General features: G+C 37.4%; 1 protein-coding gene across 1 annotated transcript; it reads left to right on the top strand.

The window, feature by feature from the left end:
- Positions 1–33869: 33869 nt before the first annotated feature.
- On the top strand, positions 33870–65481 carry TSPAN8 (tetraspanin 8). Its single transcript, XM_007503049.3, has 9 exons — positions 33870–34058; positions 39071–39231; positions 54311–54373; positions 57593–57730; positions 59503–59577; positions 59678–59785; positions 60603–60737; positions 63056–63139; positions 65185–65481. The coding sequence occupies exons 2-9, from the start codon at positions 39172–39174 to the stop codon at positions 65236–65238; spliced, it is 717 nt and encodes a 238-aa protein (XP_007503111.1). The 5' UTR covers positions 33870–34058; positions 39071–39171; the 3' UTR covers positions 65239–65481.
- Positions 65482–72089: the final 6608 nt, after the last annotated feature.

Below are 72089 nucleotides of genomic sequence, written 5' to 3'. Positions count from 1 at the left end.
TTGTGAGCTCCTGTTCAGAAAACTTTTGCTTAATTTACAAAAGTTGTCATAGGGATGGAGCAAAGTATGACATCAGAGCAGGTGGCAGTCCCAAGGATATGTCGTTAACCACACAAAGAAATGGAAAAGTCAAAACAAGGAGGGAGTTTCCTCACCTGGAAATTCTTCATATCCATGAAATCATGGTCTAATCTTTTTTTCCTAATCCTTATATTTCTACTTGTTATAAATTCCCAAAGGGTTCAAACGTATCATCATCATCGCCATCACCAGAACATCTTCATCACCACCCCCAATCAACAATAATAAATCAACAACAATAAATTAGCCTAAGAAATGAAGCACCTTAAGAAAAAAAAAATAAAAAGAAATACAGTTCTGTGAACTGTATGTTAGTTAGTTATAGCAGGATCAAACTTTTTAATAAAGGAGTGGAAAATTCTGGTGATTTCATCTAGTAGAGAAATTCCAGTATGTAAACTCCCTCTACTCAGGCAGATCAGAAACTTCTTTGTATATTACCATTCTAGAGAGTTGCAAAGGGGCACTTAGGGATTGAGTGACTTGCTCATAGTTATACACTTCCAGGTCTTCGTGTCTCAGGAGGCCAGGCCTATATTTGTTATGTAAAGGAAGCTAATATACTCTTGGGCAGCTAGGTGATAAAGTGGATAGAGTTCTGCACCTGGAATTAGAAAGACTCATCTTTCTGAGTTCAACTTTGGCCTCGAACACTAGTTGTATGAACCTGGTCAAGTCACTTAACCATGTTTGCCTCAATTTCCTCATCTGTAACATGAGTTGGAGAAGGAAATGATCAACTCTCCCAAAATATTTGCAAAGATACTGGGGTCACAAAGAGTCAAACAATAAAACATATTCTTAATCTATGGGTTTTCCTCCTCAAATTTAAGCTGTGTTCTACACTAGACTAGAGTCTTTGAATATTTCTGTTGTCTGACTATTGGCTGTGTTTCCTGCTTGCTTCTGAGGTCTTATATTTTCTTTATTTTTCTTCTTCTTTCTTGACTGAGCAGATGGTGCTCAGAATAATGTTAATAATTTTAATTGTGACTGAAAAAAAAAATATATATATGCCTATTGGCAAGACTCACTTTGACTTCTTCAAGTTATAGGATAGCTGTTGTATAGGCAAAAATGAATTAAGTTATTTTGAAGTCTCATGGTTAGGATGGATATTACAAAGGAAGTGATCATCATTCAAAAGCATGTAGGAACAAGAAAGAGAAGTTATGAGTGACATGGAAATATTAGATAACCTCACTTTACCCTCTTGGCTCTCTCCCACTGAAATTCATCAGGTATCACTCATTGGGCATCCTTCCAGACCCAAGTGGATGAGATCTGGTTGGGCCTCTCAGGCAACATCCTATGGTTTGGAGAGCCATTAGGACTCATTCCTGTAATTTCCTCATCTTGTAAGTCCTTGTACTTGTGGCTGGCCAAGAGTTGGTCTTGTTAGAATTTTGCCAAATTGAGTATCACCAGCTCATTTGGCTCTAGAGAAGAAAAAAAAAGAAATTAGGAACAACTGACATCTGTAGACTTGAAATTATGAGCTGTTTCTATAACAAAGAGACCAAACACTTTTGGCTTGTTTTACAGTAAACACACACGTAGAACAATCTGGCTGGCTAACAGCTGGCTAGTGCACATGTAAGGCATATGTGAACACATATGGCTGCATAAAACTCACATATGTTCACTTAAAAGGACACTGTCAAGTCATTTTGTGGCCTTTTTTGTTCTCCACACTCTATTGTTTATAAAACCTTCTTAGAAGCTTAAAAATACAATTTTTCTCCCTACTGATTTTTGTGCACTCTCTCTCTCTCTCTCTCTCTCTCTCTCTCTCTCTCTCTCTCTCTCTCTCTCTCTCTCTCTCTCTCTCTCTCTCTCTCTCTCTCTCTCTCTCTCTCTCTCTCTCTCTCTCTCTCTCTCCTGTCTCTCTCTCTTCTCTCTCTCTCCTGTCTCTCTCTCTCTCTTTCTCTCTCTCTCTCTCTCTCTCTCTCTCTCTCTCTCTCTCTCTCTCTCTCTCTCTCTCTCTCTCTCTCTCTCTCTCTCTCTCTCTCTCTCTCTCTCTCTCTTTCTCTCTTTCTTTCTTATTTTTAAATTAGAAAACATTATTTTTAAACCTTCTGCTTTAGAATCCACCTCTACCTTAGAATGCATCCTTTCTTTTCCTTCCTTCCTTCCTTCCTTCCTTCCTTCCTTCCTTCCTTCCTTCCTTCCTTCCTTCCTTCCTTCCTTCCTTCCTTCCTTCCTTCCTTCCTCTCTCTCTCTCTCTCTCTCTCTCTCTCTCTCTCTCTCTCTCTCTCTCTCTCTCTCTCTTTATTTATTTGGAATGGGGTTGAAATGAAGGGGACTGGTTTTGTTTAATATAAAAACATATATAGGCTTATACAGCCCAAGCCTGAGCCAGAACCAGGATGGATGGGCTAGTAAGATGATTTGCATGGTCCCGCATTCCATACTCAGTAGTAGATTTTCAAAACTGCATTGATATTTGGTGAACCATTTCCTGGGATTTCGACACTTGTCTTTGTTTTGGAAGCCACAGGTAAGGAATACTTTCCAGAAACCTGCATAAAGCTTTCTGGAGTTCCTTTTTCCCTATGGACAAACTGAAGCACATCCAGAGAGGGCTGAGAAGGCCAGTAAAGAGACCATAATCCTCCTGAAGACCTGTTGAAGGAGCTGGGGATATTGAACCTGGAGAATAAAGGTCCCTCAAGGAGACACAAGAGCAGAGTTGTCATATGGAAAAATCCAGTTTCTATGATTTCCTTTTGAACCTTTATCCATTCCCCCAGCACCTGTATCAAACAAAATTACTTTCAAAAGCAGAGATTGTTAATTGTGTATGTGTGTGTGTGTGTGTGTGTGTGTGTGTGTGTGTGTGATGGACCCCTTTGGTAGTCTGATGAAGCCTTATCCTTTATTTGGAAAAGTTGTCATAGGGATGGAGCAAAGTATGACATCAGAGCCTATGGAGGTTCCAGGAACATGTAGTTAGCCACACAAAGAAATAGAATAGTAGAAAGAAGTCAGAGTTAAAACGGAACAAAGCAGGCACGTTGTCTCTTTGTGGACAGGTAGGCAGCATGGTAGATAGAGTTCTGGGCTTGAAGTCAGGAAGACAGCTTCATGAGTTCAAATCTGCCTCAGATACTTATAAGCTGTGTTATCTTATGCAAGCCACTTCACCCTGTTCACCTAAAATGGGCTGGAGAAGGAAATGGCAAACCACTCCAATAGATATCCTAAGAAAATATGAAATAAGGTCACAAAGAGTTGGACATGACTGAACAACAGTGACAATTGCTTCTTTGTGGTGCCTGAAGCATTTTATTTTTTGTGTACTCTATTCAGAAGAAAGCTATTCAGTGATGGTGAGCTTTTAGATTCTTTGGTCTCCTAACCTCTGATTGTTACCTGTCCAGATCTTTGGGATGGATCATATCCTTTCTGGCTTAGCTGATTATTTAATTTTGAGAAGAACCATGGTGTGATAGGTCATAGTTCTTAGAGCCACCTAATAACTCTCTTCATTGTTACCATATTTAATCACTCTCACCACCTCACACAGAAATTTCCCAATAAACTACCAAATGCTATGCCAGCCTTTACAATGTCTTTATCTTTATCCCATTCTGCTCATGATTACTAGATTAGTTTTACAATACAGTTCCAGCTATGATACTCTACTGCTCAAACATCTTCAATGGCTTCCTATTATCCATTGAATAAAGTTCAAATAGTTTGGCATTTAAGACCTTTTTTGCTTTGTTGCAACCTACTTTTCTAGTCTTATTTTCTGTTATCCCCTGTTTTCAAAAATCCCCAACGATGACCAAACAAATCCAGGATTTTCTGTCTCCCTGATTTTATTTATTAATTTCCTACTACTATGCTTCTAAAGCTTTTCCTCTTATCCATCATCAATGCCCTAACCCTAGCAGCAGTATTTATTCTTCAAACTTCCCTTTCCTCCAAAAAAACTCAAATTGGAAGTGATTTTTCTGAAGCCTATATAATTTATGAGCACCTTACCTCAGCTTTCATTATCATAAGTCTCACTCTCAGGCCCCCAGAGTTTGGTTACATTTCTCCTTCTGGGCTTCTAGGGGATTCCCTAAGGAGCACAGGAGTAATGCTATTGGCCTAAGTCTCTAAGGTGTTATTTCTCCTTTTCCTCCAAGAATATCATTTGAGGATCATTTTCATCATCTTGCTTTTAATAGATTTTTTGAAAGGTGCGTTTATTAAGATGGTAAGGTAAACACATTTAGCTGATATCATCTCCCAAATATTGGTGAAACCTTCTCGTAAATACCTGCTCAGTCTGGGGAAAAGAAGGTCTACATTATGGATCACTTGTGGCAAAGGAGTAACACAATTTATGGTTTCTAGAAGTTCTTTTCTCCAATTTGTGGAGTGCTCAAGAAATTCCTCTTAAATATAATGAATCAGCATGCAACATTGATGTCATCTTACCAGGGGCACCATTAGGACTATGAGAAGGCCAGAATCTTTGGGACCTTTTGAAGTTTTCAAGGTTGGAGCAGCTAGGCAGCACAGTAGATAGAGCTCCAGGCCTGGAGTCTGGAAGTCCTGGGTTCAAATCTAGCCTCAGACACTTCTTAGCTGTGTGATCCTAGGCAAGTCACTTAACCCTAATTGTCCAACCCTTACCACTCTTCTGCCTTGGAACTGATATTTAGTATCAATTCTAAGACAGAAGGTAATGGTTTAAATAAATTAAATAAACAAATGAGAGTTCTGAAGTTTTCAAGGTCCTCTTCTGACCAAGGGCAGTGTGGAGCAAGAAAGGGGAACTAAGGAAACCTGGCTAAGTCCAGGGTTTCTCCTCTTTCCCCCTCCTTTATTGTTCTGGGTATATTAGAAATTCATCTTGCTCGAACACCACAAATTCAATCCCTTCTCAATAACTTGGACTATCCTTGAAGTATGGCCAAATTTCTTGTCCTGAACATGATTTCTGCATAATGCCATTCTAGTTCAAAGTGTTAGACTTTTAGCATTTAGACTAAAACAGCATCTTACCTTTATTAACTCAGTAAGTCTTACTTTAGTTGTTAGTTTACCTAGTTGAAGCTATAATGGAGTAGGGTCCATCCTCCTGACCCTGTGAATTGGGGTCATGGGAGAAGGAATGATGACCATAGTAAAGGGTTTCATATATGTCCTAAGGATTGAGCAAGATTTTAGTTAAAGCAAAGACTTAGGAAGAATATTGGTTTAATAGTTTATGGAAATAGGGAAATATATTGTCAATACAAGAGTAATTGCTAAGGGGACAAAAATGGATCAGATTAGTGATCATTGATCAAAGAAGATGAAAGAGTCTCAGAGGTTATGAAGATTTTAAATTCCTTGAAGTAATGGACTATATTCTTCATCTTTCCATCCTCTACAAATGCTGTGCTTAGCATTGGAGATACATAGCAATTATTCAATACATATTTCTTGAATCATCTAGCTCTCTGGATAGTATCTATTGCCTTCCTCATTTGTGATATCTTTGAATTCCATTCTATTTAATAGAGAGAGTTGCTTTCCTGGTCCTATTTGGCCATCCATTAAAATCTATACCTTTTCATGACATTGATATTTCTTTTTTCTTCCTCTCATCCTTTCATTTTCTTTCTCATCCTCTCTTTTTTTTTTGGTCTTTCTGTTTCTATCTTTTCCCCCTCCCTTCCCCTATTACTTCTAGTATTAATTAAAAATAACTTTAAAAATATTTAAGTTTTCCATTATCTGACCCTGTTCCTCATTTCCAGTTTTCTTAGTCACTGTTTCTCTCACTCTGTTGTCCAAACAATTCAACTTTCTTGTGATTCCTTCTACATGTTCTATGATGTTCCATTTTCTGATTCTAATCTAAGTAGGATACACACACATTTTTTTATTATATGTACATAATTACTTACATGTCTCCTCCATTAGAATTGCATGCTGATTCACTACACTTAAAAGGAATTTCTTGAGCTTTTGGTGAAATCTTTCTCTTTCTTTTGGTCCCCAGCCCATAGTAGTAGTCTCTCCGTAACTGAGAATGATGATTGTCTTTGTGCACTTTCATCTGTGATGTAGATGAGAGTGCACAAAGACACTTGTGCGTGAAGGAGATTTAAGTGGAAAAGCCGATGCACAGAGACAGTCCCACTCTCTTGGCATTGGAAGCCTGGGTCCAGTGGCACGAAAAATCGTTACACCTGGAGACTTCCTCAGCTGCATTGGATGGCTGTGTTGTCTTTTGTGCTCCAACATGCCCTGAGCACTCCACAGTGTTTTGCTGCGTCGCCATCTAAGCCGTTGAACCTTCTTATTGGTTTCTTCAGTCTGTTCAGCCGAAGCAGTCTTCACATGCTGGGTGAGCAAAGCCTTAGTTCACCAGGGGTCCATGACGACCCGATGGCTACCCTCACAAGGTTTAGCCAGCCTGTCGAAGCCGTTGCCCAGGGTGTGGCTGCTGCCGCATGCTAGCAGCTACTGGGAGCCACAAGTAAAAGCTGGGTGTCAGGTGGGGGTCAGAGGCTGGAGAGCTGTCCTAGGAGGGCACGACAAGCCCTCCATACCAGAGATACTACCCCTCCCTGAGCACCCCATACACCCCTCCCCAGCCCATAGCACAATGCTAAATACATTGTTACCTGACTAGTATAGGCCTTTAGTGAAATTTCATGGTTGAAAGCTTTATCCCTCAATTTCTTTCTTGTTACTCATTGGATTTCATTATCTCATCTAGATTATGCTAAAATGTGTTTGAGAAAGAAAAAAAGATAAAAGAAATGAAGGAAGGAAGGAAGGAAGGAAGGAAGGAAGGAAGGAAGGAAGGAAAGAGAGAAGAAAAGTTAAAAGAAATAGAAATAAAGAGAAAGTTATTTGTAAAAATAGCTTTTCCAGATTTGGCCCTTAAAAAGAGTTGAAGAGGTACATCTCTATTCTTTCACTCTAGAGGTAGGGAATATAGTAGTGTTGTCATACACAGTATATACATTAATTTTTTTATTGGATCATTTTTTCTTCTACTTTTAAAGTTTTAGCTTCAAGGGATGGAACATTGGGTAGGGAAGAAGAAGGGAATATATTTAGATGTAAGCAAGGGGTATTGATATAAATTCAATTTTTTTTTAAATAGCTGTTATATTTTAAAATTTTGGGGCTCTTATCTATTCATTGATTAAACTTCTCTATCAGTGAGCTAAAGGACCATATATAAGATTAGGTGCCATGTTGCAATTTAGTAAACATTTATTAAACACCTACTATATACAAGACACTGTACTAGGCATTGGTAGCAACAGAGATTTGTGTATGATTGGTGTCTGGGGCTTATAAACACCTTTGACACGGTGACACTGTGCCATGACTCAGCCTACCACCCAGTCATGGACAGCTATTCTTTACACTTCCTAAATTTTTCTCTTTGTATGTCACATCTGGTTTAGAAAAATTCCTTCCTTAAGACAGATGGTGATAGATAAGATGCCTCTCCTTCCTTCAGTATAGTGAAAGACTATAATTCTATAATGTGATTGATTTATAACTTTATTCTCTGCCTGGCTTATTTGTTTCATAACTGTAGGAGAATGTTCTCATCTAAGTGATTCCATTAGAGAATTATATTATGCTTGCCAAATCATCAGAGCACTCTAATGGTTTCCTGTACTTTTCAATGCTAAAGGTTGATTGGCTCAGGTTCAACTTTTGCCAACTCATGCTTTTAGAAATGGTATAAAATCCCATTCTAGTTCTTTGTGCCACCTTGTCTTGGGTAGCAGGTTCCTGAACTAGGCAAGAATTCCCAACAGCAAGCCTGACGTGTAAGAGTGCCAACCACATATGCCTACAATTCAACTAGAAGTCCTTTGCTTCATGGAAAATCACTAGTTCCTTTCAGAAGCCTATGTCCTGCTGAGGTATACAATGTGAGTCTGGGGATCTGGGGGATGGAGTTGAAATGCCCTTTTTATTGTTTCTAGTAAGTATCCTTGCCAATAGCCTCAATCAAGTGGGTAGTGACTATGGTTGTCTGCTTTAGCCCACACTGGAGTCCTAAGTAAATGTCCCTTTGGAGTGATGTAGCTAAGGAGACTATCATTTTGTCGGCTCTAAATGGCACCAAGAATACAAAGATAGTTGCAGAGTTAGGAAAGAGAGAAATCTTTTTAGGAAAACTTTCATTCTATCTAAGAGAAAAATGTTTTCTGCAAAAATACTCTTTCTGCCTGTATCTTTTCTTTTCTAAGCAGTTTTTTTTATGCAATCCCAGGGAATCTCCATTCTCTTCTGGTCTGAATGAAATGGAGGCATTATGTATATAGCTCAATTAGATATTGATGTGTCTGATTATTTTTCCAATCCAAAATGGCAATTATACCAGATGAGTCTTTCTTATCTCTCAGTGTTGTTGATTCTTGAATCTCTTCTTATTATAATTCAGTCCTAGATTGCCAACACTAAAGATAAAGCCGGGGTTTGGAACTGGGAATAGAGGAGAGGTATGTATTGGAAGGATTTGTGTGGTGTGTGTAGGAATAATAATAATGATAATAATTAGCATTTACACATTGCTTAAGGTTTGCAAAGTAATTTACTAATATCTTATTTTACCCTCAAAACAACCCTGGGATGTAGATGCTACTATGATCCTCATTTTTCAGATAATGAGACAGAAAGAAATTAAATCATTTGTCTAGGGTCACACAACTAGTAGGTATCTGAAGGATTGGAACTCAGTTCTTCCTGAATACATCTATGTTTCAGTTTCCAAAGAGAGGATCAGTATTAAAAATGTATGCCTTATTGACATTTTTTTTTGACATGACACCACTAATTGAGGATCTAATGGGTACCAAAAAAATCCCATAAGAAAATAAACCATAATTTTTCCAGCACTTTTCTTGCCCCCTCATCCCCCAAAGCCATGAAACTATTATACTTGTCTGCCAATTACAAATGCCTTATTAGAATATAAGTGTTTTGAAGGTTGGGATTGTATTTTAGTTTAGTGGTACCTTCTTCCTGTTCCCTATCACTGTGCACTGTACCTATTCAATACTTACCTATTCAGATGGAGCTAGGACCTTATTGATATGCATGATTGCTCCAGTGACACTAATCTCAACCCATTTAACTCAGGTTTAACTTTTGTCCATGCCCTCACATATTTTCACTAGGGGAATGCCTTCAAAGTGCTGGGGACCTTCCTTGAATTCTCTTGACCTTATGAGAATACCAGTGGAACACATAGGTGTTCCATCAGCCCTTGTTCTCAACACATGATCAATTGGTTCTCCTTTGAAATTCCTTATTCTTAATGAGTTGCAACCAACTCAAGTCCACTAAATACCTCTCTAAGTGATCCTCAATTCCAGTTTTTCAGAGACAAGTGCTTCATGAGATAGCCATTCAACAATAACTAAAAAATATAATACTGATGAATCTCTCTTTCAAGGAGAAGCTTGGGGGACACTAACAGAATTTTGCAGTTCTCCAAAGCCAATCTATCCCACTCTCCACCTGGAATTCAATACTAGACCCAACTGATTGTCCAATTAAAGTGTCTTTTTGAGATATAGAAACTGATAGATGAAATATACAGATTGTATGTTATATAGTTGAGCTGGAAAGTTTTGACCCACTTATTTTTCCCCCTCTGTGTAGTGAACTCTTTTCAGTGATGATGAATTTCTTTTATGGGGTTTCCAGTGCTCTAGAGCTTAGAATAAGTACAGTGTCATCTAAATACAGGAGCATCTGGAGGACTTCATCATCTCTATGGGCTTATTTTCAAGTTAGATTCTGTATTGCATTTTTTTTCTATGATGGTAGTGAACAACAAATCTCACTTCTGATGCTTACTACAGATGTTACCTTGGGCAAATAACTTCTCTGGTCCTCAATTTTTCCTTCTTTAAAATGAGAGCGTTGGATTGTATACTTACTAAAGTCCTCTCTGGTGAGGCTCTTTTTACCTGAATTATGCCATATTTGAATTCAATAATCTGTGAATCATTGAATTATATTGTCTCTGTTGGTTATATATTTCAAGCAAGCATGTAATTTTGATATATGAGCTGGGAAAGTTTAGAAGGAAGGAGGATTTAGGAGACACATTGGGTTGCCATGGACAAATAACCTGTCACCATGTGACAAACCTATTGGTGATGAGCCTTTTGGAAATTATGTACAACAATCTGTTGCCAACACTGGACTCCAAGCTTTCTGAGCATAGTAGAGCCTGCCATAGTGTGAGTTCTGCTGGCATACCTCTGAGAATCCATCGCCATTTCCTTGATGCCTAAACCAAGATGTAGCACCAGTATACAATGTTATACAGAGGTACTTAATAATTGTTGATTGCATTCTGTTTTTGTATTTGTAGCTCATCTGTTAGCAAATGTAATTAACTAACAACTTTATATTATATCTGAATATTAAGGAATCCCTTGAATAGGAGTAGTAGAAGAATTTTTTTCATCTGAATTTTTGAAGAGCTAATTTCTTAGAAACTCCTTAAGTAGCTGTGTGATTTGGGCTAATTCACATAGCCTCTCTCTCCTAGTTCTCTCGCAGTTCTCTTACCATAGTCCTTCCATCCATGAAGTGAAGGCATTAGACTAGGATGACTTCTGAAGTCCTATCAAGTTCTACAAGGCTAGGTTTCAATTTTGCAAAGATGTGGCCATTGGATGTTGTAATCTGGTTTGGTGTTCTTCACTACCACCTGCTGTATTTCTGCAGTACTGCAGATGGGGTTGTAAGGGAGAATGCAATAGTTGCTTCACAGATTCAACAGCATTAGAGGGAAAAGGGTTCCGAAGGATAATTTAGTCCTATTGTCAGACCCGGTTCTGGTTTCCCAAATTAGGAGGCACATCGGATAATGTAAAACAAGAGGTACTGCTTTATTCCAAGCTCGAGCGGGGGTCCCACAGCCTCCTGGGCAGATGGAACCAGGAACCTTGAACGAGGGGGAGAGAAGGATTATATAGGGGAGGTTTGAGTTGCAAAAGAGGACATCTTCTCAGAACAGTGGGGTAGGGTTAGGTCCTTGAGGTCAAGTGTCGGCTGGCTCATGCTGCCTAGTTCTGTTTCTCTCCTCCGAAGAGCTGGGAGGCCCTAGGTGGGTGGGGCTAGGTCCTGGGGGTTGAGTCCTTATCAGTCCCTAGCACATTCCAGGGTATGGTCCCTGGTTCTTCAGTAACGTGACTTCAGGGGCTCTAGGGGCGAGGGGACCAGGGAAGGGTACAGGAGCTGGTCCTTCACTACAAGATGACTTGCCTGACCTTACAAATGAAATGCAATTGCTGTTAGATGGTTCCCCGTCCCACCCCCACCTACTCCTGTTCATAAGATGAATTTATGCTCATTCATCCATTCTTTCTTACCCAAGTGTTCTTAGAACCAAATCATTTTTATGATAGTTAAATAATTAGAATAATATTTCTTCTTCTTCTTCTTTTTTAAACTGTCCTTACCTTCTATCTTAGAATTCATACAGTGTATTGGTTCCAAAGTAGAAAAGTGGTTAGAGGGAGGCAATGGGGCTTTAAGTGGCATGCCCTGGGGTCCCATAGCTAGAAAGAGTCTGAGGCTACATTTGAAACCAGGACCTCCAAACTCTAGCCCTGATGCTCAATCCCCTGAGCCACCCAGCTGCCCCCAATAATATTTCTTTATGTATGTGAAATTTAATTGTTCCAAACAAAGCTAGAACTTACCGACTTAACTACATCAAACATTGCTGGTGTTCTCATCTCCACTCACCTCTGAGTTAATGTCTTGAATGCCCCTAAAATGTCTTCCTTCCTTCCTTTTCTGTCCATGCTTGAAGTCTTATTCTATTTGAAACACACTCTGAAAATGTCTCTAGTTGCTCTTATTCCAACCTGGGCCAGTAATCACCTTTCTCCTCTTGAATTTCGTACAAGTCTATTTGCATCACTGTTGTACATTAATCATGCATCATAGCAGGAATTTGTTCTCAATCCAAACGTTTTCACTTCTCTTATGCTTTGTATGGTCTGCCACAAATGATAGGAAGCACTTAAATGTTAGCCTAATTGAATCAGAATTGTTGCCTATAAATACCAAAAGCAGAAATATGAAATAAATCATCTTGTAAGTATACAGCTTCCACATGCATACAGAGAGAAAGCAACTGGGCTCTAACTAGGAATTCTTGGGTTAAAAAATTTCTACAGGGGAGCAGGTGGCAGCAAGCACATCCCAGTGAAGGAGAGTTGTATCAGCAATGGGGACAACCAGTCCTATGGTGTATGTGCTCAGAGGGATAGTGGCAGAAGATAGCTAGGCAGCCAACTAGTATTTATTAAGCTCCAACTATGTGACAGACACTGTTCTATGAGCAGGGCATACAAAGAAAGGTAAAAAGCAGTCCCTGCTCTCAAAATGCTCATCGTCTAATGGGGAAAGCATCATCTAAAGCACTATATGCGAGGAAGACACATATGGGATAAAGTAGTATCAGAGGGAAGATATTAAGATTAAGAACCGAAAACAGCTTTTAACTAAAAGTAAGACTTTAAAAGAAACTTAGAAAGTCCTGGGAAAGCAGTGCCAGCAACAAGATCCTCGTGGTGGTGACCCAAGTTTAGAGAAAGGAGTTGATATAGCCTTGCTGCACAGCAGGGGATGGTCACAGGAAGGAAGCAGACCCCTTGGATGCCAGTAATTCTGGTACAGTGCCCTTGTCACTCCACCTTAGCAGGATGGGGTAATGGAAAGAGCACTGGCCTTTTAGTCAAAAGACTTGAGTTGGAGGTTTGGTTTTGCCATCCCTGCTTCATCCATCTCAAAGCTCTTGCCTCCTTCTCTATGAAAATGGAAATAATAATACTTAAACTATCGACCTCACAGTAAACTTTAGATGAGGAAGAAATAGGAATTCTTCTAAATAGATTTCTTTGTTCTTAATCAATTCCATTTATTATGAGATGGCATTTCCTTAACTATCACCCAATTGCCAATGACAAAAGATTATATATTTGATCATGGCATGCCTACAGGTTCTCTGCATCTAATTGTTGTCTATCTTTCCCTTCAATTTGTTTTTTAAAGTACCCTTTTTAAAATGTTCTCCTTATTTATCTCACAAACATGAATAATTTGGTAATATAATCTTCCAGAATAGAATGTTGCATATCCTTATATACTGCTTATTAAGCAATGATGCCTTTTCTACTAGTAGTATTATTTCATTGAAAATGGTATACAATGATGGCATTTTGATGATAGTTTTCCTATGTAGTTAGGCAGTCAATAAATTTTTATTAAGTGCCTACCATGTGCCCAGTACCATGTTAAGCATTGGTGATTCAAAGAAAGGCAAAGGATAGTATCTGCTCTCAAGGAGCTCATAATTTAATGGGGAAACAAATAATTATGTATAAAAATTATGTATTAAAATATATAATTCTGTATAAACAATGTGTGCTTGTTTCATCATTCTAATGTTTCTATGAGTATGCCTTGCAGTGATAGACTCTAAGTCACCCATGGCTCTTTAACTTGTGTCACTTTTCTATGGACTGCTATGAAATTGTCATGATGGCAGAGAATCTATTCAATATACTATGAACCATTTTCATTTTTTTTAAAATCACATTTGTGGAAGACATGAATAGATAATTTAATTTGAAGTATAAAAGAATAATATATAGTTAGAATCTTAGAACTGTAGAAAATATCAAAAGTCATCTAAAACAATTCATATCTGACCAGGAATTCCCTTTACAACATTCCCAACAAGGGATCATTAAGCCTTCACTCAAAAATCTATTAATGGAGAACTCATTACTTTCTGAGTTATATTATTCATTTCTTTTCAGGCAGCTCTAATTATTAATGAAGCTTTTCCTGGAACTGACCTCATATCTAACTTTTTATTACTTCGATTTATTGTCTGTAGTTCTGTCTTCTGTGATCAAGCAGAAAAAAAAAGGCTAATTTGTTTTCCATTGCATAGCTTTTTATATTCATGAAATTTATAATCATTACCCCCTACATTTTTTCTAAGCTACCTTTCTGTCTTTGTTTCATATTTATCTATAAACGGCATCATTTCTACTCTTTCTCTTTTTGGGCCAAGCTTCAGTTTTCTTATCTTCTTGCTAAGATGTTCTCACAAATGTACCCAATATTCCAGACACGGTCTACATAGAACAGAGTGCCATGGGTATATACTAGCCTCACTCCAAATGCTATGTCTCTCTTAATGTGCCTTCAGATTTCATTAGCGTAATTGACCCTGTCCCACTGTCAATTTATATTGATCATATAGATCACCAGAACCCCCTCATTCTTTTCCACATGAACTGTCGTCTAGACATGCCTCGCCTATCCTTATTTCATATAATTGCAATTTTAAACTCAAATGTAGAACTTTATGTTACTCCACATAAGTTTTATGGTCTTTTTGGACTTCCATCTGATATATTATCTATCCATCCCAACAATTTATTTTTGGCAAATTTGATAAAAATAGCTAATAATGAACATTTGTCTAGTACTTATTATGTGCCAGGCCCTGTGTTAAGCATTTTAATAATAATGTGGCCATCCATGCCTTCATCCAACTAAATGATAATCTTTCATTTAATAGGGCCAGACAAGGTCCCCAAAAATTCCCTTAGAGCCCTCCTTGCAATTGTCATCATTCTAGAAATTAATACTTTTTTTATTGCATTGCCATATAACATACTTCCCCAAATCTTGTCTACAATGACATTCAATCCAATTCAATAAACATTTATTATGTGCCTAATATGTACCCAGCACTGTGCTGCATAGTGGGGATACAAATGAGAAAAAGACAGTCCTTGCTCTTGAAAAGCTTACTATCTAAAGGAAGAAGACAACACAGAAAAGGAAGACAGAAAGGGTACAAGTGTTAGGGAAGAGTTGTCTAGGGGCATCTTGTTGAAACCAGGCAGAACTGTAGATGGAAAGTGGAGAGTGCCAGGAGTCCAGTTTCTGCCCACGAAGGCTTTGGGAGCAATTGGCACTATTCCTGTCAATCAAAAGGGAGAGGAGACTAAGGGAGATGGCATCCAAGATTTGAGTTAGCAACATGGTGTTAAGTTTAGAAGTGATCCATTTATCTTGGGAGATATTTTGTTTTGTTTTTCTTTCGTTTTAAAAAAAAGCATTTGAGGTGTTGTAGTCCTTGTTTAGCCAAGTCTAACTCTTATTGACCCTATTTGGCATTTTCTTGGCTGAAGTGGTTTGACATTTACTTCTCCAGCTCATTTTATAAATGGGGAAACTTGGGCAAAGTGTTAAGTGGCTTGCCCAGGATTACATAACTAGTAAGTTTCTGAGAATGAATTTCAACGCTCAAAAATAATTCTTTCTGACACCAGGTTCAAAGTTACCTTGCTGACCAGGATCAGTCCAAGCCCAACTTTTACCACAACAATAGTTGGGGCTAAAATGATTTTTGGAAAAGTTAGCCAAAGGTTACCCAGGTAGAAAGTGGAGGAGTTGGGATTCAAATTTCAATCCCTATGATTCTGAGTTCAGTAGTCTTTCCATGTGGCTTCTCAATAATGGGGATTTAATTCATCCCCTATGAAAGTCCTTTATTCCTTAGATCAGTCTTTTATTATTGGATATATGCTTCTCTTCTCCCTCTTCTTTGATATTTCCCAGTCTCCATATAACTAATTATCAGCAAAACATGAAACTTAACTAATATGAACCTTTAATTGGCTTCAAAAATCCTTCTATATTATACCTTTAGGATAAAGAGGCAAATGAAAACAGAAAAAAATTAACTCATGGATTCCTTTAATTGAAAAAAAAATCTCATTTCCAAGATATGCTCTGTAATAAAGCCAGTCTCCTATGCCTTCTCCTTGTCCCTAACTTTTATTTTTTTTGGAAAATTTCATTTAATTAATTGTTTTGGAATATTTTTCCATGGTTACAAGATTCATGCTCTTTCCCTCTCCTCCTATACCCCCTCCCATAGCTTACATGCAATTCCACTGAGTTTTACATGTGTCATTGATCAAGTACTATTTCCATATCATCATATTTGCACTAGGGTGATCATTTAGAGTCTACATCCCCCATCATATCCCCATCGACCCATATGATCAAGCAGTTGTTTTTCTTCTGTGTTTTTACTCCCACAGTTCTTCCTCTGGATGTGGATAGTGTTCTTTCTCATAAGTCCCTCAAAATTGTTCTGGATCATTGCATTGCTACTAGTAGAGAAGCCCATTACATTTGATTGTACCACAGTGTATCAGTCTCAGTATATAATGTTCTCCTGGTTCTGCTCCATTCACTCTGCATTGATTCCTGGAGATTGTTCCAGTTCACATGGAATTCCTACAGTTTATTATTCCTTTGAGCACAGTAGCATTCTATCACCAACAGATAACCACAGTTTGTTCAACCATTCCCCAATTTGAGGGCATCCTGTCATTTTCCATTTTTTTTTTTGCCACCACAAAGTGTGGCTATGAATATTCTTAAACAAGTCTTTTTCCTTATTATCTCTTTGGGGTACAAGCACAGCAGTGCTATGGCTGGATCAAAGGGTAGACAGTCTTTTAGCGCCCTTTGTTGCCCTTCACTTTTTAAAGAAAGGTTTTAAAATTCATAATAATGGCCCTGAAATTGTTAGCTTATTAGTTATAATTTAACTCCATTTGCCATTCTCTATTTACTAATAACATAAGAAAGGGCAGTAGTGGTCACTAGGGATTTTCTTCTATAGGGTAGAAAAAAAGGATATTTGTTGTGCTCTCAATTGACTAGTAGAACAGAGACAGAGTGATCTATTCCTTATTAAGAATCTGACCAAGACTGTGTGAAATTCAATTTTACCAATTAAATTGTACATTTAGATGTCTATTAACACAAGGCACCATCCTAGGTACTGAGGATACAGAGCTAAAAGTAAACTTCCTTCTCACAAGGAACTTATGCTTTTCAGGGTGGCCATCCTATGTGTACAGATAAACCAATATAAGATAATTTAAGGAGAGATGGAATACCACTTACTAGGGTGTAGGGGAAGACTAAGAAAAGCTTTATGTTGGAAATCAACCCCAATCTGAGCTTTTAAGGGAGCTAGAAATTCTGTAAGAGTTCTGACAGATTGGACTCCAAGCAATAGAGCTGGCCTTTAGAAAGGCACCAAAATGGGCAATGGGATGTTGAGTTCAAGGAAAATCTAGGAGGTAAGCTTGATTGGAACTAAAGGGGGCATTATTAAATAGGTCTAGAATGGTAGCTAGAAGTCACATTGTGGGATTTTTTAAGGTCAGTTGTAGAAGTTTAGCAAAGGAGTTTAGGAGAGAGACTGGGACTGGGTAAATGGATTTGTGGGTTGTTGGTATAGATATGGTAATTGAACTGATGAGAACTAAGATCAGCCAGACAGAAAGCTGAAAAGGAATGGCAGGTCCAAAAGAGCCTTAAGGCTTAAGAAGGAGATATATGACAGACAGTCCAGCAAGGAAAGCCGATAAGGAATAGTTATGCAAAGGAATAGAGCCTAGAGAGGGCCATAGCACAGAATACAAGAAAGGAAAAAAATAACTAGGAGAAAGGGGGAGCTGATAATACTAAAATCTGCAGAAAGGCCAAGTGGAATGAGCATTAAGAAAAGGGCATTGAATTTAACAGCTCAAAGTTAAATAGTGGAACTGGGAGTAGATTGCAGAATGTTGAGAGGTGAGAAGGAGACAAAGAAATGAAAGCTATCAATAAACATAGGCAATTTTGTTAAAGGGAGAAGAGATTGGTATGGTAGTATGAAGGGATTACAGATACAATTGAAGTTATTTTTTTTCAAGGATGGATGAGACAAGTATATTTAGAGGTGACAAGGAAGAAGTACAGGAGACAATGTCATTGTGACTAGACACCTGTCCTCAAGACTCGCAAGCCATCGTGAAGTCCAGAAAGATCTGGATTTAAGTTTTATCTCTAACACATCTTGACTGTGTGACTTTGGGAAACCCTTTTAACATTATAAATTTCATGGAAGGCATCAACCTGTATTGGTAGAGGGAAGTTCTTCATCTTGAATTCCTTGTACCAATGAAGTTAAAGTCCTAGGGAAAGCATTAGTGAATAAGGAAAGGTTGTAGATGAAAGAGAGAGGCATTGAAAGGGCAAGCTCTAAATGGAGATAGGAGATGGAGTCAAAGGAGGTCTTCATCTGAAAGGCAAGGAAAAAAGATTAAGACCCTTAAAGAGAAAAGCTTGGAACGTTTATTATGGATTACATGAAAGTACCAGTGGAATCCAGGGAAGTATGAAAGGGGTTTTTGTGCAGCAATGAGAGCACAGTTGAGATTAGACAATATGGATTTATAGTCAACCCATTCATCAGAGTCATATAAATTTACCAGGAGTAGTCAGCAGTCTGAGAGTAGAAGAAGAGCAAGAGGATGGTAGAATTAATTCAAGGTGGGAGTTTTGTAAAGCATGATTGGCAAAAGAAGTTAGGGGCATTAAGGTAGAGAATATTGGCTAGTTGAACTTGTCAATCATAGGGTCAGTTCTGAGAAAGGAGAAATGTGGGACCACAACAAAGTGATGGATTAGAATCCAGAATCAAAGTTTTAGAGGGAACTTTTTGGCCATCAAATCTAACTACCTCATTTTACGGATGAAGAAATGGAAGCACTAAAAGTTTAAATGGCTTGTCCAATGTTTCATTGCTAAGTCTACCTGATACCAAGTCCAGAATCCTATCCACTGCCCCATGTGCCTTCCTCATAGAAGCACAAGCCTTCTAGCATCTTAGGAATCAGAGACTCTAAAATATACATGAAGAATTTTGAATGTGTTACCTTCAGAGGTCTTCTAGTGCTTCTGACTCCCAGACATTGGAGATAATGCTTACTCAGTTAACCAAAGCATCTCCCTGTTCTCAGCATATTCAATAAAGTTTATTCCAGAATAAATCATACTTTCTTTAAGTTCCCACCATTTTCTATTGTTATTATCCAATCAAAGAAAATCATTGTTTCTGAGACTTTATAAATTTTTCCCTTTCTAACATTGTTAATGGTCACCACTCTTGAAGCTCAGGAAAGCTGATATTTTCAGTAATCCAAAGCTCTCAAAAAGAATACCTTGTGGGGGGCAGCTGGGTAGCTCAGTAGATTGAGAGCCAGGCCCAGATATGGAAGGTTCTGGGTTCAAATCTGGATTCAGACACTTCCCAGCTGTGTGACCCTGGGCAAGTCACTTAACCCCCATTGCCTAGTTCTTACCACTCTTCTGCCTTGGAGCCAATACACAGTTTTAACTGCAAGGCAGAAGGTAAGGGTTTAAAAAAAAAAAAGAATGCCTTGTGGGCAACTGGGTGGCTCCAGTGGATTGAGAGCCAGGGTCAGAGATGGGTACAGTCCTGGGTACAAATCTGGCCTTGGACCATTCTAGCTGTGTGACTCTGGGCATATTATTTCCTCATTGCCTAGCCCTGAAAGCTCTTGGTTCTAAGATATAAGGTAAGGGTTTAAAAAAAAAAAAAGGATTTGTTAACCTTTTTCTTAACCACAAAGCTTGATTTAAGTTAAAAAAAAAAAAAGAATCCTTGCCATATTCAAATGGAGCATACAGTATTTCTTATATATTTTCAATACTCACACATATACAGTTAGGATCGACCAACATTATTATTTGAATGGCTTATGTATTTTGATCATAAATACGAAAATGACAACAATAAAAAAAGCCTCTCAAAAGAATCTATAGGATAACAGTAGATAAATTGTGCTGTAGATGATTTGGAATGCAAATAATACTATACTAGGGATATGGTTCAGATGATTTCAATTAGGAACCTTGGCTTCTTTACTAAAGCATGTGATTTGAAAAAGTGTTCTTAATCCCTCCTGATTAAAGAAATGCAAAACAGAACAATGCTGGGTTACCACCTCACACTTAGCAGATTGGCCAATATGACAGTAAAGGAAAATAATAAATGTTGGAGAATTTGTGGCAAAATTGGGACTCTAATACACTGCTGGTGGAGTCATGAATTGATCCAACCATTCTGGAAGGCAATTTGAAACTATGTGCAAAGGGCTTTAAAAGAATGCATACCCTTTGATTCAACAATAACACTATTAGGTTTGTACCCTAAAGAGATAATAAAGAAAAATATTTGTACACAAATATTTATAGCCACACTCTTTGTGGTGGCAAAAAATTAGAAAATGGGGGAGTATCCCTTGACTGAGGAATGGCTGAACAAATCATGGTGATGGAATACTATAGTGCTATAAGGATTGATGAACTGGAGGATTTCTATATGAAATGGAAGAACCTCCAGGAATTGATGCAGAATGAAATGAACAGAACCAAGAGAACATTGTGCACAGAAAGTGAAACATTGTGGAACAATCCAATATAATGGACATTGATACTGCAAGACAATCCCAAGGGATTTATGAGAAAGAATGCTATCTGCATCAAGAGAAAGAACTGTGGGAGTAGAAACACAAAAGAAAAACAAATGACTTACCATTTGTTTATATGGATATATGTTGGGGGAGGGTTGGTTTTGAAAGATGGCTCTATTGCAAAAATCAGTAATATGGAAATAGGTATAAGTGATGATATTTGTATAACTCAGTGGAAGTGCTTGTTGGATCTGGGAGGGAGGGGAGAGGGAAAGAAAATGAATTATGTAAACATGGAAAAATATCTTTAAATGAAAAGAAAAAAGTATATTATTTTGCTCCGTGTTAGCTGTTGATACAGTGAGATTTCTCCCATCGTATTTTCATGTCACTCTTCCCTAGCAGAGTACTTTTAATTGATGTATACTCATATAATATGTATGTGCCCATGTAAGCTTTACAATTTTCTAGAAACTTTGAAGCTATTTGGTCCGATCTGACTTGTTTCCTTGGGGCTCACTGTAGCAAATACTTAGAGCCATAAAATACTTTAGAGGCCATTCAATGCATTTTTCTTCCTTTAAAGATAAGGAAACTGGGGCCCCAAAAGATTATGGCTTGCCTAGGGTCATACAAGTAATCAGTATCAGATTAAAGGGTGGAAAACAGATCTCTGATGCCAAATCCAGAACTCTTTCTATTACATCACCTGGTAGTTGAGGGGAGGTGGGAGGTCAGGGGTGGGGAAGGGCCTTTTAAAAAATGAGACATTGCAAGAGTTGTTGATGAATTCATAAGGTATCACCAAGAGCAGCAAAGAGCAAACTCTTAACAGGCTTACTTCCTAACTGGTCACATCCATGTGTTTTGTTTTGTTTTGTTTAATCTCCTAAATTGGTACATTTGTAAAAAGGATCTGAATAAGCTGTTTTGTTGGGAGTATAAAAGATCATAGCTTACCTCTTTCTATTCTATAGAAAAACGTACAGTAAGACAGTTACTCCTACATAGCTTGTAGTTGTGACTACCTCCTGGTTGGACTTCCCAGGTAGTCCACATTCAGGACAAAAGGGATCCAGTCTAGCTATATCACAGATTGTTATTACAAGTATTCAAACTGTAGCCTTTGTTTTGACATCAATACATGAAAAGTAGGTAAGTTCATTTGGAGTGGGAGCTGTCATTCTCTTCCTTGAATCCAGAAACCGATCCTATGAGCACCATTCCATTTGCTGAATGTGATTATGACCCAAAAAAACGACAGGGTGGATCCAGTCAAAATGGCGAAGAAAATGCCATTTAGTTTGGATATTTCCATTGCCCTTTTATTGCACCTCAATTCCCTTGGTTTATTCTTTGAATGCAACTCTTAGATTACTTCCCAACTACTCTATATATCTTGTATCCCTCTAGGTTTTTGTATGTTGGCTCTTCCATTAAAACACCTGAGAGCCAGGACTTTTTTTTTACCTTTCTTTGTTTCCCCAGCTTTTAGCATTCTGCCTAACATATAGTATGTGATTAATAAATACTTAATTAATTTTTAATTAATTGATTGATTAATTAATAAATACTTGATGATAAATATTAACTCAAAGCATTGAATACTCCCATGCTTTTCCAGTTAGTTTTCGTCATAGAGGAAAGTGCTTTTAAATATTAATTCACATAAAAGTGTCAAGGTATAACAAAGGCCTGGCATACAGTAGAAGTACTACTAATAATACATCTTTCTTTGGGAGCAATGAATGTATGAAGTGCTCAGGATTTTCCTTCCCATCTTTTATGGAGTTGATTATAGACTAGAAGTCCTCAAACTAAGGTCTGTGCACATAGTAAAATAATATTTCAGTAGTTGTATTTAAGTACTATTGGCTTGTGGTGCTCTGCATCGTATTTTATGCATTGATACTTAGAATATTTTATACAGTTTTCAAGACATTATTGTGAGAAAAGATGCAAAGGTTTCAACAGACTATTGGAAGAGTATGCATCGCCAAGAAAGATGAAGGGTTCTTTTAGCAAATGGAACCTGGGACTCATATCTCTTCGATCTATTTTTCCTAGAAGTCCATAGGCTAATGGCTTCTTTCCTTCCTCATCCTCTTGACCAAAGGGGCCCTGGAAATAGAAGACTGTCTTTGGGAGAGGGTAATTACACGCCCTGCTCCCACTGAATAAGATACGGTGGAATTAGGGAATAGTGTTTTTTGCATCACCAGGTTTTTGTAGCTCTGACCAGCTGGAGAGGACAAATTAGTGAAAGCCAGCAGCTGAGAAGCTTGTGTCTGGAGAGCTGTGCTTTAGAAAACTCCAAAGGGCTCATCTTTTACAAAACAACGTGTAATTCTGCAACAATGCAAAACTTGTTACCTTATTTAGTAAAGCTGTGTAGGAAAAACCCACAGGAAGAGCTCCCCAGATGTGCAAACTTAAAGAACATGCTGTGATTAATGCCCTTCTTCCAAAATATGTGTAAATCTAGTGTCAGCGTTTTCTCAAACCAGCTTCCATGATTTAGGCCCGGGGAGCCTTACCACACAGATGCTAGGTCTATGTACATTGCATGGAAAACATCGCTGATTAGTTTACCAAAACCGCAGCATGGATGTGTTTTCATCTTAATGGTCCAAACAGGTTCTTTCGGTTAATCGCTGACATTTCTGCAAACTTGTAGAGACTTCTTTACTTGTAGTAATCTAAGGTCAAAGAAGTTCAAAGAAATCTCCTGAGAGATTTTCAAGGCTATCTAGTCTAATGACCTCAGTAGATAAGGCACCAAAGTTTTGTGATAACAGTTGTGATTTATATAATCTCATTGGGTAACATTCTGGTCATTAGAGCACCTTTCCAATTCCAATGCCATTTAGTTGGGCTATTTCCATTGCCCTTTTATTGCATCTCAATTCCCTTAGTTTATTCTTTGAATGCAACTCTTAGATTACGTCCCAACTACTCTATTTGTATCTCTAGGTTTTTGCATGTTGGCTCTTCCATTAAGACACCTGAGAGCAAGGACTTTTTTTTACAAGCACCTCTTCATTGGCCAGGAAAGCTCGTGATCTCCATATGGGAAAGTCCTTATCCATTGGAGTAATGTAGATACTAAATCCAGTAAATATCTTCACAGAATTCCTTCAACTATTTGGGAGTTTTTTTCTCCATGTGTACACACTTAAACCTGGTGCCCAATGGCTTCAACATCCCAACATTCAAGACTATTTTCCCCATAGGTACCATCTTGCTTCTTAGCAATCAAAATAATGGGAGAGGGTAATACTGTAGCCATGTGAAGTGGAACTGCTTGTACAGGGTATCCCACAAGTCTTAGTGCAATTCTAAGCTATAAAGCTTAAATCAAATTAAAATTATATTCAATGAAATTTAATTTGAATTAAACTTAAATTTAATTTAAAATAAATTTAAATTTAAATTTAATTTAATCTCCCCATTTGTGTTGGATAAGTTCTAAAGCACAGATTCTTTACCTGGTGTCTAAACTTTTTTTTTGAGTAAAAAGAAGCAGTGAGTACAAAGTATTGAGTGATGGACTTGGGATCAAGAGAACATGAGTTCAAATCTGGTCACCACTTATGTGACCCTGGGCAAGTCACATGATTTTTGTTCACCTCAGTTTCCTCATCTATAAAATGGGGATAACAATAACAGCTTATAACAATATATAATTATAATAATATATAATAACAACAACAATAACAAGATTGCTGTGAAGATAAAATGAGATAATATTTGCAATATTTCAGACCTTTACTAGTTGTGTAACCCTGGGCAAGTCACTTAACCTGATTTGCCTCAGTTTCTTCATCTATCAAATGAGCTGTAAAAGGAAATGGCAAACTTCTCCATTATCTTTGCCAAGAAAACCCAAATGGGGCCAGGAAGAATGTCTTGACAAAATATCCTACATATTTTAGTGTAGGAATTCAATAATATTATTGTTAAAAAGGGATCCATAAGTTTCATAAGATTGCCAGAGGAGGGGGCAGCTGGGTAGCTCAGTGGATTGAGAGCCAGGCCTAGAGAGGGGAGGTCCTAGGTTCAAATCTGGCCTCAGACACTTCCCAGCTGTGTGACCCTGGGCAAGTCACTTAACCCCCACTGCCTAGCCCTTACCACTCTTCTGCCTTGGAGCCAATACACAGTATTGACTCCAAGACGGAGGTAAGAGTTTAAAAAAAAAAAAAGATTGCCAGAGGAGCTCAGGACAACAACAAAAAATATTTTCCCACCCCCAAGTAGAGATTATTGCAAATAAGCATGAGTATTTGTTCCCCAATGGTAAATGCTTTGGATTTTCTCTAACTTTTCCTCCCAAGATCTTCCTTTTTCTGTTCCTGTTCTCTCAGGTTTTCTGAACTGAACTCATCTGGGGAAAATGCTCTTATGTTAATGGTCCCTAAGTACCCCTTATAGATTTAGTATTGGAAGAAATTTTAGAAGTCCCCTAGTATATCGACCACCCTGTTTGGCACTTGAAGAAACTGAGATTGAAAAAAGTTTCATAAGTGACTAAATGCAACAGAAGTAGTAAGTAGCAGAAGCATGGCTCAAATGTAGGTCTTTATTCTGATGCCTAAATTAGCCCACACTTGATCACTTATCTGTGTGCTAAGAATGTCTGCTTCAACCTGAGGGCAGTTTTAGGGCTGCCTTTTTTGAGGGTCTGTGATGGGGGTGGTGGTTTGTATGTGACAAGCTTGAGAACAGAAACCCTAGGAAGCAGGAGGCAGTGTCTATAGTAAAAAGAACGGTAATAGACACTTGAATTCAATCCTGTAACTATCTGTATGACATTAGGCAAGAAAACAAACCCTTCTCTGCCTCAGTTTCTTCACCCAGTCCTTGAAGGCAAGGACTGTTTTGGTTCTGTCTTTTTCTGTCCCCTGCACTTAGCCCAATACCTTCTTCCAGGTAGGTTTAAATGCATATTACTCCTGTCACAGATTTAATTCAGTTAGAAAAGGTATGTGCCTACTGTGTATACTATGAGGGCAGCTAGGTGGCATAGTGGATAAAATGCCAGGACTAGAATCAGGAGTCTTCCTCTTCTTGAATTCAAATCTAGCCTTAGATGCTTACTGGCTATGTTACTCTGGGTTAATCATTTAACCCTGCTTGCCTCAGTTTCCCTATCTATAAAATGAGCTGGAAAAGAAAATGGCAAACCTCTCCAGTATCTATACAAGAAAACTCCAAATGGGGTGACTGAACAACACCATGTATATGATGAAGAGAATTATCTAGGCTCAATGGAAGGTGAAATGTTCTGTCTATACATGGTCCTACCTCAAGTACATGTCACAGAAACTATTTCATACTATGTCCCTTATCTATATCATCCATATCTGTGCCTATATCCATATTTATTTGCTATTATTGAGAAACCTTCATTAAATTCCGAGGTTCAGGATGTGTGGGATGTGCCCTACCTTGAACAAAGGAGCCAATAATGTTGAGGGGATGTGACTGTAATCATGTATAGGGTATACCCCTTATTTCACTCAGGTGACATTCACTGGTATCCATAATCATAATTTGCAGCTTACCAGTCTTGTAGATAAGTACAAGAAATTGACTATCCATCTAACAGATTTTTCCAGGCTGTTTGTGAGTCATCCTATCTCTTTGAGGGGTTGTAGTGGCAAAGTGAATATACTCATCGAGATTTTGAAAAATTCACTTGCTCTCAATGATTATTCACCTTGGTCAAGTAGGCAGGTGGCTAAGTAGGATTCCTGTTTATGTTTTCTGAATATGGGAAATCAAGTCTAGACTGAGAACAGAACAAAAATGGGATAGTCTGAAGGCTTAATGTTAGGGCAGGGATGTGAATCACAGCTGTTCTCACTAAGCTCCTCAAAGGGGTCTTAAATGAAACAAACCTTTCACTTTGATGAGGTAGTGTTGGATTTAGCATGAAATAGAAAGAATGGTGGAATTCTCTAAAAGTCACACAAGTGATGAGATTTTTAATTTCTGCATTTTCCCTTGGGTGTCGCTGCCTCATATTTGAGATATTTTGCATTTTTAAGGATGTGGGACTGCTTTGTACTTTTGAGGGGTTTTGTTTTGTTTTATTTTAAATCTCCTGTGGGATGAGCTGGCATCTGGGTCCAGATTGACTTTCCTTAATATTTTTGAATAGCACAAGCAGCTGCAGTTTAGATAGTTCTCAGAATGTTAGTAGTCGGGTGTGGGGTGGGGGAGGCTGGGAGGAGTTTGGAGTGGAGGAGGCCTGTGTGGATGCAAATATAGACAAGTTAGGACTGCCACAAACTGACAGCCCAAATGGCTTCATCTTGAAACCCTTGCCTCCCCTCCCCCAGCTCCCTCCTGACCTTATATTATTGATTCTGCAGCTCTGATGTAAACTCAGCAGCATTTTTTGTACCATTAACATGAAACCTTGTATGAATTCAGCAAAAAACAGGCTGTTTGCTTGATACAAAAACACATATTTGATTGAAAAAAAGACTGCTACCAGTTGGGAGGTGGGCGTGGGTGCAGGGAGAATGTTATTAAAATGGAATTAGTCCAAACTCCTTTTAAGCTATCATCTCACACCAGTCTGATGGGCTAAAATGATAAAAGGGCAAAATGACAAATGCTGGAGGGGATGTGGAAAAATGGGGATATTAATATACTGCTGCTGGAATGGTGAACTGATCCAACCATTTTGGAGAGCAATTTGGAATTATGCCCAGAGTTATAAAATTGTGCATGTACTCTTTGACCCAGCAATAACACTATTAGGTCTGTTTCCTAAAGGGATGAGGGAAGAAGGAAAGGAATCTATGTTTGTTTGTTTGTTTTTATATAGAGAATTTTTTTTTTTACGAATTTTATATAATGACAAATTTTCACTCATGTTTCCCTAAATTATATGATTGAATTTACCTCCCTCTGTCCCTTCCCTTTCACCTCCTGATGCTGACAGGGGATTCAATCTGGACTATACATGTATTGTCATGGGAAACATATTGCTATATTGTTCAGTTTTGTAAGTGAATTATCTTATAAAACCAAAACTCTAAAACAAAGACCCAAATAAACAAGGGAAAAATCATATGCTTTCATCTGCATTCTGACTCCAACAGTTATTTCTCTGGAGGTGCAGAGCATTCTTTTGTCAATTTGGAAAAACAGAACTACTAAAGTAGTCAGAAAAACCAAGTCTTTTATCAGGCAAGAAATAGGTCCAATAATGGGCTGCTGTCCCAGAACCAAGCGCCACAAACAATGCAGTCAACACCCTGGGGCTTTGGGGGGCAGTATCTCTTGGGAGGATCAACATGCTAGAAGATTCTCCAAAGAACAATAAAACTAGTTAATCATTCCATAAGATCACTGTTACTGTGTACAAAGTTTTCCTGGTTCTGCTTATTTCATGCTGCATCAGTCCAAGAAGATCTTTCCAGCTCTCTCTGAAATCATCCTGTTCATCATTCCTTACAGCATCACCATCATATGCCACATTTTGTTCTGCCATTCTCCAATTGATGGACATTCCCTTTAATTTCCAATTCTTTGTTAATAAATAAACAGCTATAAATATTTTTTGTACAAATAGGTCCTCCCCCCCCCAGGATACAGACCTAGTAGTGGTATTACTAGATCAAAGGATATGCTTTGTTTTGTAGGCAAATTGCCTTCCAGAATGGTTGGGTCAGAGGAACCTGTATGCTCTAAAATATTTCCAGCAGCTCTCTATGTCGTGATAAAAGAACTAAAAATTGAGGGAGTGCCCATCTATTGGGGAATAGCTAAAAAAGTTATACCACAGGATAGTGATGGAATACTTAAATGATGAGCAGATTAAAAAATATGGCAAGACCTAAATTATGAATGAAATGTGTAGAACCAAGAGAACATTACACATTATATAGCAACAGAATTGTTATTTGAATAAAAATTGTTAATATCCACCTCTAGAAAAAAACTGATAACTAGAAAGATGTGTGATATATTATAAATATATTATATATAGTCATCCTGAAACCCCCCCCCCACAGAACCACTAAAGTAGTTACAAAAGAACACATATATATTTAATGAAGACAAGAGAGACAATTCTCATGCTCAGCCATCACAGAGAGCCACCCAGCTCCAAGAATCTAGAACCATTGTCTCTGGGAAAAACACCAAGAATGGGAATGTCCATTGAACAAAAGAATTTGGGATTATATTTATATTTTAGGGAATATATGAAAAGGACAACTGACTGGTTACCTAGAGGCTTGGGAAACAGGTTGTAGCCCAAGGCTAGAGTACCTAGGAGACACCTAAATACTGTAAGAGAAACTAAGAAGACAAAGAGGGTACTGGAGATTTGACTACATTCAATACTGTCCTGGGTGCTCAGTGACCTATTATTCAGATATGGGTTGGTATGGGAGTTTCTTGAAGGCAAATTTCATAACACACACACATATGAGACAGAGAGACAGAGAGACAGAGACAGAGAGACAGAGAGACAGAGAGAGAGAGACAATGAGAGACAGAGAGAGAGAGACAAAGAGAGAGAGAGAGAGAGAGAGAGAGAGAGAGAGAGAGAGAGAGAGAGAGAGAGAGAGAGAGAGAGAGAGAGACAGAGAGAGAGAGACAGAGAGAGAGACAGAGAGAGAGAGACAGAGAGAGAGACAGAGAGAGAGAGACAGAGAAAAAGAGAGAAAGAAAGAGAGATGGAGAGGATGTCGGAAGGAGGACAATACATGGGGAATGTAACAAACAAACATTTTAAAAGAAATGGAATTAGAGTGGATTGGGAGAATGCAGTGGAAATGGAATGTGGGTGGAGGGGGGAATGTTACTGAGATGGAATTAGAAGAGTGAATGGGGAGGAGGAGGGGTATTATTATTGACAACACACTTTTAACATTTCTAAAGGCTGGTAGTAGAAGACAGAAAGCAAAGGATTAAAAGTTTCTGGAAAAAGAAGTTTCCCAGAATCTTTGTAATGGGTTGTTAAGGACTAAGTCATCCCATACTCTCTATTTAAAAAAACCAAAGCCAAAGCAAACAACCCCAACTCTCCGGGGCTGGATATTAATGCCGGGAGGTTTTAGTGCACCTCACAAGATCACTACTACTCCCTGCTTCCCTAGGAGAGGATGCTGCTGGTTGAATATTGCCAGTGAACTTTGATTAGCAGAGCATTTCAGCAGGAAACAAGTGGGGATGTACAGGAAAACCCCTTTGTGCTATAAAAGGACAATTCACATCTGGTAGAGAATCCACATGGAATCATGAAAATGAGTTTACTGGGACAGGTTCTGTGAAGGAGCCCTTGTTACATGATCTTATTTATGGGCAGTGAATATGCTCATTCTGTTCTGGAAACATTAAAAAAAGAGCTTGTATTTAACTTAAAAAGCCCCATTTTATTTAACTCCTGTGGGGATGACGATGAGGATGTTATTCATCTATGCCTGAACCTTGCCAAGAATTTCAATACTTCCACAGATTGGTGATCTCATTCATGGGAGTACTCTAGATAGGTGGCTGAACTGGGAGTCACTATCTTAAGTATATAATAAATAAGAAGTATTTCTTAACCATTTTCCATAGGCCAGGCATTGGAGTAAGTGTGGGGAATTCAAATACCTGTAAAAAGACCAGCCCAGGGCTCATGGAGTTTACATGAGAATGGGGGAAGTCAACATATAAAAAGGAGGGGAAAGACCATAAATACTTAAGAGAGTGTTTACTCAGTGCCACACACTGTGCTAAATACTCTCCTTCCCTTAAACTCTTACCTTCAGTCTTAGAATCAATACTGTACATTGGTTCTAAGGCAGAAGAGCAGTAAGGGCTAGGCAATGGGGGTTGAGTGACTTGACCAGGGTCACACAGCCAGGACCTCCCTCTCAATCCACTGAGCCACTCGGCTGCCTCCTACTAAGTACTTTATAAAGATGTTTTCCCTTGATGCCCACAGTAACCCAGTGAGGCAGGTGGCATTGTTATCCTTATTTTAGAGCTGAAGAAATTGAAGCAAAAAAGAAGTGAAGGGACTAGTTCCATTCAAGCCTTCCCGGCTTTCTAGCACTAGTCACTAAAGCATTTTGGGGCCTCTAAAGAAGCCTAAGGGCTGGAGGGGTAAGAGGGGGAGGGACTTTGCTCCTAAAGGCAGAGGTGGAGAGTATTGTACTTGCAAGGTGTGAATTTCAGGACCGGGTGGGAGGCCTGGATGAAGAGATTTCTGGGACAAAGTGAAGAAGTTTGGAATGCAGCCTGTTGAGAAAGGGGAAGCCAGAAAGTTCAGATCCTCCCTCTTTTATTTTTTTTTTGCTATTGTGATGACGGGCAAGTCACTTAACATCTCTGAGCAGATTTCCTTATCTGTAATGTGGGGGAAACAGCATTTATCCTGTCAATCTGGAGGGATTGTTATGAAGAAAGCACTGCTGACTTAAAAATTCTCTTGCAAATGAGAGATGCTAATTTCTCTGAAGAGGAGGGGTACCAAGCCAGAGGGGAACGCTTATAGAAAGCTAACAAAGGATCCATTGCCAGCCTGGAGGAACGTTTTTGAAAAGAGTCACTCTGTAAAGCAACAGAACTGGATGTTGAAAGAAAAAAAAAAAGAACATACAACAATAACAACTACATTACAGTTTGCAGAGTGCTTTACAAGTTACATTTCACTTTATTCTCACTATTCTGGGTGTTAGGAGCTATTATTATCTCCCTTTTCTTGATGAGGAAACTGAGGCAGACAAAGAGAAGAGACGAGAGAAGAGATGAGGAGGAAAAGAAAGCAAGTGGTGTGTGTATATGTATGTGTGCTTTGTCTAGGTGCTATGTGTATGTCCATGCTGGTTGTCAAACTGTGGATTATGGAGAGGCTTAGATAGAGATCCTGGACAATTTGCCTTCTCTTCTACAAAGTAGATTTTGATTCCTAGTCTGGAGAGGAGCAGGAGAAAGGACTGAGGCCATTCTGTTTTACTCAGAGAGGAAGTCCTCCTTACATATTGCTAGTCTAGGGGAAATACATTTATTTTCCTTGTCATTCCTTAGAGAGGAAAGGACACTCTCTCCTGCTATCTGCAGGCTTGACCCTGTTCCACCAAGTGATAGTTACATTAAAAAACTATTTAAAAATATTCCATAGGGACAAACCCATTTAAGAAGATTGTAGGCAGAAATCAGGGAAGTTATGCAGAGAATATACCAGACGCTATACATAGTGAATGAGACAGACAGATAGACATAGATACAGAGACAGAGATAGAGTAGGGGAGAGAGACCGAGTAAAAGAGAAATAGACAAGGAGTGAAAGAAAGAGGCACACTGAGATACAGAGTTAGACTGAAACAGAGGGAAAAAGAGAGAGGGGGAGGAAGGGAGAGAAAGAAACCAAAAGAGAAAGAATAGAGAGGGAGTGAGAGTGACAAAGTGGGACAGAGAAAGTGAGGAAGAGAAACAAGAGAAATGCAACTGGAGAGACACAGAGAGAGAGAGAGAGAGACAGAGACAGAGACAGAGATAGAGACAGAGATTATGGAATGTGTGTGGGAGCTGGTTTTCTCTTATATGTCTGTCAGCCTACTGAAATCTAATCTATACTCTTTATCTCTGGATTTCTCTCCAGAAAGCCTGGAACCATAGAACAACATATGTTCTTTCTTGAAGTGTAAAAGAAAAATGTTCTCTCCTAATCTCTTAGGCCAACCCTCACATAGGCATGCAGTATAGTCATCATTCTCTTTACCATTGAGGAGAGTCTCGTACAAAGATCCCGAGAAAGAACTGAAGGGCTCCGAATGCAGAAAGAAAAAGAAGGAGGAAAGAAAAGAAAAATAAAGATGATGCTGTGATGCATGTATTGTTAGGGTCCCTTTAGAAGTCCAAAAGGAACAGAACAGAGGATGCAATCAGCACAGAGAGGTACTTTATTGCAACACACTTTCACACGCGCAGGGAGGAGCCCAAAGGGAGCAATTTCCAAGGCAAATTTAAATACCCTCGGGGCTGACCATGGAACTTACCGAGGGTCCATGTGGTTATCACACAGGGTTCGTTGGCCTAGGAAGGGTGCTTATCTTGGTATGGTTCACACAGGGTTCGTTGGCCTAGTTCCCTTTCAGTATGTGCCCAAGTGCTTGTCTGGTGGGACAAGACACAAGGAACAGATGAGTACCAGTACCCTGTGTCAACATGGAATCTAGGAACCCCAAACTTGTGGCCTAGTGGGATATGATGAACCCCAAGTTTCAGGACTAGCTTATAGGTTGGAGACCCCAAAGTTTGTGCTTGTTCCATGTTCCCATGGGAATCTACCCTGAAGGGAACCCCAGGCTAGCACTTTCAGATGGAGTGGGAGACCCTGGGGGGGGAGGGATGACAATCCTAGTTGGGTGGGACTAAGCATATGCTAAGGACCCTCTTAGTTTTAGGTTGTCTCTCCTATTGTATCAGAGATCCTTTCCCAAGAAGATCCACACCTGGGCAGGGACCATTCTTTAGTATCCAATGTAAGTAGCCTCTTATCTGAATGTTAATATGAGTCAAAGCATAGAAGGTTTGTTGTATTATTTCCTCATAGTAATAAAACAATTTGTAACAAGGGAGCCCCTGAAAACACTAAGGACTGGCTCTGGAGTCTCTTACCCATCTTTCCTCAGGTTTGGTGGGGTGGTTCTGAGTAGTCAGCCATGCAAATCATAGTTTGAACTCCAACACACTATTATCAGACCATGTAAGTCCAAGAGCTTCAGCATTCAAGCTCCCAAAGTGTAGTAATCAAAGGCAATCATTTTCTCCCACCACATACAGATTGATGCAATCTACTCTACCAATCGCCATCCCCCTCTTGAGGAGGGAGTAAATGGGGTAGAAAACACCTGGGAGACCCTTTGGCAAGGGTGGGGAAATTCTGCCTCAGTTTATGGGCAGTGATGAAGAAGTTGTGAATTGTTTCTCTATCTAAATTGAATGGAATGAAATACGTTTTAAGCGTTTACTTAAAACACTATTACACTGTGTTTAGGAGCTGAAGATACAAATGAAACACTACATAGATGCCTGTTTGAGTGGTTGGAGATACAAAGACAACAGTTAAGAGTTTCTGCCCTGGGAAAAACCTAAGTAGTAAGCACAAAATGCATTAAAAATGTTTCTGGGCAGGGATATTCCTAACCAGGGAAAGGAGGAAATGCCTATTTTAGGAACTGCTACTGGAACTATACCCTGAAGGGAATCGGGATTTCCCCTGGGAGAGAATTTCAGGAATGTGGGGCAATTTGAGGAAAGGTAGGGAGGGACCTAGAATGTCGAATGTTCTGTATTAAAACAATATTAAGGAGGCTGGCTGGTTTAGAATCTGGAGGGGGTATTAAGAAAGATAATATGTAATCTAGATGGGAAAGCAGGTTAGAGCCAGGTTTTGAAGGGCTCTGAAGGGCAGAGTATTTGGTATTTTATCTTTGAAGCAATTGGGAAGGTGGAAAGTTTCCTGCATCAGGTAGATAGTGACGTAACCAGACCTAGGCTTTAAGAATATCAGTTTGGCATACAGTGTAGAGAGCCTAGATTTGAAAAAAGGAAGCTGGTCTGAAGACTACTAGGAAAGCTCCGGTAAGACATTATGCATTATACCAGGGGGCTTGGATCTGGCAGGTGGTTGAATGGGTGTGGGAAATGTGTTCAATGAAAAATTATAGTAGTTGACACCTAATTAGTATTTTTTTTTGTTGGGGGTTGTACAACGTTAGAGTGTGAAAAAGTGAGGTATAGGTATACTTGACAGGTGAAAAACTTAAAGAGGGGACTTCAGTAGACTCCAGTTTGTCAGATGTCTTCATATAGAGTTGATAATTTGTGTTTTGTTTTCTAAAAATATTCAAGTAGCTATTATTTTTCCCTTCATAATTTTTCTGCTGAGAACTACCTTTTCTAATTCTTTTACCATTGTTATGTTGGGAAATGGCTCTTGTTCTTACATATTTGACAATTCCTTACATATCCTCGATGTTAGAACTTTATGTGAGAAATTTACCAGCAAAGATGTTTCCCATTTAACTCTTAACTCATTCTCATTTTAACTCCTTTACCTTTGTTTATGCAAAAGCCTCCCAATTTTATGTAATCCAAATTTTCTATCTTATTTTTCCTTTGTTTAGTAAAAACTCTTCCTCTATAGTTCCCTCCTCTAATTTATAATGAGAATTTTCATGTATAGTTCCTGTATCCTTTTAGCTTATTGTCATAAATATTATAGGAAGCTATATGCCAAATTTCTTGCCAATTGCTTTCCAGTTTCTGAGTGCTTCAGTAGTTGCTCTCTTTGGGTTCAATGTCAAACACTGCTAAAATCTTCAATTGCTTCTCCATTTCTTCTTTTTAAACTATTTTACTGATCATTTTTTTCTATTATTTAAAACCAATTCTAAACAGTTTCTATGATGAGTGCTTTGTAATTCTGTGATCCAATAATGTTCGACTTCCCTCATTTTTTATTATATTCCAAGAGATTTGATTACTTATAGATGAACTTTGTTATTTCTAGCACTTTAAAGTACCACTTTAGTAGTTTGATTGGCACAGGACTGAATAATTTAAATTGCAGCTAATCATTTAGATAGTTATGGATGCACATATACATGTGCATATGTGTGCATAAATATTTTATAGGCCAAACATGAAAAATGAATATATTTCTAATTATTTAATTCTTCATACTACAAAACTGTAAATAGTGTATTTTTTAATTACACTTGCACAGTTCTTATATGTGTCCTGGTAGGTTGGACCCTAAATATATTATATATTCTGTAGTTAATTTAAATGGAATTTCTCTGAATCTTTTTCTATTGGCTTTTGTTGATAATACACATAAATTCTGATAATTTATGTGGGTTTATTTTATATAATATTACTTCCCACAAATTATTAATTAATGTCTAAGCCAGCAATCAGGAAGACTATGATGAAGTTTTTGTGTTTTGAAATCTATCTAGTTTACAGTCTATGGAACATTTGTTTCCAGAGCCATCCTGGGATGTCTGAAAATCAGAATGACTTTTACCAAGTCACCCAGTGTCAAACCTTTTGTGTTATTTCTTCCCTTAGTACAAATATACTTTACTAATGATTCTGAAGAGCTTTTCTCTCTCTGCTAGGTAGTTTGGTTCTATTGGTTGCACTGAATATAAAGGAGATGGGAATTCATTTGAATGAGTTTCCCATGACCCAGAGCTTCTCCACTCTGCAAAGGACTCTGGGTTAATGGACCAGGTTTAATCTTTTGAGCCTGACACTCATTTTCTCATTATTCCTCCATTTCCCACTCTTAAAGAAATCTTGAAAGTAAAGATTAGCTCTGGCTTATGTCTAGTCTTCCCTAAAGTGGGAAATAATGTTCTTTCCTACAAAGGTATCTATAGTTATCAGGTATGAAATATGATTTTCTTTCTTTAACCATAGAAAACACATGATACAGGATTAAGATTTATATGAACAAATATAGGATGCACAAACACTCAAATATCCCACTATACTCATTAGACACAAAGATAATTTGGGGGCTGCTGAACAAATATGCTGCACATACCTTTGACCTTTCAGTGTGGACGTTGATGTCCAGTAGAGGTCTCTCAGCCCTTCAAAGTATGGTCTTAGGCTCTCTGCTTCAGTTATCTGAGAAGCATCCTGTTAGGGAAATCTACCTCTTAGAGGCTGATACCCAACTCTCAAAACAAGCTCATAATCACAACTACCCTTGATGGTGACCCTCCCGGTTAGAGAAATGTCCACTCTGAATCAAAATTCCCTGAATTGAACTCAGAAAAGGAAACAGAAAGACCATGATATAGAGGTGTAGGCCCCTCTCAAGTCCCTTGGGCAGGCATAGGTCACTAATTCTGTGCTTGGCCCACAGGTTGCCATTTATTTGTTTTTTTGCTCTTAGGGTAGAGGGGAAAGGATAAATATTCCATTCCTCACTCCAATCTGGAAATCCAAGGGAGAGAATGAATAAAAAATAAAATTGTTGGGCCATTTCACAGATGATTTTTAGATACTACAAAAGAGGCATTTTTTCTTTCCTTTCTACTGAAAAAGAAAAATGAGATCTTTGTGAAATTCCACAAATTTGAAATGGAAAAAAGTGGCTTTTTTTTTTGCATGCCTAGTTCCTTATGTCTGTCCATATGTAAGTAGTATTTTTCATTACCAGTCATTTGTTATTATTTGATCAACATTCTTAAGTCTTCCAAAGTTGTTCGTTTATACTTCAATCACAACATGGGATTCTCATTTAGATGCCTGGAGGTTTCAAATGGATCCGAGGCTCTGCTGATCATTCCACACTGGGCAGACCCCAGGGTCTCACTTAGTAGATCACAATCACAACAAGCATTTATCTAATTTTAAGGCACAACACAAATGTTTTCCATCTTCGCCTCAGAGCCACTTGGAGAGGCATATGCTGTAATTGTGATTGTCCCCATTTTCCAGATAAGGAGATCCAGCTAGCCCAGGGTGATACAGCTAGCAGGTAGGAGAGTTAGGCCCTCTGGAAACTAAAACCAGCCCTCTAGCTACCCCACCTTCCCTATAAGATAGTCACTATTCCAGGCCACAAAATGTGTTCCACCTCTGAATAAAAAGGCCAGGGAACTACACCTTTAACAGATACCAGCCATTTCTTCTTACTACCATGGGAAAGAGATATTTGGTCATCAATTCCTGAAGTACTTGCCCTTCTTCCTATCCAACTAGGAGAATTGTATAATACAGGAACTACTTGAAGAGGTGGGAGAAGAGTGCCAGGCACTAGGCAGCATAGGGAAGAAGGAGGGCAAAACACACCCAGAAAGCAAACCAAATTATCAAAATCGCTGTAGACTGTTACAGAACCATTCACAGAGCAGCCCCAGAGTGACATGGGTAACAATTAGAAAGGATTCATTGCATCTTATCTAGAAAGTAAGTAATGGAGTGGATAGCCTTAAGAAGGTTCTCCTTCCATCTCTCTCCTTACTTAGGGGGTTGCCCTAAGTTATTTCATATCTATTTACTCTCTGCGAGCTTATCTTTGAGAGCAGATCTCTTATCCCAGTCCCAGGGGCTTTCATTAAAAATAAGTAGTTCCAGAGGAATGTGCTGAATGGGATGTGTATTTTTTAATATGTGGATGCAATTTTTAATAGTTGTTTATCTATCTACATATATTCTGCTGTGTAGCAGTGGGAAGAGCTTTGAATTGGAAATCAGAGATGGAAATCAGAGTTTGAATTTGTTAGGTAAACAGGAAATGGGTGACCATGAGCAAATGTTACATAGTTTCTGTACCTCAATTTCTTCATCTATAAATGAAAATAACAATATTGGTAGGCCTAGCTAATTTATAAGGCTCTGCTGAAGAAAATGAGTTAATCCAGTAGAACATATTTAAAAAAAAAACAAAACTAATCCTTCCCTTCTGTCTTAGAATCAATATTTATTATTGGTTCCAAGACAGAAGAATGAAAAGGGATAGGCTATTGTGACTTGCCCAGGGTTACACACCTACAAAGTGTCTTGAAGTCAAATTTGAACCCAGGACCTTCAATTTCCAGGCCTTGCTCTCTATCTACTGAACCACTTTATTTCTGCTATAATGTATAATCTTTCAAGTCAAGCTGATTCTTTTGTCTTTGATTCCTCAGGGTGTAGCACTCAGTGGGACCTTCAATAAATGCTGGAATTTAATTTGACTTAACCTTAGGACTCTATAAATGTGAATTATTCTTTTTCAGTCATTTCATAGGTGTTAATCTGGCATCTCCAAGATTTCAAATCTAAATATATTTTGTTATGCCTTTAAGGGCTGTCTTAATTTCTGAATTAAAAATATTTAATTTCTGAACAGTTAATAAAGTGTATTAATAATTAAAATAGTTTTAATTTAAATTTTGATTTCTAAAAAGTATTTGTGGTCTCCTAAGTAAATGTAATACCAGGGCAGTGAGGTGGCTCAGTGGATAAAGAGCACTAGTAGAACCTGGATTCAAATATGGCCACCCTATAGACACTTTCTAGCTATGTGACTGGGAACTTAACTCCCTTTCTCTTCTGTCTTAGAGTTGTTACTGACAAGAGAAAGTAAGGGTTAAAAAAACCCCAAACACAAATGTGATATTGAAACTGGTTCTGTTTTCTTAAAGGAAATAGCATCGGAAATATAAAACAGACATGTATCCTCCCATGATAAGAAAAATGTCCTAGGCCAGTTCTAAAATTTCTCCTTTCCCCTAATTAAAGAATAGCCTCCCCCCAAAGTATCTTTAAATTAAAAAAAAAACACACACACAATGCAACAATACAAATAGTATAAGACATGGTGTGGAGCCGGTTGACTTTTGAAATCTACAATGAAACCTCATGATTCTACTTCCCTCTCCCATCCCCCTGAGTAATTTCATATGTGTTTACTTTAGGGGAGGCAATCTTTGAGAGCCAACCAAAAATAATCTTGACCTCTAGTGGCACATGTTCAGCTCCAGATAGTACTTTGTGACATTTAAATTTACTGGTTAATTTTTATCTGTCTCATTAATTGAAAGATGTTTCCTTTGAGTGCGTGTGGTTTCTTTCCTTTGTTACAGAGCCCACAGAAGATCCAGTTGGCACCCTGAGGAACACTGCTGGATACTCCTGTTAAAGAGAATTCTCTTTGAGCCAGTTGATTTCTTACTTCCCTTTAAAAATGGGAGTTGTCAGTGGATTTATAAAATATTCTATGTTTGTCTTCAACTTCATATTCTGGGTAAGTGTATATATTTTTTAAATCACCAACTTAAGAAGCGAAAAGGGGTTTTTATTTGCTTGTTTTAGAATGCAATTCTCTGGCTAGTTTGTGAAATTGAGGACACAAAAGAAGAATTTTCAGAGCCCCCAAGATGTTTATTCCATAAAGTTTTGATATTATAGACATACAATGGATGAAGGACAGGACCCACAATGTTAAGTTCTTTGTAGTTGTCTGTCTGTCTGTCTGTCTGTCTGTCTGTCTATCATTCCATATTGGGAACCCAATTGCAAATCTTTGATCTTGTTTCAAGTCTCCTCCCAAACCTTCTCACATAGGATAAGAACAAGTCAATGGATGTTGGATTCTAGCATGAAAATACACAGGAAGAGAATGACAGGCATGAATAAAAACAATGGATTGGAAAAGAATAGAAAAGAGGACATTTTGATCTTAAAAGTAATAAAGACATTATCACTTTGAAGTTGAGCTTTTCAAATACTATTGTTAAAACCAAAACAAGCTTTTAAAATGTTAAACTCATACTTTCTGTCTTAAGTCTGTTTGAATCAGAAGAGAGGTAAGGGCTAGGCAACAGGGGCTAAGTGACTTGCCCCTGCCTCCAATCATACAGCTATGGAAGTCTTTTGAGATCAGACTGGAACCCAGGACTTTCTGTCTCTGGGCCTAGATCTCCATTAAGCCATGTAGGTGACCTGTAAGCTTTGTTTTTTAATCATGATATTATATTTTGCAAACTAAAAGCCTCTTGATATAAACCAAAATCAAGTGAAAAAACTTGTATAGAATAGAAGTCTATATGTATGTTTAAGGCTAATATAGAGGAAATAGATGGGGAAGGGGAGGGGAAATTATCATTAAAGTTCTGGTATATTTTCAAAATAACTGTTGTAAGCAGGTAGCTAGGTGGCCCAGTGAATTGAGAACCAGGCCAAGAAATGGGAGGTCTGGGTTCAAATCTGATCTTGGATACTTCCTAACTGTATGACCCTGGGCAAGTCACTCAACCCTTGAGTGAACCCTTGCCTGATTCTATGATGGAAGGTAAGGATTTAAAAAAAAAAACCCAAAAAACAAATGACAGATGAGGAATAATAAATACTGGTTAATTTTAGGAAGAATCAATGTATATAGCACTTCAAGGTTTATAATCCACTTGATGAACAGTAACTATTGAAGTCAGTGGTGAACATATCGTTGTGCCTATTTTGCAGATAAGAAAACTGAGGTTTAAGAATAGTTAAGTGACTTTCTTACGTTCATATAGCTAACTAGTAAATGTTAAAGCCACCATTTTAACCAAGAGCTCCTTTGTCTTATAAGTAGTTCCTTCTAGAGCACAGCTATGTGCTACTTGGTGGAAATAACTTAGGTATGAGGCATTTATGGATTGGTTAATTTTTCATCATCATTATTTCATCTGCATCAAAGATCCAAGGTCCTCTTAAAAACATCCCCTGATCCCCTTTATCTTCTGTCTTAGAATCTATCCTAAGTATTACTTTCAAGGCAAAAGAGTGGTAAGGGTTAGGCGATCAAGGTTAAGTGACTTGGCCAGGGTCACATAAATAGTGTGTGAGGTCAGATTTGAACCCGAGTCCTCTCTTTTTCAAAATGGGGGAGTACAGCACAATCATATCAATAAGCTTAATTATTAATTTTAAGCAATGGTAACTGGCCTCAAGGATGACAGATCAAATTTTGCTGGCTTGTTTTTCTTTCTCTAAATGACTTTCAAACTCTTTATGGAGGCTAAGTAACCCAGGTAAAGGAGAAATTAGACAGTAATGTGCTCATGGTGAGAGTCTTAAGAATGGAGGCAGTAGATTGGATAAATTCAGGAGTCATTGGTTAAAGAAAGCTATGCTGTGCAGAAGTTGGTTGCAATGGGAAATTGGAGAACTTCTGGAATGAGAGTTTGAAAGAGTAGTAACCCTCGAGAGGTTAGAGCAATTGCTTCCTTTATTTAGCCCTTTTCTTTTCCATATGTAACTTGAATTTTCCTAGGTCCCCTTTCGCACTTTGTCCTTTTGTCTTGTCACAACCTATGTTCTATTCATGTGTATACGAGCCACACTGACCACCACTGGAATTTAAGCTCCCTGATGGCAGGCATCGTACCAGGGTCATGTCTCTTAATTGAAGGTTCACGACATCTCTTGTCTTTTAGAACCCTTTTGTGCATTTAATGAGTAGAATAAGTTGAACTGAGGAAGGAAATGAGTTTAGACAGTTGAAGTAACTTCTCCAGGGTTACACGAGTACTTTGGAGCCGAGCTGGTTATTGAAACAATGTCTGAATTCATTTCGATTTCACGAACATTTGTGTCTACTCTAAGTAAAGTGGATAAAGACTTTGCCCCCCTTCACACTACCAAATAAGAAGACCCTTAATAACGGAGGATACAATGTATTTACATATAATCTGTAACTAGATTATACTTTGAGAATACTAATAGTTACGGGTATCAAGAGGCTTCCAGTAGAAAGAGAAGGGGAGGAAATTGAGGACTGACACATTCCAGGTAAGGGCTGAGATAAGGTCTTTGCCACCACTTTACAGCACCTTCCCTTGCTTCCATCTCTTCTCTAATTCACTTTCTTAATTCTACTGCTCAGATTCCATCTGGGCTACTCAACAGTTTATACTCCTTGAATGAGATGAGAGTCAATAACTTTTTTTTTAAACCCTTACTTTGTATCTTAGAATTAATACTATGTATTGCTTTCAGGGTCAAAAAGTGGGAAGGGCCAGACAGTGGGGATTAGTGACTTGCCCAGGGTCACCTAGCTAGTAAGTGTCTGATTTGAATATATTTGAATATAGAACTTCCCTTCTCCAGGCCTGGCTCTCAATCCACTGAGCCACCCAGCTGCCCTCAAGAGTCATTAACATTCATTCATTTCAGTGAGATGGAAGACCACTGGGTCTCACTGTCTCTAGGACTCGCCATGTGCCCTATGTCTGTATTCTCTAGACTGGCACCTCCATCTGACCTACTGATGCAAAGGGCCTAACCATTGAACCCTTAAGGCTTCCAGTCCTTTCTATCCACCATGACACTGAACTTTGTGTCTTCCCCAATTGGGACTTGAGTTTCTTTGGAAAGTGGGGCTGTCTCCCTGCTTCTCCAGTATCTCCAATACCAGGCACATCCTCAGCTTTTAAGGAATGCTTGCTCTTTCACTGAGGTTAGAAGTGAAACAGCCAGTTAGCAATAGCAAGAAGGCCAGCCTAGCTAAAACACAGACTTCCTGAAGGAGAATAATAGGCTCAAGAAGGTTGTGCCAGATTGTGGAGGGCATTAAATACAGGGTAAGGAATTTGGCTTTTTTAAAATTTTTATCCCAGAGGCTTCTTAGATACAAGTCTAGGAATTTTTTCTAAACCCCAGAGGCTTCAGGTGGTAACCTAAATGCAGGAATTTATTGTTTATCCTACTGACTTTTAAATGCAAGATAAGCAAATAGGCTGTTTATTCTCCAAGTGTTAGGAGTCTTTGCAGACTTTAGAGCAGAAATGTCACCCTTTTAGGCAGACAATACTGTACTTATTGGCTATTTTTGGGAATAGGGCTTCAGTGAAGAATAGTGAATCTCTCATAGTGGCAATAAGAATGATAATTTGTCAATTGTCAAGATATTTAAAGATTGAGTCTAGGGGCAGTTAGGTGACTTGGAGGATTGAGAGATGGGCCTAGACAGGATGCCCTGAGTTCAAATCTGACCCAAGACATTTCTTAGGTGTGTGAGTCACTTAAGCTCTGTTGCCTCACCCTTAGTACTCTTCTGCCTTCAAACCAATACACAGTATTGATTTTGAATTGGAAGGTAAAGATTTAAAATAAAAACAATGACTAACCTTTCCTATCTTTCCCTCAGAAAGTATGATAGCATTATCTCTTAAATGAAAGATCTGGGCACATGTGTGAGTTTTCGTGGTGGTCCTTGAAAAGTGAACCAAATAATCAGAGGGTATGTTTGTGCCTTTTCATGAAAAGCAGCCTGATGAAGTGGAAAGGGGGCTGGTATGATCTGTGCAACCCTCTGGATTCCCATCTCCTCTTCACACACATTGCCTCTGCCACCACTTGAATCCGATCCCTTAGTAAATTTTGCCCATACCATGAAAGAAACTGGATTAACTGACAAAAGCTGTTAGTGCTTTTATTATTTTTATTGTAGTATTAAGAAAAATGAGATCTGAGATATGTTAATAACTCATAGATGAACTACTCTATGGCTTACAAACCATTCTCCTCTTAGGAACCCTTGAAGTAGCTAGGATAAACATTCTGTCTCTGTCTCTGTCTCAGAAATGAGAACAATGAAAACCTTAGTTGAAGTGACTCCACCTATTGATCCAGAAACATCTATTAAGTTCCCCCTATGGCCAGACATCATGTTGGTGCTGAAATAAATAGGCTGGGTGACCTTTGGCAAATAAATAAATTTATTTTATGTTATAAAATAAATAATATAAATAATATAAAATAAATAAATTTTTTTTATGTTATTCAGGTAGAAATGGTACTAGGACAAGTCACAATTCTCTTCCTTCATATTTCATGTTTTGTGATCTGTTTCACATTTGGGTAAAAATAACTGCTATTTGCATTTGGAAAGAAAATTAGACTCTAAGCTTATTTTTGGTAGTCTCACTTCTCTTAGGGGACAGCTAGGTGACTCAATGAATTGAGAGCCAAGTCAGATAAAATGGAAACATTTGTAAAATGAGACTTGAAAATCCATCTTAAAAGCATTTTAGGGCACAGCTAGGTGAGTCTTTAAGAGCAGGATCTGGAGAGATGAGATCCTGAGTTCAAATCTGGCCTTAAGACAAATCCCAGCTGTATGAACTTGGGCAAGTCACTTAATCCCCAGTTGCCTAGCTCTTCCTACTCTTCTCCTTGGAATCAGTGCATATACAGTATTGATTCTAAGACAGAAGGTAAAGTTTAAACTGAAAAAAATAAAACCAAAAATAAACAAAAAAAACAACCTTGCTCTTAAACTGTTGTGGATCAGTGATGTGTCTGGGTAATTGTGGCCACAGTTTTGTTTGTGACAATACTAAGGTTCCAGTGACATTATTGGTTGGATTCTACAAGAACTTTTTGAAATTTTATTTGTAGGACTAGCATCTGCCTTCTATTAACTTGTAATGATGAAGATTTGATGAAGAATTCTAGCCACCAGAATGGTGTCTTCAAACATTTGCTAAATTTTTGAACCCTTCAATGGTGTGGTGGGCAGCTTCTCTCATTTCTGTTCATAATATGCCGTAAATCTACTGTTTAAGGATAACCCACTACCTGACTCTATTAAGTCATAAACTTTTCTGTCTCAAGAAAAAATTCTGTATGACAGTCTTGTTCATCATTTCTTTGTTAACGATGATGATCGAGTTCTGTTTCCACTCTTTTCTTAGCCATTTTATGGGTCCATTTGGAGATAAACAATTTTCAGTCACATTGGATAAATCCAATGGTATGGACCGATAGTTCCCTTTGCTATTTCTCCTTGAAGTGATCGCTTGTTCCAAAAATACTTCTGCAAATTGCTAATATGCTTTTTGTGCGCTTTGACGTTTTCTGTGAATCCTCTTCCTTCCTTTTGAGGAGTGTTAATCTTTCTGTAGTTGCATTAGGCTGTTAGACCCAGCCTTTTGTATTATGAATACTGCTGTTGTTGAGTCATTATGCTTGTTATATGCTCAGATTAGATATGGTATTTGGCAGGAAACCAGCCATTGAAAGAATTCTGGTCTCTAGACTTTTTTAATAACATTTGTACCTCTCTCAACTCTAAATCTTATATTTCTGAAACTGATGGAAGGTTGATGCTAAGATAATGTTTACATCGGATGGTTGAAGGTAGAGCCAAAGGAGTTTATTTGTAGTAGTTATAGCTTGACTGTATTATTTTCTAGTTATGCCCAATTCCTTGATTCTCCTGCTAATAAAGACGTATGATCTTACATTTATGTCTGTCTATAACTATCTATTTAGATGATATATCACTTAGGCCCAGCTTGATACTTCTAATTTCCCTTGGGAGTGGCAGTGTAGATTTCCTTTCTGAGAGCCACCTTGAATGTGTATAAGACCATGCAATGTAGCTTTTGAGTGAAAGCAACAGTTGTGGGGACTAGTGATAAGTCTTCAGCCAAGAGATGACATCAGAATCTGAAATAAAGTATTTTAAGCCTTCCCACTCATTTTCCCATGTTTAATTTTTAGTTTTGAATGTACCCATTCACAGTCAAGGATTGTGATTTAAAAAGAAAAATCCTTTAAAGGAGGTTAACAATTTGTCATATTAACATTTATTGAAATTACAAAATAATTTACAGGTTACACTGATCTGGTTTTCCTCAAAGTTCTTATTACCATATGTTTTCACAACCACGTCCTTCTAGGCTGACTTGCTTATCTTAAGTCTTGTTAAAACCAGCTGTTTGTTTTCAAGAGATACATTCAGTATGTCAATATATGTTGATGTCTTTGAAGGGAGAGAATACGATATGGGAATTTTTAGTGCCTTTTATTTTGTAGATTGTTGATAGCAGAATCAGCAGCCTTAAAAATCAGTATAGGGGAATAAAAGCCATCTCTTGTCAATCACTTTAGGATCTTGATTTCATCTCTTTGGAATTGAATGTGCCTAGTAGATGTTAGCCCTGAACTAATTGGTTTGTGAGGAGTTAAAATAGATATTTCCAATTTTATTTTTGTACCTTCAAATAAATACTCCTAAAGCTGGCCACACATCATTACCCCTACAAATGCAGCTACCCAGTATCAGAAATGCTACTGACAGGAAAAAAAATTGTGTTTGTGTGTGTGTTTTAACTCATGATCCTACTGTGTGATTTTGGCAAGGCATTTGTGGTTCATGTGACTCAAGCCTGGGGCTTATCTCCTCCAAATCAAAGGAGAGTTCCTGAGAAAGGAGTTCTTGCTGACAATATCTCATGGCCTTCAGATACGATGACCTTGCTACTGACATGCCCCATGGTTCAGTTTGAATATGACTGAAATGTACTAACTTTTTGAAATAATAGGTAAGCTGGGTTTGGTGAGTTATCTTATCTTTAAAATAAACCAACAAACTGACACGTCACCACTCAGCCACTGCTTCTGCCTTTTGCATGCTTCCCAATTTCTCTCTTCCATACCTTGTACTCTATCCACTGAGTCACATAGTTGTCCTGGAAGCCTTTAGCCTAATATTAATTATGATTCAGTGGGAACTTTTTAAAAACTAGAAGAGAAATGAACTTTTAATAATTTCACACCACAGAACTCACTGAATTTAAACAGGAATTTAATAATTTCATCAGTGATCATATTGATGGCTTGAATGAAAAAGTAATACTTAACTTGTTTAGGAAATCAACCCCTAGTCTTTTCGTTTATAAAACTCACTGAATGTGGGAATAGAACTTTGGGATAGCTATAAAGAGGTTTTTTTAGACAAAACAAGTCACAGAATTTGTAGCTATTTTGGAAGATTCAACTTGAACAAAACAGTCAGTTTCAAAAATATTTAGATTCTTAACTCAATTCTCAGTTCACGTTTATTTTTCCAATAGCTATGAAGACTGGAAGTTCTCCTATAAATAAAGAAAGAGTTGTTTTTATTACCTTTCTATGTAGTTTGGCCTTCCAAGTTCAGGGGAGACTAAATTAAAATAATTTCACTTCAGGGCTTCAATGGGTATATGAGATCATTCCTGTGCCTACTCTAATGATGTAAATGGAAACTTCTTCATGTTCTTTCATGCTATGTGATTTTTCTTTGTACTTTCAGAAATCCTTAGTAAGGGGTCTACTGAGCTTCCTGGAGGACCTTTTAAGCCATTTAATGTTACTCTAATAGGACAGCTCTCATCACTCATGTTTCTGTCATCCCTTACTCTGGTCATGCCATGGACTCTGAGCTTCTCTAAATTGTTCATCTCCTGGATGATATTTTCTTTTGGTAAATTTACTGTGGACATTTATTTGTAACATCCTACAGTACATGTACGTTTACCATGCACCTCTCAGTGTCATTTTGAGTCCTCCATGATTTAAAGTGCCAGACACTATGGTGTAAAAGGCCATAAGAAATAGTTCCAAAAAACTGATGTTAAAAAGACATTTAAAGCATGGCACAATTTCCCTTTCCCCAAAGCAGTTTACTTACCTCATCCTCCTATTAAATTTGACCCAGCTTATTACCACTGTTGTCTGTCCAAGATACTCTTATGGATGGACAACAGTTATCCATTCTACTGTATATCTTAAACTCAACAATAGGCAGTCACTATCCATTTAGTTTTTCCTGTGTGAATCTATAAAAATGGCTCAGTCTTGGGCATTTATGGATCTCACTTTTTTTTTTAAACCCTTACCTTCTGTCTTGGAGTCAATACTGTGTATTGGCTCCAAGGCAGAAGAGTGGTAAGGGCTAGGCAATGGGGGTCAAGTGACTTGCCCAGGGTCACACAGCTGGGAAGTGGCTGAAGCCAGATTTGAACCTAGGACCTCCCGGCTCTAGGACTGGTTCTCAATCCACTGTGCTACCCAGCTGCCCCCAATGGATCTCACTTTTTAAATTTTTTCAGTTTTCCAAAGCTTAATACAATTAATTTAATGCCACCCATAAACAAGAATATCCAAAATGTTACTGTGTATCTCATCACTCATCCGCTTATGTAATCCATACTATAGTAATCTTTACATTTGCTGAGATCTTATTGTTTCCATGAGAGGCATCAACTTAATGGATTACATTTATTCTTCCAGTGACTTCAAAAATGGAATTTTAAAATAAGCTTTTAAAATTTAAAAATAAATAAGCTTACCAAGATATTTTATTTTCTCTATTTTTAATTATGTGAAAATAGGTCTATAGTCTGGTCATTTGCAAAAGCCTTCATATTTTCATCAAAGATACAGTTGGTATTGTATATAGATTATTCTAATAAAAATTTTCATTATTATAAGAAAGTAGATATATGTCAGCACTCATTGGTGTCCTTCATCATTCTTTTTGGTAGTAACACTATTATATAGACAGTTAGTAACACTGTAATTTTTTCCCAATCCTGAGGTATCTTCCTCAATTTCAGTTTTGAGAATCTGTCCCTCAATGACTTTGAAATCTGCTACATTCACAGGGCTTAACTTGGTGCTTATTTGGTTTAGTTCAGACTCTTCCTATTCTCTTCTTAAGAACCATCTCCACTTCCCTATCCAATCTGGGCCTGACATGTTAGAGTACAAACATGGTAGTCCTCTGTCACAGGAGAAGTAAAGAGTTGATTATAGAAATGTTGACAGATCTATGTTCCATATTTAATCTACTTACAACTCCAGTTAAACATTTAAATATATAGTTTATGATGATCTAGTTTAACTTAATCCTTTCCTAAGCTTCCTACAAATTCATTTTATTTTTCCTTCTCCTGATTCTTTTTTTTAATTTTTAAACATTATTTTATTTGGTCATTTTCATACATTATTCACTGTAAACAAAGATCATTCCCCCCCCCCCCCCCCCCCGGCCTTTCCCTCTCCCATAGCTGACACATGATTCCACTGGTTATCACATGTGTTCTTGACTCGAACCCATTTCCATGTTGTTGGTATTTGCATTAGAGTGTTCATTTAGAGTCTCTCCTCAGTCTTATCTCCTCCAACCCTGTAGTCAAGCAGTTGCTTTTCATCAGCGTTTTTACTCCCACAGTTTATCCTCTGCTTGTGGGTAGTATTTTTTAGATCCCTGCAGATTGTTCAGGGACATTGCATTGATACTAATGGAGAAGTCCATCACCTTCGATTGTACCACAGTGTATCAGTCTCTGTGTACAATGTTCTCCTGGTTCTGCTCCTCTCGCTCTGCATCACTTCCTGGAGGTTGTTCCAGTTCCCATGGAATTCCTCCACTTTATTATTCCTTTTTGCACAATAGTATTCCATCACGAACATATACCACAATTTGCTCAGCCATTCCCCAATTGAAGGGCATCCCCTCATTTTCCACATTTTTGGCCACCACAAAGGGCGCAGCTATGAATATTTTTGTACAAGTCTTTTTGTCCATTATCTCTTTGGGGTCTTCTCCTGATTCTTATTATTCATGAGGAAATATTACTCAGCTTTTTTGCCATTTTTTTTCTCTGAGGTTTTTAAATTTTTCATTCTTGGTTGCTCTATTTTTCTTCTGGGAAAGAGATCAGAGATCAGTTGCTTGATAGTGGTGGTGTTCTAGCTTCTTTTGGTCTTCTTATTGTGGCAACTGATTTATATCGGTTAAGGATTCATCAGAAAAAGACGATAATCCTTGCTAATATTTTCCTTGATACATTTCCCATTTTATTCATCAATTACTTGTGCAAATAGGCCAGGTTGGAAATACAATTTTATGCTATATTTTAATTTCATTTTGATATAGTAGTTAAAAATATTTATGAATATTTTAATTAAAATGTTTAGTTAAAAAAGTGAGGATTTTGATTTTTGGTGCAGTGTAGAAAATACACCTACTCTAGAGTTGGAGGGCCTGAGTTCAAAACCTATATCTGACACTGAATATGACCTAGAGCAAATTGTTTAGCCTCCTTGGGCTCACTTGTAAAATGAAGGAATTGGACCAGATTAAGAATTCTTAACTTTTTTCGAGTCATGGATCCCTCTGTCAGTCTGTTGCACTCCTCATATTAATGCATAAAATAAAATTCATATGCTTAGGAAAGAAATAAATGAAATTGAAATATAGTTACAGCAATAAAATTATAATTTAACCTACCATAAGGATTAGAGTTAAAATATTTAATATTAAAATGTTAAATTTAATATTAAAATAAATATTTATTTTATCATAAATAAAAATAATAATAATAAATAATAACAAAATATATTTTATTTTAAAATTTAATAATAAAATATTAAATTTAATATTAAAATGTTAAAATATTAAATATTGAAATAATTAAAAAATTCAAGTTAACTCATGCGAGGGTAAGAACCCCTAGAAGAGTTCTTTGAGTTTTCTTCTAGCTCAAGAGCTACGACTTATGATTCAATAGGTCAATGATCTGACTGTAAATACACAGCAGATTTATAAGTAACTTCCACATACAACCAATTATTCCTATCTGGTAAGATAGTCAAGCTTCTGTTGTTGGTGCTGTGACGTTGTTTGAAGTTGGCCACATCTAGCACTTTCTGTTCCTCTTCTTGGAGTATTTCTTTCTTGTCTCAGTAGTCTTTTAAAGGGTCTAAATTTTGTTTATTGTTCCTTGGATAAATATATCATAATTTCCAGGTTAGAATACTTGTCCTGGTAGCTTTTAGGATAGGTAAAGTAATAAATCTGGGCATGAGAGGGAAAGTGGATGCACCTCCCTCTGCCACCCCAACACATTTCTTTAGGTAATATAATCATTCTAGATAAAATGTTATTCACATTCACAAATCAACAAAAAACCCCATCAGAAAAAATACTTTGTTTTAAAGATAAACTAGTATTTAGTAGGGAAAACAGATTATCCAAGGTTTCAGTGTAAGACAGGACAAATAATTATTCTCAATGCAAAATACTTCCAAGAACTTAATATAAATGAACTATAATATCAACCTGCATAAAGACTATCCTCAACGTGAAATCTCTTTGAAAGGAACCAACCTTCCTTCCTCTCTTCCCTCCTTGTCTCTGTCTTTGTTTCTGCTTCAGATGTGGTTGTTGAGGAGAGTAAGGGACTTTTGTGATCATGATTTATGGTGTTCAAGGATATTTAGTCTAGAGAAAAGAATTAGGGAGACGATATATTCAATTTTTGTTATGGAAGAGAGATTAGATTTATTTTGCCTGGCCCCAGAAGATGAAAGAAGCAAAGCTGGAGAGAGGCAGGTTTTGACTTGATGTAAGGAAAATGTTGGGTTCCCAGAGGTGGCCTCTGGTAGTGTTTCTCAATAGATGTCTTTAACTGAAGATTGGATAACTACTGGGGCTGTGAGGCAGTGTTATAGAGAAGAGTGTTGGTTAGGTACTAGGTGGATTGGGATCTCAAGAAGTATGAACTAATGCACAATAAAGTGAGTATATTATTTGTTAGTTATTGTTTATATGTAAAAACTAGCAACAGAACAAGAAAGAAATTTGTGAGGATAACATTGTTCAAAAATATTGTTAAAAAACATGACTCGCCCAACTTTGCTGAAAAACTTGAAATCAGTGAAGTAATGAATGGTCTCCTGAGGTCAGATGATGATGTGTTGCTCCCTCTACTCACTCCATCCTCCCTACACCTGACAGAGTTGATGGAGTCAAGTCCAGAAAGAGAACACATTTTTGAACATGATCAGTGAGAGGATTTGTTTTGCTTGACTTATTTGTTGCAAGATGTTTTCTTTTTTCTTCTTTAATTTGTTTCTTACTTTCCTTACTCTAAAAGCTACCATGACAAGTATTCTAACCTGGAAATAACTAGAGAGATTTTAAATCGAATAACAATAAACAAAGTCTAGACTCTTTATAAAAGACTTGAGTCCAGAAAGAAATACTTCAAGAAAAGGAACAGAAAGTTCTAGATATGGCCACCTTTAAACACCTTTAAACAATGACACAGCAACAACAGAAACCTGACTATATCTTAAGAGGTAAAAAATAACTCATGGTATATGGAGAAGTTATACATAAATCTGCTTATGTGTTTTATTTCTATATAGTTGGAAATGAGAAGGGGTAAGCAAAACTGCTGCCCTTCCAAAAGAGGCCCATTGAAATGTCTTTAAAAAAATTAATAGAAGCAGGAGCAGCTGGGTAGCTCAGTGGATTGGGATCTAGGCTTAGGGAGGGGAGGTTCTGGGTTCAAATATGGCCTTAGACACTACTTAGCTGTGTGATCCTGGGCAAGTCACTTAATCTCCATCGTCTAGCCCTTACCACTCTTCTGCCTTGGAACCAATACATAGTATTGATTCCAAGATGGAAGATGAAGGTTTAAAAAAGATGAATAGAAGGGAATTATATCCTCTATTTAAAAGCAAGGTATAAAATGGAGATTCATGGTTCAATCCTCTTTGTTTTGCTCCATACATATGAATTCTGCGTCTGTCTTTCTCTGTATCTCTGCCTGTTGTGCTTAGGTTCAGGATAAAAAGAACAGATTTCTTTAAAAGGAAAGAAATGAGAGATGATGGCAGCTAGAAACTTAAGGGAGTTACCAGCATATATACTTCTGGTCCTCATCAAATGGGTATGGGGATGGGAATGAGGGAGATGTCAGCAAGGTAGAAACAGTGGGTTTCCTTTGAAGTTCCCTGGTATATCTAGGGCACCACAAAAGCTTTTGCCAACACTACCACGAACTAGACATCAAAACATAAAATTTAATACCCAGAGTAGGCATCCAACTCATGGCGCTCCATTAGGTAGAGGAGTGCCAGGGGAACTGGACTTAATGAATTTTATGGAGTCCTGTTCCTTTCTTCTATCAGCAGACTGACCAGGTCTTAGAAGGTGCAGTTGAAGGTCTTCTGTTTAGTACTTTAACAGACAGTCCAGAATTCTTACCAATAAAATTTCCTTGATTTATTCAATTTTTTGGAGGCCATAACATACATCTTAACTCACCCTGCTCCCCCAAATGCAAGAATTTTACTGAGAATCCGTCAATGTGTTTCACATTTTATATAATGGCTATAGTCCAAATTAAATAATCTGCTAGAGTCATTAAGGAGTTACAGACTTTCCTCGTTGTTTCTTTCTTGGTGAGTTTTAGAACCAAACAAAGAGGGGAACAAAAACTGCAAGCATTCACTTTATTGGAATACACAAACCTTACTTATATCCCAGTTGCTTAACGTGGAGTTTTGTCAAATACCCTCTTGTCCCCTGCCTACCCCAACCAGCCCCCTGCCTGCCTCTTGCATTATGAATGAATAGTTGGCAATCAGTCAGCTATTCATTTCATCCTTGGTCTGGAAAGCCTTCTTGGAGATGAACCCAAGGGATTAGTAAGAATATGTTGTCTTTAAATGGCTGGAACTTGTTTTTGACCTCATACATAGTGTCTATTAAAAACACACAATGGGAATTTTAAGTGTGTGTATGCGTATATATACATTTATATACATAAATATGTATGTGTGTATATATATTCACTTGGAAATTTATTTCACTGCCACAGATCCAGAGATTGTATATGAAATACAGACACATGTAGTCATTGATGAATCTGTTCTTTTATTTAAGGACACACTTTTTGTAATTTTACTAGTTATAGACCAGAGAAGTAGAGGCTCATTTTGCCTTGGTTGTATCTTAACTTAGAGGCAACATGACCAGTAGTAGGTAGAGAGCTGGCTTTCAAGACCTGCCTTGCCAAATAGCTGGGTCACATGGCTGTGACCATGGGCAGATATTTCACTTTGCCCTGGCAATTCTTTTAAGATTCTCAGTTACATAAAAGCTATTCTCGGGAAGAGGGGAGGGAAGGAATTTCAAATAAAGAATATTGGTTACATATTATTGGGGAAAATAAAATTATAAGAGACTAAATGCAGGAAGAGATCTATAACCTTTTTTTGGATTTTGCCCACGGAGAAATTGTTTTGCTTGACTGTATACATGTTTGCGATGGAGGAGGTTTGTTTTTATTTCATTATCAATTGAGAAGCGTGGAATGGTTGGTGGGGAGGAAGAAAAGGCAAATTTTTATTTAAAAATAATTTAAAATATTACGGAGTATGGTTCTGCCCTTCTTTGATTGTTTCATTGAGAAATGAAATCTTTCCATTTCTAAAGAGCTCTCTAGAACATAATAGGTCATGATTAGTGTGATCATTGAATCCCCCGGGCATGGTAGCATGTATAAAAATTTGCTTTATTCAAAGTTAAATTATGGGAATTGATTCTAACATAAAGAAAATATACTGTGCAAATTCCAATATTGCAACCACTTCAGAGGATTCTTATTCATAATAAACATAAAAATACCTGTAAAATAAAAAATCTGATCCCTATTGCTGAATGTTAAATATCAACTTATTCTAATGATATTTCTCCCTTCTTCCTCCAGGTATGTGGCAGCATAATCCTGGGAATAGCAATATATGCACGGACCAGCAAAATCGGTCAAGAGGTAAATACCGCCCCCCCCCCCAACTTCCCCATTCAATTCTTCTTTGTAGAAATATTTGACAGAAAAATTCTGAGTATGAAACATACGTGAGATGCTCTCCAGGAAGCCTATATTAAGTATATTCTATATGCTGGTATTGTACTAGGCACTGAGATTTTTTATTTGGTGAGAGTCCAGCCAAAAGTGGGGCCAGAGAGGGAGAATTTGTAAGAATCATGGGAGAAAGAAGCTCCAGTCAAGTCACTCCATGTTGTATAGGACAAGGTAGTAGGTGGGGAAAGGGGAAAAAAGAAGAGCCTTCTTTCCCTTCAAGATTCAGCTCAAGTGGCATATCCATGAAACCATTCCTGATTAATACTTACTCACCTCCAATTATTTCACATTTGTTTTATACTGACCTATCTGTGCCCATGGCACCCAACCTCCCCATCCCCAAGAGAATATACATTTCTTTTTTATTTTATTTTTTTTAAAACCCTGACCTTTCACCTTAAAATCAACACTACATATTGGTTCCAAGGCAGAAGAGCAGTAAGGGCTAGGCAACAGAGGTTAAGTGACTTACTTGGGGTCATAGAGCTAGGAAGTGTCTGAGGTCAGATTTGAACCCAGAACCTTTCATCTCTGGCCCTGATTCTTAATCCATTAAGCCATCCAGCTGTCCCCAGAACATATTTCTGAAGGACAAGCATTTTCATTTTTGTTTTCATATCCAATTGTCCATCACAATGTCAGACACAAAAACACACACATACACAGAGCTGAGTGGGACGGAGGATAAGAGTTTTAGACCTGGAGAGAGAGTCAAATATAGCTTCAGTAATTTTTTAACTATGGGACTTTAGGTGTAAGTCACTTAATCTCTCAGTCTGTTGTTTCTTCATCTGTAAATTGGAGGCAAGTGCTTACCTTCCCAGGCTTATTTTGAAGACAAAGATGAGATATTTGTAAAGCACGTTGCAAACTTGAAAGCTCTACATTGGTACTAGCCACTAGTACACGGTTGAATGAATCCATGTTGAAAATAAACCTGTGACATGTGGCGCTAATAATAAAGACCCAAGGAACAGATTCGCCATGGAATGGTCCATTTTAGTAACTGTAACACCCATAGGCAATCTGAAATAGAACAAAAGCCATTTGAGGGCAGGGAATTTTTCATTATATTTGTCTTTATATTTTCATTATATTTGTCTTTATATTTGTAACAGCACAGTGCCTGACATACCAGGTGTTTAATACATGCTTGATTAGATGGGAAAAAACAAAAAAGAGCTCAATAAACCTATGAAAATCTAAGCAAACCTTTACTTTAATTCCTTTTGCTGAGAAAGGTGGTCATTGGGGTTGAAGAGGATTTTACATGTGATTCAACCATCCCTGTTTTCTTGCACTCTTTCTTGGCCATGAGTCATTTATTCCCCAGATTCAGTTCCATAACTACCTAAGCTACAGGGGCAGAATCGGAGGGAGTATTAATTGAATGCATGAGATTACAGGAGATGGCTGAACAATGGTAATTTTTTTCACAAATTTTTCTCTTCGGCAAACAATCAAGGTTTCTTGATGACCTTGGATTCAAAATCTGCCTCTGGTATACCCTGAATGAGTGACCCTGGACTAGTTACTTGTCAGTGACCCAGGAAACTCCGGGGTGAATTTTTGTTCCAATGGTAAAGAATTCAGCATTGGAAATTTACTCTCATGGAACACAAATCAAACCATAGGCTTAATTTAACTTTTTTTAAAAGCTCAAAAAAAGTACTATTGGAAAATGTAAAGGTCAGTAGGTTCTCAAGGTAGGGAAGAGGAATTTCATATTTTATTTGAAAGAAATTTCTACTCATGTACAAAAATGTTTTGGAGAATCCACTATGAATCCTTTCTAGAATAGAAAATGACGGTACAGCCAGGGAAGCCCTAAATCAGAAGTTAGAAGACCTGGGTTTAATTCTGTACAAGCTTAGACAAAGGCACCTCAGAAGCCTCAGTTTCCTCATTTTAAGTAAAAATCCATATTTACTAACCACTTACTACAAGCAAAGGCATTGTGTTAGGTACTGGAATGACAATGACAAACGGGGAAATAGTCTCTACTCATATCCACAAAATAAGAGGGTTGAGCTAGATGACTTTCTTTTGGGAACACATAAGTTTTTTCCAGGCCTTGGACCCAAAGGGATTTACTAGGTCTCATGAGTCACAGTGGGATGTCATGGAGATCTATTATATCATAGCAGACATTATTTTTGGTTGATTGGCTAAATGAAATACATTCTTACTTTGGGTGCCACAACAAATTCCACATAAGTCAGGGCCAAGAAAAGGGTGTATATCTTTAGACCTGACTGACTTCTCTCATTTTTATGGAGAGTTGCTGTTGTTGCCAAATGAAGTCTATCCCAGTTAAGATGGGATCAGGGAGAATTGCCAGCAGAAATCTTTTTTTGTTTGTATCTCTTTGCTGTTTTTATCCAGCAAGGTAACATTTGTACAGTGCTTTAAAGTGTTCAAAGTACTTTACAAATGTTATCACATTTCATCCTCACAACAACCCTGGGAGGTTAGGTACTGTAATCATCCCTATTTTATAGATGAAGAAACTGAGGCAAACAGATTAACTCATCCAGGGTCACAGAGATAGTCTGAGGCTGGATTTGAACTCCTGATCTAACATTTTTTCTCCACTATTTTCTGTTTCTATAAAAGTTTTTTTCTTTTAATTTTGCTCATCGACTCATGAATTCAGTCATTTAATCTTAACATTGTGCTGATGTTGAACATACTAAAAAAAAAAACAAACTAAAATATGACTGAAAGCTACAGATCATACAAATTAAAAATTATATTAACTATAGTGAAATTAACTTGCTCTCAGTCTTCCCATGAATATTATGCAGCCTTTTCTATCCAGCTTCCAGCAATAATGGTGATGAGTAATAACTAACCTTTATATTTTTTATATTTATTTTCATTTTAAATTTTGTTTATATTTAATATTTGCCTTTTTGTAGTTGAGAAAAATGAGCCATACAGATCAAATTAAGCAACTTGATCAAGGTTGCAGGATTAGTAATTAATTATCTGAGTCCAGATATAAGTTCAATTCTTCCTGACCCCAGTTCCAGCTTTCTACTACCTAAGAGATTTTTTGGGGGGTGGGGAGAGTGTTAGAGGGATTGCTTGGCATATTTGTCACTAAATTGTCTTTGTTTTTAGATCATTCGTGGAGAAGCATCTGGAATGAATACACATACAGCTGCAAATCTCTTGATAGCTGTGGGTACCATTATCATGGTCCTTGGTTTCCTGGGATGCTGTGGTGCTTTGAAGGAAAATCGTTGCATGCTGCTCTTGGTAGGTTTCAAGGCCCCAATCTTTGCAATGGATTTTGGGAAATCTGATTAATTTCAACTTTCTTAGTCCTTAGGAACTTGTCAAGATCAATACTGCCCTTGAAGTCGGCATTTAAGGACAGAATGTGGAAGTTGAGATATCTAAGGAGATCTTTCATATAGAAAGAGAGACCTGTGAAAACTGTCTTTGGTCCTATGTCCTAGGTTTTAGCTACATGGTATAGTGGATACAGTGATGGAATCAGGAAGATGCAAGTTCAAATCTATCCTCAGACACTAGTTGGGTATCCCTGGGCTAGTCAATTAACCTCTTTGCCTCAGTTTCTTCAATTGTAAGACAGGGATAACTATAGCCTGGACCACCTCCTAGGGTTATTGTAAGGATCAACTTTCAATATAGATCATTTAAAAAGATTTTAAATCTTAGAATATTATAGCAAGCTTAAAAAGATGTAATTTAGGAGGAAAAGATAAAGCCATTTGCAGGAGATCATAGGATTTTAGATTTAGGGCTAAAAGGGAGTTCAAAGTACATATAGTCCTGTTACTTCATTTTATGGATGATGAAACTGAGATTCAAAATTGACTCACCCAGTCAGTGCCTCTAATGCAAAAAATCTCAAAGCTGGGCTTCAAATATAGCTTCTGATCTCAATTGTTATTCATTCCCCTCTGCATTTGTTGTTGTTGTTATTCAGTTCTTCAGTGGTGTCCAACTCTGGCTCCATTTGGGATTTTCTTACCAAAGATATTGGAGTGGTTTGCTATTTCTTTCTCCAGATCATTTTACAGATGAGAAAACTGAGGAAAACAGATAGTGATTTTCCCAGAATCACACAGCTAGTGAGTTTTGGGGGCCAGATTTGAACTTGAGAAAATGAATCTTTCTAATTTCAGGCCTAGTGCTACCTTCTTGCCCTAAGTTAATTGAGAAATATTTTAATTGCTTATCCACTAAGAGAGATATTCTCTTATAAGATTTAATTCTTGTTGTTCCAGGGCTTATTATGATATAGGTAAGGAAAGAGTTAAATTAAATTCTTTGTTGCTTTTTTTTTTTAAACCCTTACCTTCCAGGCAGAAGTGTGGTAAGGGCTAGGCAATGGGGGTCAAGTGACTTGCCCAGGGTCACACAGCTAGGAAGTGGCTGAGGTCAGATTTGAACCTAGGACCTCCTATCTCTAGGCCTGGTTCTCAATCCACTGAGCTACCCAACTGCCCCCTCTTTGTTGCTTTTTTGATAGGATAAAGCCTCTTCATGGGGAAGGGGAAATGTGGCTTTCTCTTCCATCTTTTTGGGTTTAAGGAGTTGTCTTTTATAATTTTATCGACCACAAATAATTTTTATGCAAACATGCCTTATTTTAGTGAACTGTGCAAATGTTGGAGAAGGGAGGGGAGGAGTATCTTTGAATTTCATTTTTCCAATCTAATTCCCAAAGTTTGGCTCACATTTTCAACCTTCTCTTTGTTGAGCTATTCTGAGAACTGCCAGTCATTCAACAAACATTTCTTATGGGCCAGATACTATGCTCTTTCAACTTCCTCTTCTTTTCAAAAGTATTGCCAAGAAATTAAATAGCTCCCTTTCCCCCTATTTTTTTTTTAGCATCAATAGAAGGAAAGGAGAAGTAATAGATTTGTTATAATATGCTATCTGTTGACTGATACTGTCCTGGCTTGACCATGAAGTGATATTGTCATCAGGTTAGAATGATCTTGGATAGTTATTGGATGAAATGGGAATATCATTTTCTGTTTTCTTTCTTCCAGTTTTTCGTTGGATTACTTGTGATTGTGATTATTCAGATTGTAGCAGGTGTGGTAGGACTGTCCTTCAAAACTAAGGTGAGTTTGTAGAAGATATATGATACTTTGCTAACTAGCAAAACCTGTAGTGTTAACCCACTGTCCCGGCTCACTTTTTATACCTTATTTTAATGTACAGATTGAAAAAGCTTTTAAAAAGAGTTTTGAGCATGAAGTGATGACTTTGAGCAAAGATGATCCTCAGTCTCAGACATTTCAAAAGAACTTGGAGAAAATGCAAAAGAAGGTAATTGGAGAACTTTACTGAAGATCCTGGGAGATGAGGCAAAGGATGCTTCTCTGCTTTTAAATTTCTACCATGTGTACTTCTAGAGTAGGACCAGAATTTCCATACAAATTATAGGATAGTCTGATTAGATTAGGAGCTCCTTGAGGGCAGGGACTATCTTATCTTTTTTTTTTTTTGTATCCTGAGTTTTTAGCATAGTGCCTCAGCTCTTAAGTGTTAATTTATTGACTGGCTATATTCTGTAATTATGCATATACTGACCAATCAAAAAGAATTTGTCCAGCCCTTACTGTATGCCTGGCACTGTGTTAGGTATTGGGTAGACCAAAATGAAATGAAAGTTAATGAAATGAAAGTTTCTGTCCTCAGGGAGCTTACATTTTAGGTGGAGAAGGCAAATATGTGCATATGTAATATGCATATATGTATAATATATGAATATATATATTATATAAATATATAGGAAATATAGGGAAATTAAAGTTGCTATTTGTTGTTAAAAGAAAGGACCTCGCACAATAGTAGGACTAGGAAAGGTTCAGTAGAGCCTTGAAGTTGACTGAGAATGGGGCAGCTAGGTGGCATAGCGGATGGATAGGGCACCAGGTCTGGAGTCTGGAAGTAGATTGAGATTTCACATAAAGGCATGGATTTGGAAGAGAGATGAATAGGTTCCCAGTTATGTAAATATGTAAATGTTGAAGGAACAATGAGTAAAAGAATGATCATAATGGAATGGAATAGGGTTATGGTGGTATAAGAGAGACGGAACTAGTTGCAGAGGTAACCTTTAATCTCCCTTTTTATCTCAAAGTTTAAGTGCTGTGGCTTGATCAGAGGAGCAGCTGACTGGGGAAAGAACTTCGACAAGTATGGTGGATCATGTGAATGTACAAGCTCTGTGCTTAATGATTGTGTAGACTATCAGGGAAAACATGTTTACAGAGAGGTAAGAACCAGATAATTTGTTATTGTGAGTAAATAGCTTTTTATTCCTTTTTTTTAATGTGAAAATACTCATCCTAAAGGGGAAAAAAAACTTGGTTCAAACAGTGGTTCTAAATTAGGAGTATTTTTGGAAAGATCAAGAATATTCATAATACTAAGGAAAAAATGAATGTAGCCGATTTCTCCAGGTACCTTTGGACAATACTATAGATGTTTTCTACAACAGGAAGGAAGAGGAAGATTAAAAATAAACTGAGAAAAGGTTTAGTCTTCTCTGCACTCATCTCTATTGCTATCTTGCTTCAAGGTTTTTGCTGCATAACTTTAGAACAAAGGAGAAATTGGTCCTTTGCAAACTTCAAAATTTACTTTAAGGAAATAATCATTGATTCTTAGAAAAAATTGAGCAGGATTTTTGCACATATGTAGAATTTGAGCTTCAGCACATTCATTTGGCCCTTGACAGTCATTGACTGACCTAACTCCCAATTTAGGAAACTATTGAGGAAAATGTTGGCCTAGGAAACTCTGGGGAATTCTGCTGCTTTCTTGATGGTTATAGTACAAAGCTAGATGTATGAGATCCTTTAAATAGATTGATAACTGATATTAATAAAATTATATTCCATAACGTCGGAAGGTTACATTTGGCACTGGTATCTTTCCCAGTACTGGCAACCCTGATGGAGGATTGAGAAATAGGAATGACAGAAAGCTTGAGTGTGGAAAAGAAAAACATTTAATAAAATGATTCCAACCTTCTTATTTGCTCTTATCAGGACATTAGTTGGATTTTTCCTGAAGAACTTACTACTGCTGCCCTTAACTATAGTAACTCACAAGGGAGCCTGAATTTCAGTAGCACATGACCATTTTCCTACTCCTACCACCCATTTTTGTGGGAAAACATTTCTAAAGGAAGACTAAGTTCTGCCAGTAAATATAGGCTTATTTAGCAGTTTCTAGCTAGGTTCTTGGGAAAGCAAGAACATAGAGTTTTCATAATGCTGTTTTTCTCCTGTTAAAGATTTATTCCTTAGAAATTCCTTCTCTAAGATTTTGAACACCTCTATAATGATCTACTACCATTTAAAAAAAAGAGAAAACACCCTATAAGTTCACACATAATTCAGTTGAATATAGTCTCACTGATAAATCACTTCTCCAAAAGGCAAGTCATAAATTCACAAAATATTTCCATCTGCCTTGTGTCAGTTGAGAAGTCTGGAAAACTATAAATCTTGGAATAATCATAATTCATGTTTGTTTTGTTTTTGTTTTTAATTTTTTCAAGGATAACCCAGCTGTCTAGGAAATGAAAATGTGATTCCTTTTTGATAATGTTCATTAGTCTTCTAGTTTACTCTTGGATGATGTAACAGTTTTCTAAATTGTGGATTCCATGCAAATGGGAAAACAAATTATATGAAGGGATGAAGATTATCTCAGTCCTGTAGGGAGGGGCATTTAAAAATCAAATGGAATATTGCCCAGTTTTTAAAAAATCAAGTATAGCTATACTAATCTCTGGGTTAAAAATGCCTGGGTCTGTTGCACAGGGGTACCATATTTTACTTGGCTCCAGCTCCCACACTCAAACATGAAAAAAAATCACCATCCCATCCCCCAAAGCTGATTCCATCTTACCCTACTTGCAAGCATTGTGGCCACCTACCACATTAGAATTGTAATTTTAGAGGAAAAAAAGAGATAAGCATCACATAACAGAAGAGTAACGAGTTTTTCTACAATCCCACAAAGTGCAAAGAAGTACAAATAAGGTGTTAGATTTTCCTATGACTTTTTTACAAAAGACTGAATATTTCTTTTATTGCTTCAGAAGGGAATAACATGATTGGCTGAGCAAACAAATTGACTGCCATTCTGAGGACTTTGAAAACTAAGCCCTGGAGACTGGGAGGCAGCGAAGGCTTGGGAATACTGTAGAGGAAAACAAGATATAGACGGGATGGATGGGAGATAATCTAAGAAATAGCACAGCTCTTTCCTTTTTAATAATTAATTTGACTTTGTGCCAGTGCATTTCTGTAGAGTTTTAGTCTCAATGAAAAATGTTTTAAGTACATCCTATTGAAGACACTGGATTGAAAAACTACACTTATTCACTTGGATGAACTTCAATTCTACTCTATTACATTGCTACAATTTTCCAGTGGATTTATGATCTTATCTATGGAGGTTCTCCTTCCAGCAATGTAGATTGCAACCCATCCTTGATTAGCCATAGAATCTATCTCTTTACCAATAAGGTGAATATATAAGAAAATCCTTTGTAATATTAACCGTTTACTTTTACAGTCATGTGGTCAGCATATTATTAATTACCTGAAGAAAAATATGGTGATTGTTGCTGGGGTTGCATTTGGAGTGGCAGTGGTTGAGGTAAGTGTAATTATTTCTCATCGCTTTATCTTGCACTTTGGGGGATGAGCCTACTTCATGTGATAGCAATAATGAAAACAAAGAATTAGTTTAGACTTCACCTTTGTTCTTAATCTCAATTGTCCTTTCCAATTGAAAGTGAGTCAAGAGAGAACATTACAATTTTTATCTCCTTGATTTTAAAAAAGAAAATGAACATTGAGGCAGGACAGGGGTCATTTCCTCTTGCCCATGAGATTTTCTTTTTGGTTAAAGCAAAAAACTCATTAAGTAAAATATTGCAACCCCATTCCAAACCCTCTACCTTAGAATAAAAAGAGCATGGGTTCATCTGGATGAACTTCTGAATATACCTTATGGACCAGAAAAGGTTACTCAATCCTCACTAATTTACAAACATAAAAAAGCTAGTTCTTGCTGGGCCCCTGTTACTTCATTAGCACCTGTGTATTGATTCCAAAGCAGAAGAGTAGTTAGGGCTAGCCAATGGGGACTTGTCCAGGATCACACAGCTAGGAAGTGTCCGAGGCCAGATCTGAACTCAGGACCTCCCATCTCTAGACCTGGCTCTCAGTCCACTGAACCACCCAGCTGCCCCAATTGAGATCCTTTCTGGCTGTTTTTATGTTCCTCTAACTCTGGATCAGGAAAGATAAAAGTCTGGGGGAGGGGCTGAGAGTAGACTTCCCAGAGGAAGGTATTGATCTGATATCTGGGGTAGTAAATGGTTATGACTAGATACAATGAACTTGGAAAACTGAGCTTGGAGTCTTAGGCTCTTGAGTTTGGACCCTGGTCTGTTCTGTCTTTAAGCTGTTACTCTGAACAAATCACTCAATTTCTCTTGACCTCAGTTTTTCCACCTTTAAAATGAGAGAATTGGACTGGATAATTTCTGAAGTCTTTTCTAGTTCTAAATCTGTGGTCCTTTGTATGTCTACCTTCCATTCTGGAAATATAAGGAGGCCAAGTTGGAAGAACAGGAAGTGACATAATAGTGCCTACCACTCCTATAGGAATCACTTGACTAATTGAAGACATTTGTTCTGAAGAGATAAATTATCAACATGTATTGTCTATCCTGTTTGATTGAGGATTGCCAATCCTCAGAATGTTTTTTTTTTTAAAACCTTACCTTCTGTCTTAGAGTCAATACTGTGTATTGGATCCAAGGCAGAAGAGTGGTAAGGGCTAGGCAATGGGGGTCAAGTGACTTGCCCAGGGCTACACAGCTAGGAAATGGCTGAGGCCAGATTTGAACCTAGTACCTCCCATCTCTAGGGCTGGCTCTCAATCCACTGAGCCACCCAGCTGCCCCCATTCAGAATGGTTTTGAGTGAGATCAGTACAGTAGTGCCCAATACAATCATTTTTAAGCATTTGAAAGATTATCACGCATTAGAGGGACTAGACTGGTTCTTTTGAATGGAACTTGGAATATTGGATAGGATGTATGACTAGAAAAACTCCTTATTAATTGGAGCTTTCCAGAAGTAGAATGGATTGACTTGGGAAATGGCAGGTTTCTCTATTTGGGACAAGGGCAGAAGAATCTTCTTGAGGAGATTAGTTGATCATTTGGCTCACATGTTGTAATGACGATTCTCTTAGATGTATGTTTAAGTAGATAGGAAGATGGCAGACAGATAAATAGTTGGAAAAATAGATAAGATATGAAAGATGATAGAGAGAGATGATAGGTAGGTAGTTGGACAGATAAATAGCTAAAACATTTACTATACACTATTCTACTCACTCTGCTAAGGGCTAGAGATAATGGAAATGAAACAATTGAGACCGCCTTCAAAAGAGCTTATATTCTAGTTTGGGGAGATGAGGGCATAAGCTGGAAGGAGAGTTTGGTAAGTGTGACAGTATGGTGTAGAGATGACTAGGAGGTGGCAAGACGAGGACAAGGTTTCCTTACTTATCAAAGGTTGTTGCTTGTTTCTTTGTATTCTATTATTCTATAACAGTGTAACTTATTGGAACCAGTGATTTTCAAAACTATCACATAATGCAATGCTTCTTTTTTTTTTTTCTAGATACTTGGCCTGATCTTTTCTTATGTTTTATGGCGCCAGATTGGTGCAAACTAAAACGGCAGGAGTTACACTGTTGCCTACCAAATCGTCCTTTTCACAATTTGCTCTGCTTAAAAACTAAACAAAAGAAAACTGTACAGTTTTGTCAAATAGTAGCCGATTTGTAAAAATATTCCGTTTTGCAGAAAGCATGGATACCTTTCGTTGTGTACCAGATGTCTTTTAAGAGTTGTGTGACATAGGAACAAATGATATTGATGTATATTTTTATTTAGAATAAAACACAATTTGTTTTAATTGACATTTCTCTCTCTGATCATTGTATTCGAGTGGTAATGTTTTAAATGTTCATCTCAAGTTACCCAGTAGAGCAATTTTAAGTCTCCAAATAACAGAACAATTAGTTGAAGGTATAAATCTGAGCTTTTCTGAAACAATCATATTTTTTCCTTTCATGGTTTGAAATATTTAATGTAAGGAGGTTGGATTGACTCTGTGGCTGAAATTCCTGAAGCAGAAAAGGCTTTCCTCTCCTGCAATAGGCAATTATTTAAGTTTAGATTCACATAATGTTTACATTGGGATGATTTTTATTTTTTAAATTGAGTTATTTAGTCAATTTAGAACATTATTCCTTGGTTACAAGAATCATTATTTCCCTCCTTCCCCTGCCCCTACCCTTCCCATAGCTGCGATGACTTTTACAAATGAAATGAATAGTATAGGCCTCTCATTTTACAGAGGAGACAACTGAAGAGCACAAACATCAAATGATTTACTAAGGGTAATAAAATTACTTACTAGATTCAGGCCTTGATTTCTTGAATCTCCAGTTAATAGTATCATAGACTTAGTTTTGAAAGGAACCTTAGAGGTCTCCTAATCTGTCCTATCTGCCTCCATTTTTTGAATGATAAAAACTGAACTCTGGAGAGATTAAATTACTTACCCTTAATATGAATGGCTGGTGGTCACCAGTATTCCAATTTGGGCCCCCTGACTCCCAATTCATTGAAAGTATAAGAGAACTTTCAGCTGTTCTACCCTACTCTCTCTTTGTTTAGTTTCAGTTGTGTTTGATTCTTTGTGACCCCATTTTAGTTTTCTTGGCAAAGATACTGAAATGGTTTGCCTTTTCCTTCTCCAGCTCATTTTCCAAATGAAGAAAGTGAAGCAAACAGGGTTAAATGACTTGCCCAGGATCACATAGCTGAGAAGCATCTTAAAACTAGATTTAAACCCAATTCCAGCGCTACCCACTACACCCCTAACTGCTCTCCAATCTATCTTTCCTCTATCCAATGCCTCTTTCTGTTCTTAATCTAGTAGCTTTCCTCCCATTTCCTTTTATCTCTTTTAGAGATAAATTAGGAAACTGAAGGCATAGCAGAAGTCACCTACCTGATCCATTAGTCCCATCTTGTTGCCTATGAGAAACACTGATTCTCAAGAAGTCTGTGACTTGTCTAAAGTTACTTAGAGAATAAATATAAGAAGACAGTATTTGAACTGAGGCCCTCTGACTGGAGATAAAGACTATCTCATACAATGGCTGACCTTTTTTGATGTGTGTTTGGTGATGAATAAATCATCACTGTAGTGATCCATTGAAAAAGCATGAGATTCATTGGAAAGACTGGAGTCTTCAACACTAATAAACATAAATTTGTTAGCTATATGATCCTTGGCAGGTCACTTGGTAACTTTTTATTTTTTCATTGTAAGTTATTTATTTCATCAATTTAGAACATTATTCCTTGGTTACAAGAATCCGTATCCTTTCCCCCACTTCCCTCCTCCCACCTTTCCCATAGCTGATGCTCAATTCCACTGGGTATTACATGTAACCTTGATCAAAGGTGACTTATTTCCATGTTGTTGGTGTTTGCATTAGGTTGTTCATTTAGAGTTTACATCCCCAATCATATGCCCTCTACCCATGTGATCAAGCAGTTGTTTTTCTTCTGTGTTTCTACTCCCACAGTGTTTCCTCTGGATATGGATAGTGTTCTTTCTTATAGATCCCTCCAAGTTGTTCAGGATCACTGCATTGCCACTAATGGAGAAGTTCATTACATTCAATTGTACCACAGACTATCAGTCTCTGTGTATAACATTCTCTTGGTTCTGCTCCTCCCACTCTGCATCAGTTCCAGTTCACATGGAATCCCTCCAGTTCATTATTCCTTTGAACACAAAAGTATTCCATCACCCAACATATACCATAATCTTATTCAGCCATTTCCCAATTGAAGGGCATCCCCTCATTTTCCATTTTTTTTTGCCACCACAAAAAGCACAGCTATGAATATTCTTTTTTTATTTGAATTTATTTAGTCAATTTAGAACATTCCTTGGTTACAAGAATCGCATTATTTCCCTCCCTCCCCTCCACCCACCCTTCCTGTAGCCGACGCACAATTTCATTGGGTATTACTTGGGTCCTTGATCAGAAAATATTTCCATGTTGTTGATGTTTACACTAGGATGTTCATTTAGAGTCTACATCCCCAACCATATCCCTTTGACCCATGTATTCAAGCAATTGTTTTCACCACAAAGAGCGCAGCTATGAATATTTTTATACATGTCTTTTTCCTAATTATTTCTTTGGGGTACAAACCCAGCAGTGCTATGGCTGGATCAAAGGGCAGACAGCACCTTTTGGGAATAATTCCAAATTGCCCTCCAGAATGGTTGGATCAATTCACAATTCCACTAGCAATGCATTAATGCCCAGACTTTGCCACATCCCCTCCAACATTAATTACTTTCCTTTGTTGTCATGTTAGCCAATCTGCTAGGTGTGAGGTGATTACCTCAGAGTTGTTTTGATTTGCATCTCTGATTATAAGAGATTTAGAATACTTTCATGTGCTTATTAAAATTTTTGATTTCTTTAACTGAAAAATGCCTATTCATGTCCCTTGCCCATTTATCAATTGGAGAATGGCTTGATTTTTTTGTACAATTGGTTTAGCTCTTTATAATTTTGAGTAATTAAGACCTTTTTTCAGAGGTTTTTGTAATGAAGATTGTTTCCCAATTTATTGCTTCCCTTCTAATTTTGGATGCATTAGTTTTGTTTGTACAAAATCTTTTTAATTTGATGTAATCAAAATTATTGATTTTACATTTTGTAATTTTTTTCTAGCTCTTGCTTGGTTTTAAAGTCTTTCACAAAGATCTGATAAGTATACTATTCTGTGTTCACCTAATTTGCTTATAATTTCCTTTTTTATATTCAGGTCATTCACCTATTCTGAGTTTATCTTGGTAGTGTAAGGTGTGAGATGTTGATCCAAACCTAATCTCTCCCATACCATCTTCCAATTTTCCCAGCAGTTTTTATCAAATAGTGGGTTTTGGTACCAAAAGCTGGGATCAATGGGATTATCATTGACTGCCTTTCTGAGGTCACTTACCCCAAGTCTATTCCACTGATCCTCCTTTCTGTCTCTTAGCCAGTACCAAATTGTTTTGATAACCGCTGCTTTATAGTATAGTTTGAGATCTGGGACAGTAAGTCCTCCTTCCTTTGCATTTTTTTTCATAATTTCTGATCATTTGTTCTTCCAAATGAACTTTTATTATGGTTTTTTCTAATTCAGCAAAAAAAGGTTTTTGGTAGTTCAATGGTTATGGCACTAAATAACTCTTTCCTGTTGTTAGGTTTGATTTTCAGTCCCCTAGGAGCATTTAGTTTGTAATTGGTAAGGAAGGGTATTCAGAGGTCTGAACTTTTGTTGCTTCTAGGCTGCCACCTTGACTCCAACTTAGCTATGAATATTCTTGCAGAAGTCTGAAAAACTTCTTAAAAAAAAACCTTACCTTCTGTCTTAGAATTGATGCTAAATTCAATTCCAAGGCAGAAGAAGGGTATGGAATAGGTAATTGATGCTAAGCAATTTGTGAGAATTTAATCTACACCCCTCTTTCCTTTTTGAAAGGAAAGTGTCATTTTAAGTTTGAAAATTCATTTCAGTCTCACTCCCATCCTTTGAATAGATTAAAAACAAGATCTGAGGTTTATCTGGATAAGGAGGATGCATGCCTGACCTGGGAGACTGCTTGTCCTCTTTGTCTTGCATGACTCCTGGAATCCAGAAGACTCACCTCTGACACAGACTGAGATCAGATCTGTCCGATTGAGCAGACCCAGAAAAAGTGAAAACGATTTTGGTGGTGGGTATAAGTTATGGATCAAGCCAAGCAATGGGAATGAATGGAGATTCAAGGTGAGTAGCCAGGTCCAATTAACTAGGCAACTGGCCATGTAACTGCTTTTTCTTTCTCCATCCTGCTTCTTGCTATTTAATGAATAATTTTAATTTAATACACAGTATGCAGAGAATTTTAATCTGAACACTTGCCTAGGGTCACATAGCTAGGAGGTGTATGAGGTTAGATTTGAACCCAGAATCTCCCATTTGTGGGTCTGACTTTATTCACTATTTACCAACTCTTACTCTCAACTGTCTTGGTTGTGAAATGGAAGTAATTATAGTACCTACCTTATAATTAGATAGGATATCATAGAGCATGTGTATAAGATATACATAGGGCAATAATTGGTTTGAAGTCAAGTGGAAAATCAGCATTTTCTTGATAAAAGTGTATTGGTTATTTCTAGCTAAGGAAATTGGCTGGCTTTCCAGTCTGACTCTAATGTCGTAGGTCACAGAGCTTAAGGGGAAAAAAATGAATCTGGAGAGCCACAAATTAAAAACAGCATATCAAACCACCTTCAGATCTTGACCACATGGAGGATTCAAGTGCCTTTTGGAAAGCAGTTTCTGCTTTGAGAACTTCTGAGGCACTGAAGAACATCTAGAAGACTTTTAGTTATATCAGGACAAATGAATCTCGTATGATGAAAGCATTAAAATGTTAGATCAGTCTTCCTGGCTCATGAGATATTTTAAAATAAGCTTTTTATTTATTATTATTATTTTTTTTTAGTGCACCAAATCCCTTGGCAGTCAGGTCAAGCAAATATAGATCCTTTCTCATAAATGCATAAAATGTATAGGACTAGCAAGAAAACTTAAGAATGCTGAAATATATTTAACAAAATATTTAAAAACAAGTTTACCAATATGAAGCTAAGTTCTAATAGGGGGATCTCCAGTGAGATTCAGATCTTTTGGTTGTATACATGTGACTTTTTTTTATAATTGAAAACTTAATGTATGCGGGGCAGATAGGTGGCTCAGTGGATTGAGAGTCAGACTTAGAGATGGGAGTTCCTAGGTTCAAATCTGGCTTCAGATACTTCCTAGCTATGTGACCCTGGGCAAGTCACTTAACCCTCATTGCTTAGCCCTCCTGTCTTGGAACCAATACTTAGTGACAATTCTAAAATGGAATTTAAGGCTTAAAAAAAAAAAGAACAGAAAAGTAGATGCCCAAGTGGATAGGGATTGGCTAAATAAACAAACTGATACATGATACAATGAAATAATTCTAATTACTATGTACTAATAATTACTAGTACTAGTAATATTTTAATTAAATTTAAAATTTTTATATATAACATTACATGTAATTAATATAAATAAAATACTTAAAATTTTAAATTAATTAAAAATGATGAGTGCTAATAATTACTAGTACTAATAATACTAAATACAGTGAGAAACAATATGAAGAAGGTAGAGATGCATTAGAAAAGTTTATGAATACATGCCAAGTAAATGGGACCAGAAAATTAAAATATATACATAAAACAAAAACTAAATAGAAGAAGAAAAGTGAAACTAAACAATATGCAATTAATCTTGAAAACTCCATCAAGTTTGACCCCACAAGAGAGGGGAAAAATGTACCTTCCTACATCCTTTATATTGGCATGTGTGGATGGTTTTGCTACTATGAGTGTGGAGTATTGCATTCACTCTAATACTCAGTTGATGTCCTGGTTAGTTTTGTTTGAACTTTTCTCTTCCAAAATTCCATACTGAATATAAACTTGTGGTCAACTTTTAGGAAGACATGGATGAGGGTCACAGAGAAAGGGCTCAAATAAATAGGGTATAAACTTCAATTTTGAATTGATAAGATCAAAGATCTATTTGAGTATTTAAGTTTTGAGTTTTTCAAGTTTTTAAGGTTCAAGTTTTTTTTAAGTTTAAGAGTTTAAGTTTTTTTCTTAATTGCACAAGATGATCCCTGGGTAAGGAAATAGAGATGGATAAATTTGAAAGTGAAAGAGTAAATTAAACATGATCAATAACATTTTTAAAATAAAAGAAAATAAAAGGAAAGCATTCATCCCTTTACTTTCCAGGCCTGGAATTTCTGAAATGAAATTTAATGTGAAATCTACCACATAAATCATTATTTTCCACAGTGAATGGATCCAAGGTTCCATCTAGCTGTCAGATGCAATCAGTGAAACCAAGTAGACAGAATGAAGATAATGAGCCAAGAAATGCACTATAAAATGGCAAAGAGGAATTACAAAGGAACATAAATGCCAATTCCAGAGATGTTAGAAAAGCATAAGAACAAGAAGAGTAATTAGACAACCCTAGTCATCTTTGCCAGGGAAGGTGAGGCCCAAATAAGTCATTTCTGTCAATGCTGTCTGAACAGTCATGGCAAAGCCAAAAGACACAACTGAATGAACACGACATTAGACTAGGCCCCAAATACCTCCACAAGAATTTGGTTGTGACACTATTTCAAAGAATTCCAGTAGAGCCTTCTATTTCCCAGAGGGATTAAATGTCTGGAAAACGGGTTCAATTTCTTGGCAAAGTTTAAGCCTCCAATTTTCAGGAATCTTATTAACAAAGCATCAACCAATTCGTAAATGGAAACTAGAACTTTAAAAAGGAGAGAGAACTCAAAAATGACAACAATAACACAAAGCTTGCAATGGACGTGGAGAAGTCAAACAA

This window comes from Monodelphis domestica, chromosome 5 (assembly GCF_027887165.1).
Source record: "Monodelphis domestica isolate mMonDom1 chromosome 5, mMonDom1.pri, whole genome shotgun sequence".
NCBI classification, from domain to species: domain Eukaryota; kingdom Metazoa; phylum Chordata; class Mammalia; order Didelphimorphia; family Didelphidae; genus Monodelphis; species Monodelphis domestica.
Note: the sequence above shows the minus strand (reverse complement) of the source record. Positions and strands in the feature narration are given on the sequence as shown.

Coding starts and splice junctions, on each gene's coding strand:
- TSPAN8 (XM_007503049.3), top strand. CDS start 39,172: ATGGGAGTTGTCAGTGGATTTATAAAATATTCTATGTTTGTCTTCAAC. Junction 54,374..57,592: donor CCAGCAAAATCGGTCAAGAG/GTAAATACCGCC, acceptor CTTTGTTTTTAG/ATCATTCGTGGAGAAGCATC. Junction 59,786..60,602: donor TGGAGAAAATGCAAAAGAAG/GTAATTGGAGAA, acceptor TTTATCTCAAAG/TTTAAGTGCTGTGGCTTGAT.